Source organism: Nelumbo lutea, chromosome 1, assembly GCF_056320005.1.
Source record: "Nelumbo lutea isolate HS-2025 chromosome 1, American lotus-T2T, whole genome shotgun sequence".
NCBI classification, from domain to species: domain Eukaryota; kingdom Viridiplantae; phylum Streptophyta; class Magnoliopsida; order Proteales; family Nelumbonaceae; genus Nelumbo; species Nelumbo lutea.
The window spans coordinates 170,552,559-170,624,647 of NC_142684.1; the positions used below are offsets into that span (position 1 = coordinate 170,552,559).

Sequence of the window (72,089 nt, forward strand, 5' to 3'; positions counted from 1 at the left end):
GAATTCAATCGAATATCTAATTCGAATTATCCGAATTCGATTTGATTGTGTCGAATCTCAGATTCAAATTCGGATTTTTGAATACCATTTATAGACCTAACCGGAAATGCTTTGACTAATCAAAACCCCCTATAAATATTAATTGATAAATTTTGCCTAATTAGTTACCTCTTTTATGACACTAGTTAGTTACAAATTTTCCTAGAATCAGTCTTTTTGGCATCATAGTGGAACCCAAAACTTTGATAATAGAAATTTGATAGTTTTTTGGCTCAATTTGTTTGCAAAGGAATTTCAAGTGCAATGATGAAAATGAAGGAGAGTTGAAATAGGTTGGTTGTGTAATCTGGTTTACATTTGCTGTAGATTTACTTTGCCTTACTCATTTGCGATAAGTACAATGAAAGAAAAATGAGGTAAGAGGAGATCTATCTATTTGGGAGTGAGATAGGGAGCAAGATGATATAATCCCCACCTTATATGAATGTGAATTGTGGTAGGAGGAAAGTAGTGCAAATGAGATTAAAAGATATGAATGTTGTATGGGTTAGGATGCAAATCATTGTTACATCATGTGTCATGGTGTCATTGGAGGGCCAAACCCACCCTCATCATTTTCCCCCCACTTGGTCAGCTCGGTGAAGGGAGTAGTTCGTCACTTGCTTTTGGCTTGGAGTGACGTATATGGTCAGTCCTCCTTGGCTCGGTTTGGCTCACTTGCTCGGTCTAGGAGGATTGTTGCACATATTTTGAATTCGGTACACGAGTTTGAATTTTGAATTTTGCCGCCAAGTGACAACGTGGCTCAATTGGGTGGGAAATTTCAAAATTCAAAATTTTCGCTAAATGTTGAAAGAGTGCGCTCCCCCTCTAGGCCATCGGATGAGACACATCTTTGCCGTTGATTTTAGAATGCTCTCGCTATAAATAGGGGGCCCCTCGATGGGTCCCTATTGCACTATTTTGGGATTATTCCAAAGGATTGCTTGAATGAGATCTCGAGCAGCTCACAGACGAGTTTGGTTTTTTGCGCGGGGTCGGTCTTTTCTCAGTTCCTGGTGAGTTCTTATTTTTGCATTATGTTTAGTGGGGTCAAAGAGGATGTATCCCAGGCCACTCGAGACGAGGTGGAGACCTCAGGTCAAGAGCGACGAGGGTCCTATTGAGGGGCCTCGACCTCTCAACAACCTAAGACTAGGTTGGAGTTTAGACCTACCAAACTTAGTGGGGAGGAGTTAATTGCCTTGGCGGTGACCTTCTAGATCCTTGAGTCCTATGGCTTCATCTTGCCTAGAGAGGATCAACGTCCTTTGAACTATGGGTGGATTGAGGTATGTGTCTTCGAAGAGGCGCTTATTGCTAGGCTCCGTTTCCCACTATACCCTTTTTTCTACGAGGTGCTTTCACACTACGACATCTCCTTAGGGTAGCTCCACCCGAACTCAATTAGGGCACTAGTAGGGACAATATCCGTTTGTTTTCACCTCAACTTTGAGCTCAACTTTGATATTTTCTCCGGGCTCTACCAAATAAAGAAAATAAACAGGGAGCCTTACTATTTTTATCTAAGATACCGTCCTGGTTACAAGCTTTTGACAACTCAGGGAGAGTCGAGCTTTAAGTCATGGAGTATTGCCTTGTTCTTGACTTCGACTTGATTGTTTGCTCAGGGGTGGGCTACCATGGTGAAATTCTACTGGATTCCCATCTCGGATCACCAGTTTTGGATTTGATATCCTCGAACTACTTCCCATTGTTTGATATCAGTACCCTGGGGAGTCTGAACCTACAGATGATGTTCCTCCAAAAGAAATTCTAGACATTATGAGTTGTCATCGATACCAGCGGCTCGACTTCCACCCACTTCGTAAAGTATTCCACCACAACCACCAAGAACCTCCTCTTCCCGATCATAGGTGGGAAGGGGCTGAGGATATCTATCCCCATTGTACAAATGGCCAGGGGATGGTAAGGTACTTTAAGTCGACGGTGGGCTGACGTGGTATGTTAGTGTGTCACTGACACCTGTCGCACTTCCAAACGAGTTCTATTGCGTTCGCCTTCATAGTTGGCCGGTAGTATCATTGTTGTAGGGATTTTTGGGGTAGCGCCATGCTCCCCAAGTATTCTTCGTAGAGACCTTTGTGGATTTCACGTAACACTTGGTTTGCTTTTGTTAGGCGCAAGCAGTGTAGGTAGAGAAACGTGAATGACCTATGATATAGTTGCTCGACAATGATCACATAGCGAGCTAATCGTCACTCTACCCTTTGAACTACATTGCATTCTGTTAGTAGGGTCCCGTGGCACAAATAGTCAACAAGCGGATCTATGTTAGGTCATGGTAGGTCTTCAATATAAGTCATCCACTTTGTAAGTAATGTCTGTCGCAACGACTAGCTTGTATGGTAGGCTCAATCTCCATGTTGGGACAGACAAATCTAACGAGTTTTTAGGTATAAAATTTGTTCTCTGTGTCAACTTTACAAATGGGCTAGACTTACGGATTAAAGATTAAAGCCCAAATCCGCAAGTAATTCAAGTCCAAATTAATTCGGTTGGTCAGGCCTAATTTTACAAAACAATATAAAGATTCAATGGGGACATCAAGTTATCTACAAGGATATCTAGATAAAGAGATATAATTAAAGAAATCCTTGGTAGCATTGCAATTTGCACCAGTAAAAATACATGGGAGTGCAAATGAAAAAAATGCAAATTCTGGTTTAACTTTATTTTGAGTTTTATTTTATTCTGATTCATGCTTTTATTTACTTCATTTGTAATGTAATCAAACAAAATAAGCTAAATTTTGAAACAAAAATAGGTCAGAATTTACACTCAATTCATTTGCACTGCCATATTTTTGCATCTGCTATACAAATTTGTTTGCATTGCATCCAAACACAGCCTAAAGATAAAAAAGATCTTGTTTTTCTAATCACATTGGTCCCATAAGTTAATGGTGATTGGTTGAAACTCCAATGGATAAACTTTCACTAGAAAGGTTGAGACCAATTAAGACTTTCAACATACTTTTATAAGAAGGTTCTCATCTAGAAGGAACCTTTTTTTTTTTTTTCTTTCTTAACTCACAACTAATTTTTAAGTAGTTGTTTGGCATTGTTGTCATTTCTTGGAGCAATGGTGCCACATCGGAAAAAATGGTGCTCCAGGAAACATGCATTTGTTTAGAACCGTTTTTTCCATAAAAAATGGTGCTTAAAGTTATTCCTCGGAAATCAACATTAAATTTGGCATTTCCTAGAGCTGCAACTCGTTGCTGCCAACAGGGCAGTGATGTGGCACTAGATAATGGGTACTAGTGCTGAAAACATTTCCTAGAGCATTGGTACCAAATAGAAAAAGTTGTTGTTGCTCCAGGAAACGTCCTACCTAACAATAATGATTCTAAACAAAAATAAAGACATCATTTTTTGAGAAAACGATGTTTTCAACCACACATTAGAAAACGGTGCTGCATCTCTGCCAAACATATACCAAGATGACTAAAAAGCTTTAAAATCTTTAATCTATAGAAAAACCGTTATAGTTTTTCAATAGAAACCTTTGAATTCTTCATAGCTTTTTCTCCCACTCACAAGAGATCGTTAAGAGAATTAAAAAAAAAAGAAAAAAGAAAAACTCCAGTAGAGGTTTCTAAGCATTGGGTGAAAGAAAAAGATTCATTTATCTTCTTGATCGTGCATACTTTCAAATCATTAGAAATCAAGTTTTCAAAGCCATTAGAGATCATTTTGGAGTTAATTTTGATCGTCAAATTTCAACCCTTGGATTGCCATCAATTGTTTATTTGTTTTCCACCTACACGTTTCCTTTCAGTTTTTTTTTTTTCTTCATTCTCACTTGACCTGATCTTCGAATGTTGACAAAAACACCTCTTAACAATTAGCATGTAGCATGCGTCCAGTCGCTATTTTATTTTGGTATGATCTTTCATTTTCCCTGGTTGTTCTCATGTGACGAAGAGGGAGTACATTGATTCATTGATAGACGCTCACTTCAACACGCATGGACTATCCAATGGACCGGTCCTCTTGGGATTGTGCACTTGGCAATACCATTTCCTTTCCTAGTTCATATTTCTTTACTTAACAAAAAAGAAAAAAACATATTTTTCCTTTTGTTGTGTTGTGTTTGGATTGCCTGTCTCATTCCTTGAATTGAATGTCGTTCGTTTCATCTCCGAATAAACCACGATTCCTCCCCATACCCATTTATGAGCAGAGCAGATGAAGTCTAACATCTCATCTACTGTGATCACGATATAGGCTTTTTATATAATAAATATAACCTTTTGTTTTAAATTCTAATCATTTTTTTATATTATTTGATAGCTGACGTGTCTATGCTTCATTGAGAGTCGCAGCATACGTAATTCATGAAAACTTCCCACCTGGCTCCAACCTCTAAGGAGGTGCGCCTCAATTAATATACAAAATCCTTTTATCCATATATTATTTAAAAATAAAATTGATAGATAAAATCACAAAAACGAGCAATTGTAATTGCAAGTCAAATTTTCAAAATTTTCAATTTTTTTTTTTTTTTTTTTTTTTTATGTTTTGGGTTGTAGTTCTGGAGGGCTGCTGAAGCTTTTATTGAGCTGTTCTCACTAAGCTGCTTTCAAAACAGACATCATGGGAAAGCCAATTTTTTGGCCGATGATACACAGTCTATTTGGGCTTTCCTGGGTTTTCACCAAACATAGGCTAAGAAGTTAAGATGCATTAATCAATTACCATCATCCGCAACCATAATTGAAAATGTAAAAAAAAAAAAAAACCCCACGTCATTCTGATTCTAGGTTCAAATCATAAAAAGAGCTACACGTGACAAAAGGCCATATCCATATGAGCTGTGAAATAAAGTGAAAGTCATTTTGGGGCCAACCAACAAAGTATTTCTGATGTGCGGTGCATGATCAGAGTACCGTTTTAAAGACCAATGAGTCGCATTTTCTACCGTCCAGATATGTATATCTGGGGATTGGGAATTTGTGGAACCCAAATCTCAAGGAATAGTTGGGGAAGCCTGTGAACTGTGATGTTGGGGGACCGGTTTCAAATGATGATGATCTATGTCAAGGACCGGCCCGCATGGAGTATGGACGGTGGACCACGCCGCAGAGGCTGAGCGTTGTTGAGGGCCTGAGGCTTTCAACACCTCCCAACGTGTTTGGATTTGCAACAGTGGGACCCGCACATTAATACAACTGTCATACCCGGCAGGGATTCGTTGAGACCTCCAAGTGAGGGATGCGATGGCCGATGGCCGATGAATGAGAGATTGGGAGCTGGAGCCTGGCGGAGGGAGAGAGAGAGAGATGATAATGGTGGGAGGTTTCGTCTCTCTCTCTCTCTTTGAATCAGAGGTTGGTTGTTCCCGTACGGGACAACCCTACTTCCACACGAGCTCACTCACACGAGCGCTGGTCGCTTACCTTCCCACCTTGACACCTTCCCATAAATGCTTGTCTGAAAACCCCCCTTATTCAGGAAATATTACACTTTAGCCCTCTTTCATTTTTATTTCCTCGTACGCTCTATTTCTCTCATTCTTTTTTTCCCTTGTCCTCAAATCTCTCAATGGCAGCCTCGTAATATTTTCCGTCCAAAGAGACTCACTCCATCGCCTCTCATCAAGCCGTTCTCCCGGTTCTAGGGGCCCCACTTCCCCCCCTCCCCCCTCCCCCCTACTCTTTCATTTGCCCAGAAAAGAAGAAGAGAAGAACCACACTCTCGCTCTCGCTCTCGCTCACACACACACCACACACACAGACACCTATCAGTTCTTTGACTTTGGACTCACGCCATCGCAATAATAGCATTGCCTTCCCAATCTCTTTCTGAGCTTTTAATCCTACCATCCACATTTCTGCTAACGTGCGCAGCCTTTTTAGCTTGGCCATGGGCGTACTACGCCACCAGCAGCTCCACCATCATCACCGTCTTTCTGCTGCAGTTGCTCTCGCTCTCCTCTTCATTGCGTCCGCCTCGGCCACTGTTCTCTCATCTACCCGCCAACTCGGTATGTATTGGCTTAACTAAACTCATACAAATCAAGCTGTACTGGGTCTCAGACTCTGAGTCTCCCTCTCCATCTCTCTCTCTCTCTCTCTCTCTCTCTCTCAACGATATAGACTTTGTTTCTTCCTTTTTTTTCTTTTTCTTTTAGGTAGTGGGTTAGTGGGAGTAAGCGGGGTGAAGAAGCCGGAGAGAGAGGAGGCGAAAAAGGGAGGTGGGTTGGAGGTGCTGGAGCGACTTCTGTCTCGGAGGAGACTCGCTGGGCCGGGATCGTCTCCACCAACGTGCCGATCCAAGTGTGGGAGGTGTTCGCCTTGCAAGGCGGTGCACGTGCCTATACAGCCCGGGCGGAGTATCCCTCTCGAGTACTACCCTGAAGCTTGGCGTTGCAAATGTGGCAATAAGCTCTTCATGCCCTAAACTACCAACACATACCATCCCCAAAACCATAACTTGGAAAAACATAGACAAATCTCCTTTACATGTTTCTCTTCATCTCTTTTCTGTATCTGTTTTTTATTAATTTTCTTTCATGTATTTATTGATTTTCTTTTATGGAAAGAGGCAAGGACACATGAGTAATGTAATTCTTAACTGAGTTGAACAAGCTGGCTAGTGGCTACTCTCTCTCTCTGTCGTTGAACTTGTCATGTTTGTGTAATCACTATGAGATAGCTTGGAAGTAAAGATTGTAAGTAAGAAACGAGGATGTGCTTACTCTCAGAAAGATAAAAGAGTTTTTCGCTTTTTTTTTTCTCTCCACTTTAGGTTTGATCTAACTAGCTAGAAAATTTTAGTTCGGTGGTGTTTCATGTGGTAGGAAGGGCTAAAAGAGGGTTGAAATTCAGTTGATATTTTTATACCATAAAGCAGGATATGTTTTCTAATGTTTATTACTTTTATTGTATAATTAGTCTAAGAAAATCACATATGCATCTCCCTCCCTCTCTCTCTCTCTCTCTCTCACACACACACACACACACACATTGGGGTTTTAGACGAAGAACCAGAGAGGAAGGAGTCTCTGTCTGCCTGTCTCTCTCAACAAGCTAGATGGAAGTGTCTTGTCTACATGTTTTGATCTTCTTTCTTATTATTCTTTTACAATGGAGCCCTAAATTTTTCCTATTTCTGTATGCTTCCTATATTATTTTCTATTTTCAGAGATCTCCCCTGGATCAGATTCTTTTTCCACTTGCAATGCAGAACTATCAAAGATGGGTTACTCCACAAACACAAAGCATAGATTGTGTAATATACTTTTCCCATATTTACAGGGCAAAGGTGTAGTTCTAGGAAGCAACCCAGTGCTGCCTATTTAGTCATATTCTTTCTACACTTGGCAGTTGAGATGCGAGACTCAAGCGGTCGTTCACTGGTTCCTTCTCTGGAATTTGACAATGTTTTCGTCCTTCTATTTTTATAGTTTCATTACCTTGTATTAGCCCAGTCTCTTAATCACGCGTTAGACCCAAACTTCACTCCGTTCTTCCTTACCAGAGAGCAGAAATGCATATATTTGCAATAATTCAAATTAAAGAAGATTCTCAAAATCTTCATGTAAAATGTAAAATGGTTACTGGAGAATTAATTCTTAATTACAACATGGAAGCTGGAAGGGGTAGCCACAGGATACTGAAAGGAATGGTCTAATTATTAATTTATACGGGCGGCTGAAGGCTGAAGGCCGCTAGCAAGCCTACAAATTGCCTTACTGTTGCACATTACGTATAGTACTAGTCTTGTTCACGGTGTTCCATCGTTATCAAAGCTTCCAACTTGTCACTGACGAGCCACGGACTCAGAGGTCATGAACCAAGTCGGTCGGTAGCCGGTACCGGAGGCTCTGCAATCGCCGTCCAAGCGAAGCTTTGAACAATCAAGGCCTAGGGCTATAGGAACTGAGAAGCTTTTGCAGTGCCAGCGTTGTTGATACATGTTCGACAAAATTACAAATACTAGTAAGGCAGTAAGCTTGACAATGGCAAGGTATCGCCTTGGCTGGTTTTGCCTTGAAACCTTGTCACATGGTCCGAAGAGCGACGTGACAGGCCAAGCCACCAAGGTGATACGTGATACCCAACAGCAACAGCAACAGCGTATATCATTTTAGTCAACACTTGGCTCATGACTGTACGACGCAAGAAGAGTCCCTTTCCACGCTCGCTCCACACATATATGAAAGTTGAAACACTTCACACGGGAAAAAAATAAAGCGATATCTGGTAAAGGCAATGGGCTTGTGTATGTATACAGACCAAGGATGCAACCTTTTATCTCGTCACTCTTTCTTCCTATTTGCATTGCCATTGGGTGAACGAGCTTGTTGGACTGTTGCTTTTTCTCTTCAGAAAACGATGTTGTCTCCGTGCAAGTTCTCTCCCTAGAGCGACAAGCTATTAATTAAGCTAAAGCCCGTCCTCCATGCAAACTTTAGATTGTTTGTCTTTCACACAAAATTAATATGGGCTTTGGCTTGGTTGGACAGCTAGACCTCAGTGTAAGTTGTAACCCTGATATGGAGAGAGAGAGAGGCAGAGAGGGTATGATTTATGGAAATAAAATTTGGTCCCAATAGAGATTATTCGACATGGCCTACAGAACCCATTTCTCTGTACTTGCGTAATATGGGACAGATTACCATTGGAATCCACCCTGTAGGATCCTTACACATGACAGCTCTCATGTGGCAGCCTATCATGTACTACACGGTTCTCCTTGTCACCCTCTTTTCACGTGGCAACTCTGGTTCAATGGCCATTTGCCACGATGCAATAAGAATTATTTTTCCTTTACTTCGGCACCATCTTTAATTGAATTTTTTTAGTGTTTTGGAGAAAAATTGATGAAAAAGAAAAACCCATGTCGATAGAGGAAATGAAAATGCAACGGGAAGTGAAATGTGAATGATTTGATGAATGAAATGAGAGGGGAAAAGAAGATTGGCCACAGGGAATAATGTATGGGTCCCTGTTATTATACCAAAAATCCCAGCCAGACGCTTTCAGTCCTACAAGAACTGCCATCACCATCCATGTCGGGTCCTGGGTTTGTGGTTATTCCCTTATAGACAGTGATGGTGGTACCCTCATGACCATGAATCATATTGCTTTTGCTGTTTTCTTCTTAATGAAATCAATGACTGCACCTTGCATCAAAATTATGGCCTCATGGGGGATGGATAGAAGGTATCTCTCTATTGTTCACTCTATTCCCTTCAATTTTAGATCTGGTGTATCCCTCTTTCTCTAAGTGATTATTGGAAATTCAGAATTTGAGGAAAGAAGCAAAATTGAGTGGCTAATTAAAAATCATTAGGGTCTATTTGGTTTACAGTCAGAATCAGAATTGGAATGGTTATGATCTATAGACAGGAATGAAAATAAGAATTGAAACCAACAGGAATGGGATTTCATTCACAAAGGATGGGCGGAGAATGACCATTCCATCAAGAATGAGAATAGAATTCTAATTCCACCCAACAAACAGTTGAAATATTCCAATTCCAAACTCATATACCAATAAACCAAACGGGGCCTTAGATTGTATTGGATTTAATCTTTTGCTGTAGTACCTGTTGAAAGATGGGTCCAATTCGTGTGCATGACTGCTATTTGTCTCTATACGTGCACTTCCTTTTTGTGTTGAAGGACAGTCCGGATGCTCAAGGACTGTTGATTCTTTTTCCACATAATTTCTTGGTGAGAAGTTTCACGTATAGGCTTGACCCCATTTCAACAAAGACGAGTTCCATTCCTGAATCGTCAAATTCAAACTTGATTTGGTCTTTTTGTATATATGAATTGAACAGGATGAAAAGGCTGGCAGACACCAGCAAGTACTGAGCTATATATGAAGAGAATTGCATTTTCGAATCCAGCACTAAGACCGTGGGATGGACAATTATACTTTTGTGTTGGCAGTTGGTATTCATACATGCCCTCTTGACAAAACTAATAATGATGAAGATAGGGATCCCAATTGATGGTCTTGAAATCAATTTCAACACTCATTTTTGAATTTTAATTGCCTTGTGAACTGGTCCCATGCATAAGGTAAAATCTGAAACAACCCGATCAGCATAAATGGGTGAAGCCTTAAATTTCGCAAGCTTTTTCATATCCTGAATTTATAAATCCAACCGATGTGTATTAGATATTATGTTCAAGATCAGTTGGATGGTGCACCATTAACCTGGTCCAGAGACAACCACCACATATACATGGATGGATATACATGGATATGGACGAGAACGAAACGCAGAGCGCCTGTTTGTGCTGTGGAAAATATAAATAGTAACATATTTAAGCCCATTATTCTAGGGAGAACAGTAGTAAATATTAGACTAGTCCAGATCTTTTTAATCAAAGCAAAAGAAAGGATGCTCATTCTCTGGTAAAATGGCCACATGCGAGGGCCCCAGGGTCCCTGTTTCTGTGTGTACTAATTTGCAGTTTTGTTTGTTTGTTTGCTGCTTGCTAGGCCAGTCCTTTTGGATTGATTAAAATGAGGTGGGACTGGCAAAAGCAACGTCCGGGGGTGCTCTTACAAGAGTCCAATCACCTTTTATCTTTTCGGGGTTACCCAAACCAGCCAGCCCCTTCACCTTCTCTCATACCTTGAATTGAAAGACAATCAATAGAATAGAATACTATGGGATTCCCCCTATCTATCTGCAAATATGTGTCACCTTCAACCGTCACTTCACCGAAAATGACTTATTTCCTCTGTTTTATTGATTTTGTTTTCCGGATTAGGTGAGGCAGCTGCCTAGGGAAATTAGATCGACGCCTCAGCCGGGTGAGTCAAGAGGATTAAACCCCATTAAAAAAAAACAAGAAAAAGTAAAACTAAGCATATAGAGATCAAAACGTATCATCAGGTTCGATCGAGGTCACCCCACCCTTTCAGTTTCCAACCAAAAAGAGAGCTTACAGTTACCCACTCTGGTGGGTTCTCCGTTCAAGAATCAGGGCTTCAGAGCAGTATCTCTAATAAAATTTATTTAATGGGTAGTTTGAATTGGGAATGTACATAGCATGATGTTACAAAGTGCAGTTGGTGTTGACGGTGAGGTGAAGTGGTGGACTGGTGGTGGTGGTATATAAGCTAGGCGCCTATGTCTGCCCATCCACCTCTGCTTTCATTCATAGGCTTGTCACTTAAACGTCTCTCTCTCTCTTAATGCGCAAGGTGCAGAGAATGCACAGGCTTGTTCTTGCTAGGCTTTAAGCTTCGAACACAACCAGCCAATGACCCACAAGCACATTGGATAGGTTATTCTGCCCCTCAGGTGCCAAGATTTTGTGTTGTAGTACCGTATCTAGTAATCTTGACCATTGTTCTTTTTTCATTGTTTTTCCCGATTAATTCAAGGCTCTATTTGGTTTGCAGGAATAGGGGTTTGAAATCATAATCAAAATGGGGATTATTCCGATTTTAACTATTTGGATGAACGGAATTAGAGTCTTATTCCTGTTCCTACTGGAATGACATTCCTCCATTTGAAGGAATGATCATTTCCTGCTCTTTCTTTGGGAATGAAATCTCATTCTTGCTAATTCCAATTTCAATTCCCATTCTCATTCAACTAAGTAGATCATGAAAATAGGCCATTCTGATTATAAAGGATTTTAATTCCAATTTAATTCAAATCCGATTCCAACTGCAAATCAAACGAACCCTAAGTATATTCAGCATTGTATTAATGTTTGATGTTGCTATGTATATCAATGGAGGACTCGTCTCAATTCAACAAGCAAAAATATACTTTCTTCGTATCTGTTTCTTGTCACTGGCCACGTATATTGTATGCTATAAAAAACGCAACAGTTAAAAGTAAACCTAATTTGGAAATTACAGAACTTTCATTTACAATTCTTTTTGGACCTTTTTATTTCCATGTACAGTGCTTGGCCATATTTATCCTTACTAGTAAAATTCGGGTTGGGTCAAAGGGGTGTCAATTCGATTAGTCCAGTTCAATGTCTGGACTGTTGAATATGTTTAAATTGGTTTTAATTTAGATTGGTTCCAACTTCCAATTTAAACCTGGTCCATTTGATACATGTATTCTTATTTTCTACTAATGGATTGGATATTGGTTCAACCCTACCTAATCCAATATAAATCTATTATGGATGGGCCAGGTCTAATCCAATACAATAAAAAAGTTGGACAATTAAGTCTAGAATGGTTCAGATTAATATGCTTTATTGGTATGTTAAATCCATTCAAATTGATTTTGAGTTGGATGAAATCCAACTCAATACGAGTCCATTGACAACCGTAGGGCAAATACAAACTGATGTTGCATGATCTGGGCACTTTTAATTGGTTGTGACCTGGCTACTGGCTGCGGTGAACGACACCTGAGAGGAAGAAGAAGGTGAAGGGTTCCTGGGGAGCTCTCCCAGTGGGAACACTCCGAAAGCTAAATTAGAACTCTAAGGAAACTCAAAGAAGACACACTGAGAGTTAAGAGTGCTGAAAGTGCTAGCTTCAATACCTTTGTTTTGTGAGGGTCGGGGCCCTTTTATACCGGAGCTCGGTCACATCAGGCATAACTACTACTGCCCTAGTCGTTATTGCCAGGGCAGGGGCGGCAAGTGTAGGCTGCTGCTACAAGGTACGGACCCGACAGGCGTGCCATGCTTTTCAGAGACGGTGGGCAGAACGCCGCCTGGTAAGGGATCCGATCACTGCCACCAGATCCGGTGGGTACGAATGTCAAGCAGGCACAGATGTCAAGCAGATCTCCCTGTAGTCTACCGAGCTACCGTACACCGAACCACCTGGGGCAGGTTTGCCTTGCACCAAGGTGCCAAGTTACACCAAGGTGCCCGCACTGGGGGCGAGCCTTAAGCAAGTTCGAACAGGAGTCTCGACGGTGCTGCCCTGAGGTGTTTCTCCCTCGGGACACTTAACCAAAAGCCGGGGGTGTCCCCTTCTTAGGAAGTGAGAGCTCGGGGCCCCTTAGGGGGAGCTCGGGTCACAAGGGGAGCTCGGGTAGCTCCACCTTCAAGCTTGGGGCGAACTGGGCTTTGCTTCTCGGTGGGTTGTCACACCCGCCGAATCGCTTGGTTGGGCCTCAATGAGCTTGTTACGCCGAGTTGCGGCCAGGCTACAACGCTAACTTATCGCTTATGCCAGGTCATATACATGTGTCCCCGTGTCACGAGGTCAAGCCAAATCACCCTACATCAATTGCCCCTCACTCCCCATGCTAGGGGTGTTGACCTAGCATGGGGAGTCCGTAGTCTGCTGGGTGGATTTGGCTTGGAGTCTAAACTTTCTTGCCTGCCAACTCATAGGTTGGACCAGTTGTCTACTCGGTTCATCAAAAAACTAGTTTCCTACCTGCCTGCCAGCTCATGGCTTGGAGTCCAAACTCCACGGACGTCAAAAAATGTGCTAAATTGATTTCGCCTCAAAGGTCGCATAGCCGGTTTTCATGAGGACCGTCAGATCATTTTGATCTTAACCGTTGATGACCGCGTGTAGTGGCTATAAATAGCGAGGGGGTCTTGGCCATTTTCCTTCGCCACAAATCTTCAGCTATAGTTTTGAGCTCGCATCCAAAGCCTCCAGCTCGGGTTAGTTCTTCTCAGTCCGATCCATCTCTTTTTGGTGAGTCACCCTAGCTCCTTTTCAGTTCCATTATGTCTTCCATTGATAGCCAGTTAGATGAGCCCGAGGTGGGTACCTCGGCTCAGGGTAACTCTACTGGAGTCTAATCCCCTAAGGTGCGGGTGGCCTCGGGTAACTTGGCATCCACCTCTCACCGAGGTCAGATGCCGGACAGATTCGAGTCTAATCCCCCTAGCTCCGTCAACTCATTCGACAATATAACTTGCCTAGAGAGTACATCTACAGTTTACCTACGGGGAACTTCCTATGGGAGCATGGCCCTGACGAGGTCGTGATCTTCCGAGAGCAGCTCATAGCTGGGCTGCGCCTTCCCTTCCATCCACTCATAGTAGAGATTCTGAAACACTTCAACGTTATGATAGACCAGCTTCACCCGAACTCGATCCGTAACATGGTCGGGACCATCTCTCTCTGTTACGAGTATGTCCTCCCCCTTAACTTGGACATATTCTGCTCTCTCCTTACCATTAAGAAGAGCGCTTTGTTCGTTCTCCCCGAGCATAGGAATGCTTACTACTTGTCCCCTTGCCCGGGCTTCAAGTTAATGCACAAGCTTCCTAGCAAAATCCCGGCTTGGAAGCAGGACTACTTCGTAGTCCGGAACCCTGTGGGGTGGCCCTTCCCTACTCACTGGAGGGCGACTATCCAAGACCTTGGCGTCATACTCGACAAGAAGACCAGGAAGGCATTCCAATCGTGAGCTGAGGTCGGTTGTGATTTCAAAGATTATATCACCGAGGGTATGCTCTTCCAGGCCGGCTTGAGTCTGGGTAGGTAGCTAGTACCTTAGTTGTTTGGCTGGCTCCTTTCTTTTACTCGAGTACTAATGCCGAGCTCTGTTGTAGTTTCCATGGAGGTAGACAAACTCAAGGGAGATCGGCTCTTCAAGCATATGAAGGGGAGGAAGAAGCGGGCTGCCAAGAGAGCTTGTATCGAGTTATCGCTAGCTCCCACTCCTGAGCCCGAGCTTCCACCGGTTCCAACTTCCGAGCCCGAGCTCCCTGGGGCTCCTCCGATAATTGACTTGGAGGAGTCCGTACCACCAAGGGAGCTCAAGACCTCAGCTAAACCTGCTACGAGGGTAGCAGCTGAGCCTGAGGCTGTTGACGTAGTGGCTGAGGTCTCCGCCGAGCCCACCTATACAGCCGAGATGGTGGTCTCCAGCTTAGGGAGCCCAGATGGGGGCCAAAGTATCTTGGTACCCCAGTGCGGTCTTCGGAAGAGTAAGGGGGCCATTTACTCAGAGGAAATTTCAGTATGGGCCAAAATGCTCAACCTTGCTCAGCTCAGAGCCCGGGCTGCCACCCACACTATGGTGGTAAGTTCTCTTCCCTTCCCTTTATATACGTGTTCCTTCGGTACTAACTTCCTTTGCCAGGCAAACTCCGCCGTACACGCCCTCACTCTTCAGTCTGAGATGAACCTGAAGCGAACTCTGATCACCAAGGAGTCTTCCCGCACCGCTCATACCGATCTGAGAATAGCTCGCGAGCAGATCCACCCATTGGAGAGCAGCGCCATGGCCCAGAGGGGTGTCATTACGGCGTTGACGGCAGGGAGGGACGAGCTAGCGTGCGGGAACGATGTGTTGAAGGGCAAGATGGAGGCCCTCAAAGTGGAGCTGACGCATGAGAAGGGCATGTTGAGGGGCGAGCTGGACGCCGTTAAGGCGGAGGCAGATGGCCTTAAGGAAAAAAAGGAGGCCCTCCTGCACGAGGTGGAGTATCTTAAAGCGGACATCGAAGAGAAGATCGAGATCTTCACTCAGGCGATAGAGGAGACGAAGGTCAAGGCAGTTGTGGAGTATATCCAATCCGATAAATTTGATGCCATTCTGGGGGAGGCCTACCGCAAGGGGTTCAAGCTCAGCAGATGGATGATAAGGCACATGTACCCCAAGCACGACACAAGCGCCATCACCACCTCGCGAATCACAGATGAGATAGCTCGGCAAGCCACAGAGGATCTGAATTCAGAGGAGGAGTACGGTGACGAGGAAGGAGACGCCCCTAACCAGTTCGAAGCTTGACACAAGCGCCATCACCACCTCACGAATCCCCCAAAGTGATTGCCTTCATATTCCAATCCCGCGAGCTTGGTCTTTGTAGTTGTTTTTTTTTTTTTGTGTGAAGCTCGTTGTACAAAACTTACTTGTTAATGAAATTGATCATTTTTCCAAGTGTTGTTTTATTCGAGCTATCATGGTTGAGTGTGCGAAGTGATTGATACAATAGGGCATAGTAAGGCATGTGCCCAAACTATTTTTTGGTGTACACTGAGGTGACTGATAGTAAGGCATAGTAAGGCATGTGCCCGAACTATCTTTTGGCGTACACCAAGGTGACTGAAAGTAAGGCATAGTATGGCATGTGCCCGAATTGTCTTCTGGCGTACACCAAGGTGAGTTAAGTGTCATAGAATCTATCTGTTTGCTTGTACACTCGACACATTGTGTACTGTAGTGCCGAGCTCTTTGGTCACCTCGGTGTTTTAACCCCTTAGAATTCATCCATGTCGTAGAGGTGGCTAGGTTACTATGCCGAAGTCTGTTAGCTCGGAATTTTGGCCCTTGAACCCTGAGAGACTCGAGGTCCTCTCTTGGAGTTCGCCCATGGCATAGAAGTGATTGGGTTTTATTGTGCTGAGGTCCTAGTTAGCTCAGCATTTTGGACCTTAAGCCCTGAGAGTGACTCGTAGTCTACTCAGTTATTTATAGGTAATACTGCCTTAGGTTGACAATATTCCATGCCCAAGGTACTTGTTTCCCTTCCAGGGTTTCAAGATCGTATGTTCCTTCCCCAAGTACTCGCTTTACTCGATAGGGTCCTTCCCAGTTTGGACTTTGCCAACACTGGGCTCAGGTACCATAACCTTACGAGGAACCAGGTCGCTAACGCGGAGAGTTCGCTTTTTAACCCTGGTGTTATAGTACCGAGCTACCATTTGCTGGTAGGCCGCGGCCCTAATGTATGCGAGGCCCCGTATTTCGGCAAGCAGGTTGAGGTTGGTACGTAGCTTGTCTTCATTTGCCCTATCATCATATGCTTCTAATCTCAGCAAAGGAACTCCAATCTCGGTTGGAATGACTGCTTCGGTGTCATATGTGAGGTTAAAGGGGGCTTCTCCTGTGGTAGTCTTTTCTGTGATACAGTAGGCCCATAACACACTGGGCAGCTCGTCCATCCACAGCCCCTTAGCTCGGTCAAAGAGCGCCTTTAGTCCTCGAAGGATTGCCCTGTTCGTGACTTCTATTTGACCATTTGCCTGAGGGTGTGCCACTGAGGTGAAGTTCTGTTGAATCCCCATGTCTCGGCACCAATTTTGGAATTTGATGTCTTTGAACTGCTTACCATTGTCGGAGATCATTACCCGAGGTAATCCAAAATGGCACATTATGTTCTTCCAAATGAAGTTCTGCACATTCTGGGTCGTGATTGTTGCGAGAGGTTCAACTTCAACCCACTTTGTGAAATAGACAACTGCCACCACTAGGAACCTCCTTTGTCCTGTTGCTGGTAGGAATGACCCGAGTAGGTCAATCCCCCATTGGTGGATGTTGGCGTGCTTCTAACACTTATCGCATTTTTGACGAGCTTGGTCGCATCTGCTTTCATCGTTGGCCAGTAATAACCCTGTCGTAGTGCCTTTTGAGTGAGGGCCCTGCCCCCAAGTGTCCATTGCATAGGCCTTCATGAGTATCGTAGAGGACGAGCTCGACTTCAGAGGGTCACAGGCAGCGCAGGTAGGGGAGCATGTAGGATCTTCGATACAGCCGTCTGTCTATTACAACGTATTTGGCTGCCTGACACTCTACCCTCCTGGTGGCATTACGATCTGCGGGGAGGGTCCCACGCAGCAGGAAGCTCATGAGCGGATCAACCAGCTCGGCTCTGCTTGAACGATGGGAGCGACCTCCTCTGCCTCCCCCCCTGAGAATGCTAGGCCGAGGCAAGTTCTCTATATACATTGTTCTCATGGTGTTACCGCCAGTGTTGGCTAAACGGGATAGGGCATCGACCTTGACATTCTTTAATATCAGGATTTATTGGATGAAGTATGATCGGAAGTTGAGTAGAGCCCCTCTTACTTTGGCCAAGTATGCTACCATGGTTGGCTCATGGACTTCATATTCACCCATCACCTGATTTACCACCAGCTGAGAATCACTGCGGACGATGACGTGCTTGGCTTTCACTTCCCTTGCCAGGTCCAGCCCGGCTAGCAGTGCCTCGTACTCTGCTTCGTTTTTGGATGATGCAAACTCAAAGCATAGTGCGTACTCCAGTTACACACCGCTTGGCCCGTACAAAACAATCCCAGCTCCGCTGCCCTACGGATTTGACGAGAACTATCTACGTGAAGGATCCAGGGTTCTTCATCCCAATTCGGGCTTGGCCTAACTAGGAGAGATGCCGCACTGGTTGCTACTTCACGGGGCTCGAGTTCAACCAGCCCAGGAACCCCAGGCTCACCTACGCTGGGGGCCTCGTGTTCCACCGACTTAAAGAATTCGGAACTGAAGGAACACTTTGCAACGAAATCTGCTAAGGCTTGGGCCTTGATAGTAGTTCATGGCTTATATTGGAGTTTGTATTCACTGAGCTCGATGGCCCACTTCGTTATCCTTCCTGAGACCTCGAGCTTGAGCAAAACTTGCCTCAGAGGTTTGTTGGTAAGGGCAATGATAGTGTGAGCTTGGAAGTACGGGTGGAGCTTTAGGGCTGCTATAACCAATGCATAAGTTAACTTTTCTATCTCGGGGTACCTCGTCTCTGCTCCCTGCAATACTTTACTAACATAATAGATGGGTCGTTGGAACCAATCTACTTCTCTTATCAGTACCGAGCTGACCACCTCGTCACTTATCGAGAGGTACAACTCTAAAACATCACCCTCTTCGGGTCGGGTTAAGACTGGGATGCTGGCTAGGTGCCTTTTGAGATTATCAAACGCAAGCAAGCACTCTTCAGTCTATTCAAAACCTTTCTTTTTTATGGCCTTAAAGAAGGGCAAACAGCGATATGCTGACTTGGACATGAAGCGGCTCAGGGCGGCTAGCCGGCCGTTCAACTTTTGAACCTTCTTTAATTTTTGGGGTGGTCTCATTTCTAGGATGGCCTTGATTTTGTCTGGGTTGGCCTCAATGCCTCGCCGGTTAACGATGTACCCTAGGAATTTACCCGAGGTGACACCAAAGACACACTTGTTTGGGTTTAACTTCAAATTGAATCTATGTAGAATTTCAAAAACTGAATGTAAATCTTGTACTAATTCATGTGAAAATTGGGTTTTGACGACCATGTCGTCTACATAACACTCTACTTTTTTGCCAACTAGTGGCTCAAACAGCTTATTTACAAGTCTTTGAAAAGTGGCCCCAGTGTTTTTTAGCCCGAAGGGCACGACCTTGTAGGACTGCAGGCCGAACTTGGTTATGAAGGCAGTTTTCTCTTCATCGGCTAGGTCCATCTTGATTTGATTGTAGCCCGAATAGGCATCCAGGAAGCTCAGCAACTTGTGCCCCGATGTCGCGTCCACTAGACGGTCAATCCTAGGAAGTGGGAAGCAGTCATTTGGGCAAGCTCGGCTCAGGTCAGTGTAGTCGATGCACATGCGCCACTTACAGTTAGCCTTTTTCACCCGAACGGGGTTGGCCACCTAGCTCGGGTAATGGACTTCCCTGATAAAATCGGTTGCAAGGAGTTTCCCGACCTCCTCGTCGACTGCCCTCCATCTCTTTGGGGCTAAGTTGCGTTTCTTTTGTCTAATGGGCCTAACTACAGGATTAGTGTTGAGTCTATGAGTGATAACATTGGGGTCTATGCTGGGCATTTCTGCCGCTGACCATCCAAAAACATCCAAATTTTCAAGTAAGAAGCTTACTAGTTGAGACCGTGGGGGCTCCTTGATAGAAGCGCCGATCTAAAGTACCCAAGCTGGATCTTTTGTCGAGGCTGGGATAGGGATGGTCTCCTCGGTAGGTGCAGCTTGCTCCGCGAACTACTCCGCAGGTCGCTCTAGCTCGAGGCTATCAACTACCTTGGCCTTTCCTTTAAGGGTGGCTACGTAGCACTTGCGGGACTCGAGCTGATCACCTCGTGTCACTCCGACTCCAAAGTTTGTAGGGAACTTCATCGCTAGGTAGTAGGTGGAAACTACTTTTTGCAGGGCGTGAGTGATGGGCCAGCCTACTATTGTGTTGTAGAGGGAGGGGGTTGCAACCACTAGGAACTCGTGATTGAGCCTCACTACACTAGGCCAGGTACCAACCTCCACCGGTACAGTGACTCTCCCTAAAGGCCTGACCTCCTCGCTGCTGAACCCTACCAGTGGGGTACTTGCTAGCTTCAGGTCGCTTTCCAGGAGCTGGAGCTGATCGAAGGCTATCTTGAAGAGGATGTCTGCTGAGCTTCCCGAGTCGACTTGGACACACTTGACCTCGAAGTTGTTGATCTTAATCTTTATGACGAGTGTGTCATCGTGAGGATAATGGACCCCTCGCGCATCGTCTTTAATGAAGAAGATCGGTTCCCCCATCCTTGGCCGCTTTGGGGGGTTTAGTTCTTCTCTAGCGGACTTGCGGGCTGATGACCGAGCTGCTGCCGAAGTGCAGCCCGCGACAATCGATCCTCCGATGATTACATGGATGGTCCCCCGGACTAGTCTCTCATCGGGAGGCTGCCTCTACGGCTACTCTGCCTGTTTGCTGGACTCGGGAGCCTCTTTATTTTGCTCTCCGTCCTGACCTACTTTATTATTATTATTATGCTGTATAAAATTTCTCAGACACCCGCGACGTATGATTTCTTCTGTCTCATCGTGTAGGTTCTTACAATATTCAGTACTATGACCATGATCTTTATGAAAACTACAATACAAGGTTTTATTCCTAACATTAGGATCGACCTTGAGCCGAGGTGGCCACTTTACATATGGGGCGTTCTTGATCGCCATGAGGATCTCGACCCATTTTGTGTTAAGGGGCGTAAACTCCTTTTCTGCTGCCGTAGCTCGAAAAGGTTGGACTGGCTTTGCCCCCCGAGCTTGGTCCTTCTTCTTCTTGTTGTCACTTGGAGCCGAGGGTTCTGGTTCCCTTTTTCTTTTTTCGAAGGCGTCCTCGCCTTTCTGGTTGATCTCCTCCTCTATTCCTAAGAACCAATCTGCGAGCTCGAGGAATTCGGTCATGGTCTTGGGTTGGTTGACAACCACATGCCATTTAAACTCCTTGTGGGTGATGCCTTGTTTGGCTGTAGTGAGCAAAACTACAGGGTCCAGGTCGGGTATCTGCAGGCAAGAGTCATTGAACTGTTTGATGTAGTTCTGGATGGATTCTCCATCCCTCTAGACTATGCTGAGGAGGATTTCTTGGGTCCTCAGGCACCTTTTACTGGTTACGAAATGGGAGGCGAAGACATGCATGAATTGTGCCCAGCTCCTTATTGAACTTGGCATGAGGTTTTGGTTATAAGTGTGGGTTACTCCTTTGAAAGTGGTGGAGAAGGCCACGCACATGCAAGACTCGCTCGCCCTGGCCAGATGCATTTGAGACTGAAAGGCATCCACATGGTAGTTGGGATCAAAGGATCCATCATACTTGTCCAATGGGGGGAGCTTGAAGTCCCTTGGCATAGGGACAACAAGGAGCTCTGGTGATAGGGGGGAGGGAACTGAAAGGAGCGGTGTAGATTTTACTTTGCCCGAACTCACCTCTACCTTGCCTTTGAGTTCAGGCAGGTCGCGGGTGACAGCTCGGCGAGCTTGGTGAGCTCGGCGATGCCTTCACTACTTAGTCGGCTCAGCATTAGTGCTGCTGGCCTCGGTATTACTGAGCTTGATGGGCCCGGTGAAGTGCTCGAACGGCTTTCGGTAGCTGTAGATAGAGGGACCTGGTTCCAGGTCGTCGGTCAGCACTTCAAATTGGTTTTCGGCAAGTAGGGATTCGAACTGCGAGCGCTGAGATGATACCAGCCTAACCAGCTGGGAGGCCCCCGACCTAACTGCAGTCCGCGAGGTGGGGGTAGGGGGTCTTTCCTTCCTTCCAAGGGATGATACCGAGGTCTCTCCTTGGCGGAAAAGAAGTCCCCTTGCCCGGGGGAGCTCGGGTAGCTTTGCCTTCAGGCTTGGGGCGAACTGGGCCGTGCTTCTCGGTGGGTTGTCACACTCGCCGAGTCGCTTGGTTGGGCCTCAATGAGCTTGTTACGCCGAGTTGTCGCCAGGCTACCACGCTGACTTGTCGCTTATGCCAGGTCATATACACGTGTCCCCGTATTACGAGGTCGGGCCAAATCACCCTACATCACAAACTCAATCACTTCTACCCAAAACCTTAAATTAAAAGAAACAAAAAAAAGGTTAAAAATAACTCTCAACACAACCCAACGCGCAATGCACATACACGCAAAGGGTTAAAGATTGTCAAAGGGTAGATGCGTTTTGACAACGTGAACCCAATGCATTATTGCACTTGTAATTATATATTTTTGATGTGAAGCATATATATTGACTTTTGTATGTAAATATATTTATATGATAAGGGGATGAGAGAGGATGATGATGACTTGATATAAGCGGTGTTTTTTCTAAGTCATAAAGGCTAATTTCATTTTTTCATGCTAAAAAAACAGCCAAATGATCGAATCAAAAGAATTGGATAAATAATAATAATAAAGCCAAGAACAACACCCATGGATATATCAACCCATTGATAAAAGATGTAAGTTGGGTGTAGATAGGTGAATATTTAAGCCAAATAAAATGGGCTTAATTTACATGACAACGTCCGAATTAATATAAGGCCTAAGTCTACATAAATATGTCTTGGTGGTCTAAGGAACCAAGTGTATTAAGTCCAATTTGGCCCATTTCCTATTGTAATAGGGTGGTCCTATTGGCAAGACCGTCTATTCCTACATAATGGTGCATGCATAAGAGTTAACCATAACCCAACACCCCACTCACATGGGATTGGTTAGTTAAGTGGGCTGAGGTGGCAGCCTTAATTCTTGGCTATCCTTGCCCAGGAAGAAAGAGCCTTCCTTTGGAGAATCACATTACAAGAAGTTCTCACACACCAACACTTGAGGATTGCAAGCAACCACAAGTTCCTACAAACTCCAACAACTATATGATAAAGAGAGAAGAAAGAACGGAAAAGCTTTTCCATTCTCAACAACGCACTTGGATTTAAGATCTCACAAGAAGATCAAGCCACCATAAACGGACCCTTCTTAGAGAATCATCATTCATAGCCAATCATGCGCGAAGCCTGGAGTGAAGAAATCTACATCAAATCTCCCAAAGCACTAAAATCAAGGAAAAATACATCAACACTTCAAGAAGTATGAGAAAAATGCCAACAATCCTCATCTTCACCGAATTTGACCGTTAATCAGAGGTTACTCACATCATCGACTAGAAATCAAAGAGAGCTCAACTCCCTTGTTTTTTTTTTTTAAATTCATTTTTGTAATTTGTCTCCATATTTTATGTTCATAAAATACATGAAATTTGTGTCGACAAATTTCTGGCATGCATAGTGGGACGCTCTCATCCTCTCATCTTTCGAGTCGATATCTGCAACAATCATCCAATGGTTACCAAGAAGGTTGCTACTTCAGCTTCCAACACGGAAAATCACCAAGGTGACTACTCTACAGAAGGAAAGCCTCTTGAATGCTTCACACTATGATTTGAAGGGAAAAAACACTTTCTCTCATATGAACAATCCAGCATTGCATTGAGACAGAGTCTTAATCCTCTCCATCATACAACTCCTACTACTTCTAGTGGCGTCATACTGGTGATGATGACAAAAGCCACAACGATGGAAGAACATCTCCAAAAGATGGTCAAAGCCATTGACAACCTCAAGAGTTCCAATGCTAAGAAATATCTCCAAATTGCCTTCTTGATGAACAAACTGGGGATACAAAACCACAAAGTGGAATTTAGTCAAGGACCTTCTCACACTCCAGGATTCACTCTTCAAATGATTTCGAATCTCCAAGAGCAATTGAAGCATCAACAAGAAGAGCATATTGTGTCACAATGTAGAATATGATGCAAGACACCACCTAAGTCTCTATCACTTCTCTGATGATGCAACATCTCTAGTACATGATTGCTGACACCATAAGGGCTCAATATGGAAGAGTTCCATAGATCACTCTAGTGTATGCCAAACCATACACTCGCTGCATTGATAAGATGTGCATGCCGGTCGGATACCAACATCTAAAGTTTTAGCAGTTCGACGAGAAGGGCAATCCAAAGCAGCACATAGCCCATTTCATCGAGACTTGCAACAATGTCTGAACCTACAACGACCAAATGGTGAAGCAGTTTGTTCACTCCCTGAAGTCTACAGCGTTTGATTGGTACACCGACCTCTAGCCGGGCTCTATTGATAGTTAGGACTAGCTTGAGAGGGAATTCCTCACTTGCTTCTATTGTATACTACGAATTGTTGGACTTCCAGAACTCTCCACTACAAGGCAAAGAAAGGATGAATCCATCATCGGCTACATCGAGCAATGGAGAAACCTTGCCCTTCAGTGCAAGGAACAAATCAATCAATTCTCTACCATAGACACATGGATCCAAGGGATGCATTGGGAACTGCTTTATAGTCTTAAAGGGAACATGCCTACCACTTTCGAAGAATTAGCTACTTGAGCTCATGACTTGGAATCCAGATAGCCAAGCATGGAGATCAAAGTGAAATCTTTTGGAAACCAAGGCCAAGAGAAGTCTAGGCCTACTTTGAAGGAACTAGAAGAGGAGTAACCATTTCCTGACTCCAACGTTTCAGAAAGGCTTAGCTAACTACTCCAATCAAAGTTGATTAAGCTTCCACCACCCAAGTGACCTAAAGAGAAAGGATGTGTGACTGACCCCAAGTACTGCTAGTACCATCGGATGATAAGTCATCTGACTGAAAAGTGTTTTGTCCTGAAGGACAAAATACTTCATCTTGCAGAACAAGGAAAGATCGAGTTAGATCTTGGTGACAATTTCGCTGCTACTAACATCACCATGGTGACTTTTGGGTCTCTTGACCCAGTACCACTACAACCCTCTATAGGTTTTTCTTCCTTTGCTCAAGGTACAATGAAGGTCCAGGCCTCAAGGAACTCTGCACCCATAAAAGGGAAGTCAACCCCACAACACGTTTCAGTGGATTCTCCTCAAATCATGGAGATTAGGGGCAAGGTAACTGGAACCCCAACAATGACGTCTTTTCCTATAGCATCCCTCCTAGAGGGGGCAATTCCTGTCCAATTTATTGTTGATCAAGAGGTGACCACTATCTATGCTTATCCTGGCGTTCCAAGGGTTAGTAATCCCGACATCCCAACTCTCTATGAGCTGATGACTGATGACTGATGACCTGGACTACTGGGAAGAGTCATTTGTTTTAGAAGATGAGATAGAAAATGGGTGGTCCACCTTCACCAGTAAGAAACCCAAGGAGAAGGTATGCCACCAACCTGAAGAAATCATTTAGAATGGGGGCAAGACTATCTTCATCTACTCTAGTGACTCAAAAACATCTCCTCAAGACGAAATTGGATGGACTGTCGTCTCTTGGCATAAGTACAAGGCTCCTCTTCCCATCGTCTCTGCGTCAACTAGACCAAAGTGGACTAGTAAACGATGAGTACACAACGCCTCCAAGAAGAAGAAAGTGCCAAAGAAGAAAGCATCTTAGGTACACCCAACTAGTGAGGAGGAAGTGTTTCAACAGCCTCATCCAACTCTAATAACCCTTTGGGAGTTAATGCCAAGAGAACTTTTTTCTGGTGACAGTTGATGAAGAGGTAACATCACCATCAATAGAAGAAGCTTCATCCAACAAGGATGAAGACATAACAAGGCTTCTTCAAGAGCACTGCATGTGTGATGAAAAAGTAACAAAGAAACTAAGGGAAGTACCATCCTACTTAAGTTTCACTTAAGCACTACAACTACCACAGAAGGTTCGCTTTGCAATGGCGAAAACCCTAATTCTCCTCCACAACTACCAAAGTAAAGTACCAAAAGGGGACAACTACATGGATTGCATGGCAACAATTACCTTCACAGATGAGGATTTACAGCTTAGGTCACGTCCACACAACAGACCCTTGTATGTTGTTGGATATGTTCGTGAACAGAAGATGTCACGCATCCTCATTGATCATTGATTTGCCATTAACATCATGCCAGTCTCCACTATGAAACAACTTGGGATTGACAAGGATGAATTATTAAAGAGCAAGTTAACAATCTAAGGCTTCAATCAAAAGGGACAACGTGTTGTGGGCATGGTGCATCTTGAGATAGAAATAAGGGACTTGACATCTTTGACCCTTCTACGTGTTATCGACGCCAAGACATCCTACCAACTACTTTTGAGACGTCCTTGGTTAAATGAGACAAGAGTGGTATTCTTCAAATACTACCATAATGGAACATAGAGGAAAGTAGTAGCCGATCTAAAGCCTTTTAGCAAAGCTGAAGCACATTTATTGATGCTAAGTTCAATGATGACAAGGCCATTTCAGAAGCTTTTCTGATCTCTATGCTGAAACCTTCTACAGTGAAGGTCTGGAAGGAAAAGGAAGACACAACGCATGAAGAAGAAAACACATCTTCAAGTGGTGACAAGAAGCCTCTAGAAAACCAACATGCATCCGCTACATTGCCAACAACTCCACCATCGACTTCTTGTAACCAATCAGCCCCCATACTTCGTTACACCCCAAAGTCGAGAAGGGAAGGGCAACTACCTTTTGAGGTGATGGTTGCACCAAGCACCACACCAATATCATGGAGTGACATTGAAACTCTTGAGAAGGATATTGTGCTTCCAATCTCCACAACATCGAAGTCACTGGTTTTTGAACCTCATTTAAAGAGATTTGTTAGAGCTTCATCAACCAGTAAAGTAGGGCAACAACAAGAAGGGTGGTTTGATCCCAACGCTGAGAAGTTCCTTGAGAAGGTAGGGTACAAAGAAAGTGAAAATTGTTAGTTAGGGGACCTTGAGCCAATCCATACAAGTGGACAAGCCTATGGCTTAACAAAGATGCAAAGAACTTTACAAAGTGGAGGCTCCCACATCCCTCAGCAAAATATTGGTTTACGATACCATTAGACTCCACCAACTCAAATTTCATGGAGGAAAGCTGAGTTGAACTATTCACCATAGACAAGGGAAAGCTGAGTTGAACTCCACCAACTCCACCATTAGACTCCCACGACCCTCAGCAGTCATTGGGAGCCTTGTTGACACAAGTCAATGAGGAAGGGGAAGAGAATGCACTTTACTACCTCAATCAGGCACTAATAGGAGCCGAGTTGAACTATTCACCATAGAGAAGACTTGTCTTACTCTCATCTTTGCCACAAAGAAGCTACGACATTACATGTTGGCACATACTATCCACTTTATCTCAAGGGAAGACCCCTCAAGTACATCATGATACAACCTATGCTTTTAGAGAGACTGACTAAATAGGCTCTTCTCTTGTTAGAATTTGACATCATCTATGTTCTACAGAAGTCCATAAAAGGATAGGCATTAGCAGAATTTCTTGCAAATCACCCTATTCCAGTAGTTTGGGTACTCTCTGAAGACCTTCCAGACAAATAAGTTTTGTACATAGACATCTTACCAGCATGGATAATGATCTTCAACGGAGCAGCACATAAAGATGGTGCAAGTGCTGGTGTTGTATTTGTCTCGCCACAAATAGATTTTCTCACATACTCATTTGTCTTAGCTTTTCTCTAACAACATGATAGAGTATCAAGCTTTAATCATTGGATTATAATGGTCATTGACTTGGAAATTCACCACCTCACAGTATATGCAGACTCGAAATTGGTGATCAACTAATTGAAGACAGAGTATGAGGTGCGCAAGGATGACCTAGTTCCTGGTGTGTTTGGAAGCGTGTCGTTAACAACTTCGGAACACCAGTTTCAATATTTATAAAATTTTCGATTCTCAAAATAACTACAAAACGCAGTTAGTGGTGAGAAAGGGGTCGTATCCACAGAAAAGCGAGGTAAAAAAATGTTACGTACTTTAATCCAAACAAAATAACAAGATTTGATATTGCAAAAATACAAAATTTAATTAACTGAATTAGAATCCATTAAAATAAAATCCTAACAATGCCGAAAGTAAAAATTGCAGAAAAATAAATACATAACAGAAATAAAAAAAAATAAAAAAAATCTACAACTCAATCAGAGGTAGAAATCTCCAAATCTATCCTTTGACCCTCGAACTCCTCCAGCTGGGCCTTCCGTCTTACCTAGCTGAATTTCAGATCTGCAGAAAGGAAGACAAAAATTAAATTTGATAAAAATAAATCACCAAAATAAAATAAAAATAGAAAATTAAAGAACAATAAATAAAAATACTCATAAAAAGTAAATCTAAAACTATGGGAAACTGGTTGGGATCTAGATCTAGAAGTGGCAATAGTGGCTAGGCAAATTGCAAGCAGGAACCCCTCCTCTTGCTTGGGCGTTCTCCTTTTCCTCTACCCTTGAACTTCTCAAAAACAACCTTCCATCTTACCTGGGGGCAGAATTTAACCCCTTCTTAGGACCCCTTGGGTCCTTTTTATAGAGAAGGAAGGATATGTTTGGGATTAAAGAGAGAGAGGGGCGGTGGCTGGGTTTTTGCTAAAATATGGGCACCCTAGGGTTGGGAATGGAGGGTTAGGATTTTTCTAAGGTGATCCTAAGGCTGAAAGGAGAAGGAGAGGGCACTCAATATTATGTAGGGCTGAGATTTAAGCTCCTAGGATTGAACGATGGAGATTTGGGCGCCTAAGGCTGAAAGGTGGAGATTAAAAGGAGTGGGCGGCGCCCTAGGATGAGTGGCTGAGATAGAGAGTGAAATAGAGGGCTGAGATCTAGTGGCTAAAGTCTGAATGGTGGGGATTAGGAGTTAGTTGGCACCCTAGAGTTAGAATGATAAAAAGATGGCACCCTAGAATGGAGGGTGGTGATTGCAAGGTGAAGATCTAAGGGTTTGAGAGGTTACTAAGGCTTGGATGGTTGAGATTAGATGTGAGGGAGGAGTGGAAGGTGAAGATTTAGCAATTAAAGGCGGCTAGGATTTGTTAGATGTGAAAAGAATGAGTGAGGAGGCACCATAGGGTTTGCTAAGGAGAGGGGAGTATGCTAATACAGTAGGAAGGGCGCCTTTCTGGGTTTAGCAAATAGGAGGTGACCTCTTGTTCTCAATTTTTCATAGAAGCACCCCCTCTCTCAGTTGGAACTCTCACCAGTTTCCCAAAATCTGTTGGAAACTTTATAATTTTCCCAAATTTTACCCAGAATTTGCACAGGGACCCTCAAAGGCCACAACATTGAATTTAACCAAAAAATGGGTACATATTAGCTAGTCTAAGGTCTAAAATACCATTGAAATGATGCCCTTAAGGCATCAAAATACAGACTTATCAGCTCCCTACCACCATTATGCAATCCCATTATTGAGGGAGTTCGAGCATGCTACCATTGAGCACATACCTGGAAGCGAAAACAAACAAGCAGATGTGCTTGCTAATCAAGCGATAGTCTTAACACTCACAGGTGATGAAGCAACAACAATACCAGTTTGTGCAAAATGGGTTCTACCCCCTAAGTCACCTGAAGAAGAAATAGAACAGGATAGTAATGTGGTTTCTGTATTTACTATAGAGGTTGAGGACTAGAGACGATCCTTCATCAACTACTTGTAACATGAGAAGTTGCCCAAAGATCCCAAGCGTAGAGCTGAGATACAACGTTGAGCACATCATTTCCTATATTACAATGGAAACCTCTTCAGACGCTCCTTCAATGATGTCTACATGAGGTGTATCCTTGGAGACAAAATCCAAAGAGCACTCGACCAAGCACACTCTAGAGTTTGTGGTGCTCATCAATCAGGACATAAGCTCCACAGTCGCCTTAAGCGGATGGGCTTTTATTGGCCAACAATGATACAAGACTCAATTGAATATGTTGAAAGATGTCAGGCATGTCAATTTCGTGGGGATTTTATTCACCAACTACCAGAACCGCTACATCCTATAGTTGTATCATGGCCATTTGATGCATGGGGACTTGACGTGGTTGGTCCTTTACCCAAGTCTTCTCGTCAACACCTCTTCATCCTTGCAGCAACAAATTACTTTTCCAAATGGGCTAAAGCAATTCCACTTCAAGAAGTAAAGAAAGAAGGTGTTTTCAACTTCCTCTAGACTCACATTGTCTACCGCTACGGTGTTCCATGTTACATAATCACAGATAATAGAACTCCATTCTCAGCAACATTGGTGACATAGTTTTGTGACAAGTTTGACATTAAGCAGAGGTTTTCAACCATGTATAATGTAGCGGCTAATGTATCTGGGAGCGTGTTGTTAACCACTTCAGAACACCAGTTTAGATATTTATAATTTTTTCCAATCCTCACGTAACCTTAAACAATGTAGTACATGGTGAGGAAGGGGGGACATAACTGGATGAATTGACCAACCCTTTCTCTAGGGCCCCTGGGGTCCTTTTTATAGAGAAGGGTGGACATAAATGGTATTAGAGAGAAAAAGGGGGGCGATAGTTGGGTTTTTGCAAATGGGTGCCCTAGGGTTGAGAATGGAGGGTCAGGATTGTTCTAAGGTGATCTTAAGGCTGAGAAGAGAAGGATAGGACGCACAATATTATGTAGGGCTGAGATTTGGTGGCTAAAGGCTGAATGGTGGGGATTAAAAGTTAGGTAGTGCCCTAGGGTTAGAATGCTCTCAAAAGAGAATGCCCTAGAATGGAGGATGGAAATTAGATGTTAGGAAGGGATGGAAGGTGAGGATTTAGCAATTAGGGGCATCTAAGATTTGTTAGAGATGAAAAGAATGAGTTGAGAGTGATAACTCTGCATTTTGATGCCTTAAGGGCATCAATTCAAGGGTATTCTCGGCCTTAGATTAGTCAAATTGTGTGCTTTTCCTAATTAATTTCAATGTTGTGGCTTCTGAGGGTCTCTGTGCAAATTCTATGCAAAACTAGAAAGTTTACATGGTTGAAATGCAGTTTTTGGGAAACTAGTGTGAAGTCCAGCTGAGAGAGGGGGTGTTTTGTGAAAAACTGAAAGAAGGAGGGCGCCTCCTAGCTGCTAAATCCTCACCTTCCATCACTTCTAATCTCCACCATCTACTCTAGGGCAGTCTCTTTTTAGCATTCTAACCCTAGGAGCCACCTAACTTATAATCTTCACTATTCAGCCTTTAACCATTAAATCTTAGCCTTACATAATATTGGGTGCCTTCTCCTTTTCTTCTCAGCCTTAGGATCACCGTAGAACCATCCTAACTCTCCATTAGAAACCCTAGGGCACCCATATCTTTGCTAAAACCCAACTGCCACCCCCTTTTTTCTCTAATCCCAGTTGTATCCACCCTTCTCTATAAAAAGGACCCAAGGGCTCCTGAGAAAAGGATGGATTTTGTCCCCAGGTAAGATGAAAGGCTGATCTTGAGAAGATCAAGGGTAGAGGAAGAGGAGGACACCCAGGCAAGAGGAGGGGTTCCTACTAGTAGTTCGCCAACACCACTACTGCCACCTCTGGAATCGAATCCCAATCACTTTTACTTTGTTTTAGTTTTAATTTATGTTCTTTCAATTCCAATTTTGTTATTTCTTTTTTTTGTAGTTTATTTTTATTCTGTTTGATCTTTGTTTTCTTTTCTGTGAATTTGCATTCATCTAGGTAAGACGGAAGGCCTAGCTCGAGAAGTTCAAGGGTCAAAGGAGAGATATGGAGACTACTACCTCTGATCGGATTACAAAGTTTTCAATTTGTTTCCTCCATTTATTTATTTTTTTGCACTTTTAATTTCTGCAATATTCAAATTCTATTTTTTTAGTTTAATTAATTAATTTTTATATTTCTGCACTCTCCAATCATGTTCTCTCTCCCGGATTTAAGTAAATAATGATTTTTCCCTCACTTCCCTATGGATACGACTCATTCTCACCCTTTTACTGCATTTGTAATTGTTTGAGAATCAAAAACATTTTATAAATATTAAACTGGTGTTCCGAAGTGCTTAACGACACACTTCCGGACACACTAAGTTTTTGGCACCGTTGCCGAGGAAGCACGGAGAAAAAATTTTATTTGCTTTGTCCGAATTTGTTTCATTATTTTTTTCTTTTTCATTTTATTACTTGATCTGTTTTCTTAGTTTAATTCTTGTTTCTCTTTGATTCTGCAGGATGGAATAGCGAAAGGTGGGGTACCAGAGCATTACGAGACTACGAGACGGAAGAGAAGAGAAGAGAAATTGGATTGCGTTTCTGGTGTAGTCGTTCCATTTTACTTTTGATTTTTTTATTTTTATTTCTGAACTCATTTTTTTCAGTTGAATAGTGATTATTGAATTTTTAATTATCTTTTTCCTAGATCCATTTTATATTTTTAGTATTATTATTTTTTTCTATTTAGTTTTGTTTCTAGATCTATTTTTCTTTCTTTATTTTAATTTCTTGTGTGAATTTCTATTTTATTAGTTTTGTGTTTTTCTTTTTTTTGAAAAAAAATTATTTATTTTATTTTATTTTTTTATTGCCACATAATTTTCTTTTGTTTATTTTATTTTTGATTTAATTTTTAGAATAACAATTTTCTTGTTAGAATTTATTTTGGTAGTAGTTAATCTTTTTAGCATAATTATTTCTTTTATTTTCTGCTTGTTATAATTATTTGTTGCCTTATATAATTTCCTTTTTATTAGTGCTTTAATTGAATAATTAATTGTTAAAGAGGAAATTGTTTAAATTTTTTAATTTGAATTTAAATTTAATTTTTAGTTGAAATCTGAATTTGAATTACAAATTTCGAATTTTAAATTTAAAATTTCGAATTTCAAAAAAAAATATATAAATATAAATAAATATCAAAATATCAAAAAGAAGAAAAAAATCTTCATTCCAACATTGAGGGTTTCATATTTTAGAGCATGCATCATATCGGTTTATTTAATTGTTAAATTATCGTTGCTAGTTGTGAATGTGTTAGGATTTCTTTCTTTTTGTCATTTTAATTGTTTCTCTTGCTTAGTTTATTTTATTCTTTTATGTTATATTGCTGAATTGCATATTAGAAATACTTGTTCATGCATTGTAATTAGTTGTATTTGTTGTGTTTATTTTTCTTTTTCGTTAATTCATTTTAAGGGCATCCAACTTAAATAAGATAAGGTGGGGACATGACCCTTATTTGACCCAAAAGTCCCACCTTTCACGTGCGGTTCACCCTAAACCCTAATTTAAAATTTGGATAGCAAGATCCTTTAGGGAAGCCTCATGCTTGGTTCAAAGATGTGCTGAATTTTAGGAAGCTTGTAATTACCTTCCATAATTGGCAGTTGGTGTCTAAGGGAAGAGGTTCAACGGCTAAGCCTAAGTGGGTTTGTGGATAATCGAATTTTGTGGTGGCAATTAGGCGGGTTGGGTTGGGTTGGGTTTCGGTTGAGTTTCAACCCAACCCATTTAACCTGCCAACCCGTTAATGACCCAGTTATATAAAATTAAGTGGGTTGGATTCAACCCAAACCCATGTCTTATATTTATGTACTTAAAACAAAAAACTAACTCCATTTAAAAAATTAGTTAGTCATAGCTTAGTTGCAATAGTAATTGTTATTTACACAAGTGGCGAAGGTTCAAATCACATTGCATGCATGTTATTTTTATACAAGCAGCAAAGCCATTTAACTATGTTTGGATTTCGGATTTGACGAACCACAAAGGTTCAAACCGGTTAGACCAACTTGAACTATCTAATTGGATTGTCTTCGATGTAATCACATCAAGTTCAAGTGTAGTTGAACCGTTTAGATCCAGATCAGTCCAGTCAGACTAGACGCGCCCGAATTGGTTCAGTTTGATCGGACCAGACCCTTGACTGGACCGGTTCAATCAAAATGGTGGATTGACTTGGGTAGGCTCATATCAGGTTTGTGCACGGGTTTGGGGCCAAACCGATTGGCTCGAAGCATGTCAAAAGAAGTAAATCGGACTAGGCCAGATTCAGTTTGTGTTGTACGGATATGAACCAAACTGGACAATCCAAAGCGGGCAAAGCAAGTGGGGCAGTTTAGGGTTTGGACCCCACTCGGTCCGACCCATTTCGGATTCGGGTCGACCCAGATCAACTTGTACCGGGTCGACCTAGGTTGTGTGAATAATGGTTGGACCGGATGACCCAAACTAGGCAAAGCAAGCGGTATCGAGCCATCCCATTCGAGGTCTATTTCGTATTCGGGTCAACCCGAATCAGTATATGTTTGATCAGGTTAGACTGTATCGAATTGGTCTGGACTTTGGTCAAATTGATTTGGATTTATGTTGGATGAAGAGTTTTGATTAAGACAAAACTATATTTAGTCAATAATTAATAGAAAATTAATGCACTAATTATAACTGATTTAATTCAACTAAAGAAAAAAAAAGCTATGGAATTAATAATAATGTCTGTAATGATTAACCCAATAGTTATCCAAAACCCAACCCAACCCAACTCATTTAAATGGGCGAGTTGGGTGAAGGATTGATCACACAACCCGCTAAGTAAATGAGTAGGTCGAGCGGGTTAGATACTGGGTGGGTTAGGTGAAAAATTGCCACCCCTAATCGAATTTAAGTTAGATACACTTCAGTTGTTCTAGGCGGTGTTTGGAATCGATGCCATTTTTTTGAGAAAATGGCACCACATAGGCGCCACATAAAAAAAAAATTGGTGCTTCAAATAATTACCCCTTGTTTGGTATTGTTATTCCTGAAAAAAACGTTGCTCTAGACCACTCTTTGGAAATCAGGAAAATGTGGTTTAGAACAACACCAAATTCAATGTTTTTTGAGAAAATGTTGTGTTGCTGCCAGCGGTGCAATGATGTGGCATCATCTTGAATGTTGGATAATATAGATCATGTTGAAAGCATTGTTGCTAGCATTGGTACCAAACAAAACCATTAAGATGGTGTTTGGAAGCGTCGGTGTTTTTCGGGACAGATTTTCAAGAAAAAACGCCCATGCTTCCAAGACCTGTTTTTCACAAAAAAAAAAAAAAACGCTAAACGCTTTGATTTTGTTTGGGAGTGTTCCTGCCAGTTGGCAGTGAACAACACTATGTTGTTTGGTAAGGTGATTTTCATCACTGTTTTTCATGTATGTGCTGACAGGTAAGCACCACATAGGATGCGCGTAATCGCCAATCAGTCAACCACTGGGGGCAACGGTTCACTTATGCATGAAACGCCAAGTTTGATGTTTCATGCATCAGTGGGGTTCCAATTTACGAGGCATGCCCATGGTTCAAGTGCTTTTTCAAAAAATGCACATGAACCAAACAATCATATATATTGGTGTTTGTTGAAACACCTATGTGGATCCAACGTGACACCGTTTTTCAGAAAAAATGGCCATGATTCCAAACATCCCCTAAATCAGTGCTGTTTTATCAGAAAACAGCCTATAGCAGCACCACCAGTTCCAAACAAAAAATAAGCACCATTTTTTTTATAAAAGAGTATTTACAACTCTACCTGCCCAACACAATTTTTTGTGATATTTCCATCACCCATGCCAAACACCTACCTAGATATTGTAACATTGAGCTTGTTAAGATTTTGCATGTGGAAAAGCGAATGGAATGGCAAAGCAGGATTATGTTGCTGATCCAACTTTTTAAGGATATAATTAAATAATGAACTCTTTAAGGATATAATGATCCATCCAACTTCAGCTTCAGCTATTAAGAATCCCATATCCCCATAAAAACTTATTCACCAAAAGAGAAAGCTTTTGAATTCATCAACTTCAGCTGTTCTCAGACGGCCCCTAAGATTATAAAGATGATGAAATAATGGTTTTCAGTTTCTAATTTATTTATTTCATGAACTTCTTTACTGGTAGATATTTTCAGTGAAGCAGTTAGCAACGCCATGTGTTTAGGACATGTGATCCAACTTGCCAAGAGTTAACTTCACATATGTCCCTCTTGCTGGGGACTGGGGAGTAACAATGAAAATCCCAAGTTGAGAGAAGCGAAAACATTCGAGCACTAACTAGGGCTCGGTCCAATGGGTCGGGTAGGTAGGGCTAGCATGTAATGAAGGTAGCATCGTCAGTGTTCAAATCCCGATGGGCTGAATAATTCGAAAGCCCCATTATTAGGATCATTGGGTTCTGTAGAACATGCTCAGTTCCCGGCTGGTTCGAGGCTAGTGCAGCGAAGCCTCTTCATAAGTCATAACTATGTGCCCATTCGCAAGGGTTTCTTTCTGCCACACCCACATGGCTTCTGAGTTCTGACGTTCCAAGCTGGGCTTCATATGGGCCCCATACGGCTCAATTAACAATTTAACACAACACATCCTATACGCAACCAAGCCGGCTCGGGCTCCACGTTTTAATGGGCCAGCGACAGGACACCACGCCTATCTGTCGTTAGAGACAGAAAATTGGAAATACCCAGCATTAGCTTTCTTTTTACTTGTTTCAGCGATATAGTGTTTGCCAATTGCCATCATACATTTCAGGTACATGATTGCTAAAGCTAGATTTGACCAGGTAAGGATGGTATGGGCCCTTTGAGGTTTAGAATGGCCGCCAAATGGGCTAGACATTGAATTGTGGATGCAACCTTAATAAATAAGTTGAGCGTGAGGTTGCAGCACCACCAAATGTTTTGTTCAAACCCAAGCCCAACACCAACGCTAAGTAGGCCTGGCTTGTCAGCCTGTCCATTAGTAGAAATAAGAGGGCTCCGATTCTTTTTGCAAATTTTCTTTTGGGTGATTTAATTCATAGTGAATAAGCCATGCCATACATCAACAGTTGAACATCTAGCTATAAGATAATTTACTCCTCGATCAGCTAGCTTAGCTACCAGGAAAAATGTATAATCTTCAAATAAGAAAATCAATGGTCTGAAGCTGTACTGGCGGAACTTGGCTACCGTCCCCGATAGCAGTCAAGTCAGCGGCATTGCCTTCCAAATAGGCCCTCATGAATGCAACGACGATCCCGGCTACAAATCTTCTCATGGGTTCCCTGGACTTGCCATTTTTGCAGAGACAATAGGTGGCTTTTCCTCTGATTCCCTTGGTATCATCGTCCAGCATGTCTGCATGACCATAGTCTTTAACCACAAAATAGAATGCTGGTGGGCGGCATTCATTGAAGAAGTCCTCGTGGTTCACTCCCTTGGGAGCACAGGGAGGAAATAGAGGGTTCCTCTTCACTTGGCCCAACCCCGACCCCACCACCAACACTCCCATGTCCAAATTAAAAGAACGAGGGACATAAGTGAGGACTGGAGGTGGGGTCTGCTTTCCTTTGCCCATTCCATCCACTGGGTCAATGCCCAGCAGGGCCGAAAATTTTAGACTACTACTAGTACTAGTACCACCCGTCACAAGTCCTAGAGCAAGCGCAAACGCGGCCTTGCCTCCACGACTGTGCCCAGCTAATCCTAGCTTGCTTAGACATGGCTGAACATGTTCAGGAAGTACACTTTGCAGTCCATCTGCCAACCAATCTGTTATTGCAGCAGCTGCTTTTATCTCTTCGCTTGTGTCGGGTCCGGCAGCAGCATATAGCTATACACATATTGTCCAAACAGGAAATCATTAATCATCAGGACCAATGGTATAAGCAAGCTTTCATTAATACACACAGCAATATGTAGCCCGAATATTTGAGGTGTCCTTACTACACTGCAAAAAATAACTTTCATGGGTTAGGGCAGAGATGGTCAATGTCAACACCCCAGTAGGAGTGTAGGACCCATTTCCGTCGTCATTCAGTCTCAGAGAATACAAAAAGCTCTCAGTCTCTTTCTCTTGGTGAAGAAGAAAAGGGGAAGAGACGAAATCTGGAGAAATTTATATGGTCACAAATCGCTCTTAGGGGTTGTGATGTTGAGGGTCCGTAATGCACATTGTTTATCTCTGTGTTGGTATCAATAAGTTCAGCGTCGTGGCGGGCCACCTCTCTGTTTGTCTACAGCTCAAAAAGAAAAAGTAACACAAATCGATCTGACCATCTCATCAATATCTTTTCCCCGTTATTAGGCCCATTTACTGGCTTACCCTCGTCCGTGTTTTCTAAATTCCAACCAACTCCAACGTATACCAACAATAATGGCTAGACTGAAGGACTCGTAGAAAAAGCAGAAATGGCTATTGGTTGTTAAAGACAACGATCCCTAAGGCTCTGTGCATTGTGTGGTCTTTGTGGTCTCAAAGTCCTCAAAGTATGAGATGAGAGCCGATATTTTACGTTTGGAAGCTTTTAATAAGTGCTTCTGCAGTTTATTTCTTGTTAGAAGTCAAAAACACCCAAAACATAAAAAAAAGATGGCATATAATGGAAAAAGCCCCCCAAAAATGCTTTTTGGCCCCAGAAACCACATCCAGAATAAGCAAACAAAAAAAAAAGGGCTTTTGGCTTCTTACGTTTTGAAAAGCCATTTTATAAAGAAAATTTTGTCCATGATGTCACACAAGCACTAAAAATTTGTTTATTTACTAACCACTTGTTCAAAATGTGCTTATTCAAAATCCCATTTAAAAAGGAAAGCACCCCAAACACTGACTTATTAAAATGGATAGGCCCAGGAGAGACGTGGATTCTAATCCCGCTATTACCACCTTGGTTGAAAAGTTAGTGTGTATTGTGTTAAATACAAAAAAAAAAAGTTGGCTTTTTAATGGATATTAATTTTCAAATGTTAATAGTGATTTATAAATTTGTTTCACAATTTTAATTGCTAATATTTCTAAAACAGTTTTAAATTATTTAATGTAATTCAAAAAGTGACGTGTTTATATTATTTTTAAATACTTGTTGAAGGATTTTACAATTAAAATACATTTTAAACTTTTAATTGTTTTTATAATTTAAATCGTATATAAATTAGTTTTGAAACCTTATATTAATGTTATTCATTCAAAACTAATTAATAAAATTTATTAAAATTCACAGTCTACTTAAATTTGATTGTCTAGTTTATAGAAAGTTTATGTCAAGTTTATAATGTCTAGTTTTCAAAACTAACAAACATTGTTTGGTTTCAGCAAAATGAATTGGATTCTTAGTATGCAACAATTGTTAGACAATTTATGCCCTTAGTTCCAATCAGAATGATGTACATTATGACATTTATTGTAAATTAATAAAGTACATATTTGATTCATGTTATTATGGTGTGTTTATGTGTAATACCCTTAAATTGGACACGTATGAGACTTGTGCTAATTTAGAATGTCCACAACCATTGATGTACATTATGACATTTATTGTAAATTAATAAAGTACATATTTGATTCATGTTATTATGGTGTGTTTCTGTGTAACACCCTTAAATTGGACACATATGAGACTTGTGCTAATTTAGAATGTCCACAACCATTGGATAAGTCTGGGGAGATTTATCCTGCAAAGGCTGACACTGATGTGCCGCCAAGTTGGTTGGGGTAGCCTGTCTCAACTGTTAGGGTGAGACCCGAGGTACATGCAGTGTAGGTTTACTTGAAACCCTAAACTGGATTAGATTTTTAGTATTGCCCTCGACCTTGGAGATTGATGGACAAAACTGGAAAGTTACACCTGACCCGTAGACTCGATTATGATACTGCACTATTGATATGCCAATTAGTGAGATCCTTAAAGGGGGTCAAAACCTAGGTATGTTGGGACAGTCTGAGAATTCATCTGAGTGGGTGATCATAGTGATAGGATCAGCCCCTTTGTCGGACAAGGGTAATGATCGGGGATGCACTCTCTCTAATGGAAACCAAAGCTGCTGGTAGCCGATTTCAATCGTTGAAATTTGTTTTGCAAAATATATTTGTATATATATATATATTATGGTTTCAAAATGTTTGCAAAATGTTTTAATTCCCGGGATCCATGTGAGTAGAGAGTGTAGCATTGTTCCTTGCAGCCGAGGGAGAGGTCCTCTCTTGTCGGGCAGTGTTTGATCATTATGAACTGAGAGGTTAAGTGTAAGACCATTGAGGGTAATACCTGATGGGGCTAATTTTGCATATGCCCACAATCCCTGGGTTTTTATAAGGTGGCTTGGCCCAGGGACCACTTAGTGAAAGTGTTGGGCCCATTAAGAGCCCATGGTGATGTGCTCAGGGGTTCACTGTCCATAATAGTGAATTTGGCCAGGCCTTGTAACAGAGGCTAGGTTGAACCCATGTGGCTGATGTGTAGATCAATGTTTGGGTCCCACACCATACAAGGAAACCCAACTGGGCAGTAGTTTGGAAGGTAAGTGAGCACATGGACTTAATGGGCCCAAAGCGCACTTCGAACTGGTCTAATTTTATTAGTTAAAGAGAGGGGCGGATAGGAAGTTATCCCCATGGTGATGTGCTCAGGGGTTCACTGCCCATAATAGTGAATTTGGCCAGGCCTTGTAATAGAGGCTAGGTTGAACCCATGTGGCTGATGTGTAGATCAATGTTTGGGTCCCACACCATACAAGGAAACCCAACTGGGTAGCAGTTTGGAAGGTAAGTGAGCACATGGACTTAATGGGCCCAAAGCCCAATTCGAACTGGTCTAGTTTTATTAGTTAAAGAGAGGGGCGGATAGGAAGTTATCCCCATCCACTTAGAGAGTCCAAATCCAAATATAGATTTGGATTTGGAAACTCCTAATAAGATTAGCAGGGCTGATCTAATCTGTAGATAAGATAAGGGCTTATCCTTATCTCTTAAAGATAACTCCTGATCCAAATATAGATTTAGATTAGGAAACTCCTAATGAGATTATGAGCTCTCTTTAAGGCTATAAAAGGAGGAGGGGGCGAACCATTCTACACACACTCAACCCCAGAGATCAGATCTCAAATCACAAAGAGAGAAGGTAGCAATAGTGTGACTGTGCCATCTTCTCCTTGCGTTCTCCTCCAGTTGCCGCCATTGGCAGCTCAATCTGCATTCATGTAGGAGTGATCAAGAAGTGTTCTTGATATCAGTCTTTGGAGAAAGGCTGATCTGAAGTCGTGCTCACAACCTCCATCGAATTCTTGCTGAAGGATTCGGTTCTTGGGAGGAACATTGCTGATTCTGCTCCACCCTACACTGTGTCATCTTCAGTGGGAGCAGTCTTTGGAGATTTCTTTGGGCGTGAACACCTTCATTGGAGGATATTGTTTCTTCGTATCAGGTATCTCGCTCTCCTACCTTTTGGTATCAGATCTGGTTCGGTTCTTGGTTCAAGATTGATCATTGAAAATACATATTTTCTAAAAGAGGGAATGTGATTCCCATATGGAAGAGAGAGAAATTTTTGAAAATTCACCCTACCATATGATGGATCTCTCATCCCTTCAACAACTCTGCATTTTCTTTATAGACAAAATTGTCATTTCTAGGGGCGGCAATTTTTGACCAAACCCGCTAACCCACCCATTAATTGACGGTTTAGGTTATAATCAATGTTTTTGATTCGCCACTGACCTAGATGATCGGACCATTCTGACTGAAAATCATTCAGGCAACTGGTTCCATTTTACACCAAATCCGGTCCCTAACCAAAAACCGTTGAGTTGATCAATGACCCATTGACTTGAGTGGTCGAATCGTTCAACCCATTGAGGAGTTTTGGTCATTTTTTTATTTTAATTAGACGGTTGAGCCATCAACCCAGAAACTGGTGGCCAAAAAAACATTGGTTATAACCACTTGGCTTGGGTCACTAGTTCCAATGGGTAACCACTATTCCACACACCCCCAACTCTACCCTTTCTTTCCTATAATTAAGTCTTTTTTGTCTGTTCAACACTGAAAACAAGAGTAGAGGTGTAAATTGGGTCAAATTGTCATTTCTCTTTGTTTCCTATAATCAATTTACCTTTTTCCTTATTGTGGGAAAATTTCTTAAATTACTCCTAAGATTTAGAAAATTGACTAACCATACCCCTATTATTTCAATATTGTCTTAAAGTATTCTTATTGTTTCTGACAGTAACTTTATGTCACATGTTTGATTTAATGTTAAATTATACCCAAAAAACCCTTTAATGTTAAGAACAATACTCACACCAACTAACAATACCCTTTAACTTTAAATCTGGATATCAAAAGGAGGATACGTAAATCAAAGACTATCACCACACCATAAATCATCCGCCACTTGAAGGCAAAGTACAAGAAGAATGAACCAATAAGAGAACACCACCAACAACAATAACTGCAACTAACCCATATCAGAATTCTTCATGGAGTCAAAAAGCTCCGGTTGTTGAGACACATGGTTCCAATCTATTCGTGGCTCAAGTTGGAAGTAGTTTCCCATTCCACAAACTCCAGCCATTAAATTCATTTTATCTTATTTTGTTTTAACCACCATTTTTCTTCTTTTTTGAAATTTAAAATTTTAATTTTGAATTTTAATTTAAAATTTAGATTTTGAAATTTAAATTCTGCAATTTAAACTCAAATTTGATATTTTTCTCTTTTTTTTTGAAATTTGAAATTTAAATTCAAATTAAGATTTTGAAATTTAAATTCAAATTTGAATTTTTATATTTAAAAAAAATGCAAGCAATTCACACACACAACCTATGGGTTGACCTAGGGTTTCCTAAACTAGTGGTTCAATGAATGTGAATCCTGTTAGATTCACTTGGAATTATACCACTTCCTTTGGTTAGTCAAGTAAGAGGTGAGGATGTGAGAGGCTCCCATTTCTCTCACAAGGACCTAATTAAGTAACTACAAAACCCGTTTAGGCATAGCCGTTTAACCTCTTTCCTTAGACACCAACTGCCGATTATGGAAAGTAATTACAAGCTTCTCTAAAATTTAGCACACCTTTGAACCAAACGTGAGGCTCGCTAAAGGATCTTGCTATCCAAATTTTAAATTAGGATTTAGGGTGAACCGCACGTGAAGGGTGGTGATTTTTGGGCCAAGGAAGGGTGATGAAATCCCCACTTTATCTTATTTAAGTTGGATTGCCCTTAAATGGATTATCAGAAAAACACAATAAACAAAATAAATGCAACTAATTACAATGCATGAACAATTATCTCTAATATGCAATTTAGCAATTTAACATAAAATAATAAAATAAAACTAATTCAGAAAAAGGAACAATTAAAATAATAAAAAAAAACCCTAACATATTCACAACTAACAAGATAATTTCAACAATTAAATAATCCTATATGATGAATGCTCTAGCATATCAAACCCTAAATGTTGGAATACAAATGCAAAACTTTTTAAAATATTAATTACAAAATTTTTTAGTTTTATTTTATTTTTATTTTTATTATATATATATATATATTATTTTTATTTAATTTTACGAAATTTGAAATTTGAAAATTCAAATTCAAATTCAGATTTGAATTAAAATTTAAATTTAAATTCAAATTTGAAATTTAAACTCAAATTAAAAAATTTGAACAATTTTCTATTTAACAATTAATTATTCAATTAAATAACTAATTAAAGGGCAACTAAATAAACCAACAAATAATTATTGCAAAGAGAAAATAAAAACATAATTGAGCTAAAAAATAAATAAACAACTACCAAAATAAATTCTAACAAGAAAAAAAATTAACTACTCAAAAGATGGAACCAAAAAATACAAAAAAAAAAGACAGATTATATGGCAATAAAAAATAAAATAAAATAAGCGAACAATTTTTTTTATTTGAAAGTAAAAAAACAAACAAACCTAATAAAACAGAAATTCGAACAAGAAATTAAAATAAAGAAAAAAATTGATGTAGAAACAAAACGAAAGAAAAATAATACTAAAAAAAATATAAATCAGATCTAGAAAAAAATTAATTAAAAATTCGAAAATCATTTTAGTAGCAGCTTAAATCTTAAGCTAAGTCCAACCATTTTAGTAGCAACTTAAATCTTCTATATGGAGTGCAGGAGTGGGATCGTCTGTCCTCTTATTGTGTACCCCTTAGGTGTCCTCCCATTCAAGGAAGGATACTGTCCATTTACAAAATTTAAATTAAATGGATTGTAACCTCCGTAACCCTATAATAATTAGAAAAATAAAAAACAAATCCCACTCTAAAAAGGAAATTGAATATTGACCCCTAATATATCCACCACCTCTCTCTCTCTCTCTCTCTCTCTCTCTCCCTCAAACAAACCCCCTCTTTCAGATTAAACCCAATGAAGATAGGCATATCTACAAGGGTTTTTGTGGCCGGAAGACCAAAACTTGAAACCATGTAATAATTCTTCTACGAAACCATTTTTCTCCCTAAGCATTGATGATTAAAATGGCTAATCAGAATTACTAAAGCATCTTCTCGTAAGAGGTGCAATTGCTTTCGTTGCCTTGGTTGTCTCATGTCGATAGGCCCTGGGCTAGTTGCCTAAATTGTTTCATATATGGGTTGTATCTATATTTAAATGTCCAAGTATGACTTCTATCTTCGGTCATGAATCAAATGATCTATTTAGGTGTTTGTCCAATTTTTCACCAATTTGAAAAGCCAACTGTCTTATCCAGGTGTGAGAGAGAATTTATGTAAAAATGACAAAAAAAAAAAAAGTGATTAACTTTATATACATGCTTGGTGCTCAAGTTTACTTAATAGCTTTGAAATTCAAAATTAGCACAATTAATTTTGTTGCATATTTTAGTTTTGATTCAAGATTATTTAGAATTGGAGCTTATCAAGTGTGGATATTTTGTATTTCAAATACCTCCATTAACTGTTTCAGGTAAATTGGGCAGGGAAAGAAACCTTGAATTGAAGGATTGCTGCCAGGAAAAATAACAGTTCAGAGAGAGAGGCAAGAAGAAGAAGATAGTTCGTTCATATGGAGAGAGAGAGAGACCACATTCAATTCCCTTTTTAGAGTTGGATTTCTTTCTTTTTGTTCTAATTATTAGTGGTTACGAGGTTTCATTCCATTTAATTTAAATTTTAACCGTCATTCTTCCTTTTATAAATGGACAGACGACCCCACTCGGTTCTATGTCATAAGTTTCATAAAAAAATCAATTACTAATTGTTGGTTTTTTCCTTTTATTTTGTTTTTTACTTTCATGTTTGAATTACAGACAATCGAATAGTGACTACATGTTTAAAACACCCTTCCCCATGGGTTACATCGTTTGAATAACAACAATCAAGTAATAATTGTTGGGTTTTTTTTTCATATTTTCTTTCCTTTTGTGTGTGTTGTTTTCTTTTCACAGGTGTTCACATTTTTTCGTTTTTTTAGAAAAAAAAAAAAAGGTGTTTAATTGTTTTCACTCCTCATTAATTAATTTGACGATATTGTGTGGCTCAGGTTATTCAAAGCTTTCCACCCAGAAACCGATAGCCATCATGCGCAAGAATCGGTTCATACATTCAGTCGTTTGGTGTTGATGAAAAATTAAAACTCGTCTATTTCTTACCCATAAAATCACAAATCATATGTTACTCATTTTTCCATTGTTATCAAATTGGTTGGGATTTCTAGGTAGAGGTCATATTGTGCAATAATGAGAGCAATAATGTCCATATGTTATAAAGATAGATTCTCACAAGGCCGTGTTCAACCATACTTACAGTCATTCGCAACTGCATTCTCAATGCAAAACTACACTGCTGTGAAGACAGTGTGAGCACAGTCTTGTGAGGACTGAATCTGAGTTGGATGGGGCCTCATTTCATGTGCACCAAGCTCTGTCCTCTTCTTTCTCTATTCATGCCAACAGGCTCGATTGTATTTGATAAGGCCAATAGTTAATCATAGAAAATATTGGGAATTGATTCCCACCTTCATCAGGGCAAGGGTAGAGGCGTATCGAACCGTTTCAACCATTACCTAGCTTTATTTTCTTTTTCTTTTTTTTTTTCTGTTCAAAACGTGCTATTTTGTCAAAAATCTTTAGTTTGGTCCATTTGACAGGGTCACCATGGGTTATAAATTATAATATATTGAAAATTTTTAGAGGTAATAAATTTTCAATTGATTGTCAATAAGGGTGATATTTTTTATTTTGCATTACCTTTTGTCATTTATGCATCGCAAGTAGTTGTTGACATGTGAATTTTTTCAAATGAATATGGGCCTTCATGGGCCCAAGGCCCAAGTCTACATAAATTTGTCTTGGTGGCCTAAGGATCCAAACATATGAAGTCCAATTTGGCCCATCTCCTATTGTAATAGGTGGTTCTATTGGCAAGACCACTAATTCCTACAAAATGGGGCATGTATAGGAGTTAATGTTAACTCAACACCTCCACTCACATGGATTGGTTAGCTAAGTAGGCTGAGGTGGCAGCCTTAATCCCTGGCTATGAATATCCTTGCCTAGGAAGAAAGAGAGTTCATTTTCTTTCTTTTGAGAGAATCACGCTGCAAGAAGCTCTCAGACATCAACACTGAAGATTGCAAACAACCACAGGCTCTTACAACCTCCAGCAACTGCAAGATCAAGAGAGAAGAAAGAAGGAAAAAGTTTCTTTTTTCTTTACAACACTTGGATTCAAGCTCTCCAAAGAAAATCAAGCCGCCACAAAAGGGCCCTTCTTAGAAAAGCATCTTTCACAGCCAATCAAGCATAAAGCCCGAAGTGACGAAATCTACATCAAATCTCCCAAAGCATCAAAATCAAGGAAATCTACATCAATACTTCAAGAAGTACGAGAAACACGCCAACGGCCCTCATCTTCACCAAATTCGACCGTCAATCAGAGGTTGCTCACGTCATCAAGCAGAAATCAAAGAGAGTGCAATTCCCTTGTATTTTCTTTATTACAAATTCATTTTTGTAATTTGTCTCCATATCTTGCGCTAATCAAATACACGAAATTTGTGTCGACAAATTTCTGGCACACCCGGTGGGACGCTCTCTTCCCCTCATCTTTTGAGTCGACAACTGCAACAGTCATCCAATGGCTACCAAGAAGGCTGCAACTTCCTTCCACAAGTCCTCTGGCGCTTTTGGTTCTTCCTACAACCGCTCTATCAAACGTGCCATGGCGAAATCCAACAAAGTACAGCTATCGTCTCCAATGGAACTTCCTACACGGAAAATCACCAAGGCGATTACTCTGCAGAAGGAAAGCCTCTTCAACTCTCCAAACATTGATGTGAAAGGAAAGAAACACTTTCTCCCAGATTATGAATCCAGCACTGCATCGAGGACGGAGTCTTACTCCTCTCCATCACACAACTCCTACTCTGCTTCTAGTGGCATCATTCAGTGATGTTGACAGAAGCCGCAACGATGAAAGAACAACTCCAGAAGATGGTTGAAGCCATTGACAACCTCAAGAGCTCCAACCTGAGAAGGATCTCCAAATTGTCTTCCTAATGAACAAACTGGAGATACAAAACCGCCAAGCAGAGTCCAATCAAGGACCTTCTCACCCTCTAGGATTCACTCCTCCAATGACTCCTAACCTCCAAGAGCAGTAGAAGCAGCAACAAGAGAAGCATGATCGGGTCACAGTGTAGAACATGATGCAAGACACCACCCAAGTTTCCGTCGCTTCTCTGACGGTGCAAGAACTCCAGTACATGATCGCTGACACCATAAGGGCCCAATATGGAGGAGTTCCACAGACCTCTCTAGTGTATGCCAAACCACACACTCATTGCATTGATGAGAGGCGCATGTCATTCAGCTACCAACCCCCTAAGTTCCAATAGTTCGACGGAAAGGGCAATCCGAAGCAACACATAGCCCACTTCATCAAGTCTTGCAACAACGTGGGAACCTACGGTGACCAAATGGTGAAGCAGTTTGTTTGCTCCTCAAGTCTACAACGTTTAATTGGTACATAAACCTCTAACCAGGCTCCATTGACAATTGGGACCAGTTTGAAAGAGAATTCCTCACTCGCTTCTAATATACACGTCGAACGGTTGGACTTCCAGAATTCTTCACTACAAGGCAAAGAAAGGATGAGTCCGTCACTGACTACATCGAGTGGTGGAGGAACCTCACCCTTCAATGCAAGGAACAAATTAGCCAATCCTCTACCAAAGACACATGCATCCAAGGGATGCATTGGGGACTACTCTACAGCCTCAAGGGGAACATGCCTACCACCTTCGAAGAATTAGCTACTCAAACTCATGACTTGGAGATCCAAATAGCCAAGCATGGAAATCCCCAACTAAGTGATCCTCGTGAAAAGAAGGAAGGTAAGAAAGAAGTCAAGAAGGACCTTAAGACCTCCTCCTCCAAAGGAAAGGAAGTCATGAATACTACCACTGCACCAGTTAAGATCTCTAACAAGAAGAAGAAGATGGAAATCAAAGGGAAGTCTGATGACTTTTGGGTCTTTTGACCCCGTACCTCTACAACTCTCTACAGGTTCTTCCTCCTCTACTCAATCTACAGTGAGTGTCCAAACCTCAAGGAACTATGCACCTGTAAAAGGGAAGTCAACACCACAGCATAACTCAATGGATTCTCCTCAAATTACGAAGATTGGAGGCAAGGTAGATGGACCCCCAACGATGTCTTTTCCAACAATGTCCCTCCCACAAGGGGTAGTTCCTATCCAGTTTATTGTTGATCAAGAGGTGACTACGATTTATGCCTATTCTAACATGCCAAGGTTGGGCAATCTCAACATCCCAACTCTTTATGAGCTAATGACTGATGACTTGGACTATTGGGAAGAGCTGTCTATTTCGGAAGATAAGATAGAAGATGGGTGGTCCACCTTCACCAACAAGAAACCTAAGGAGAAGGAACAACACCAACCAGAAGGAATCATTTTGAATCGGGGCAAGACTATCTCCATCTACTCTAGTGACTCAGAAACATCTCCTCAGGATGAGATCGGATGGACTGTCATCTCTCAGCGTAAGAACAAGGCTCCCCGTCCTGTTGTCCCTACATCAACCAGACCAAAGTGGATTAGAAAACAGCAAGTGCACAACGCCTCCAAGAAGAAGAAAGTGCCAAAGAAGAAAGCACCTCAGGTACCACCAGCTTGTGAGGAGGGAGTGCTTTAACAACCTCTTCCAACTCCAGTAACCCTTTGGGGGTTCATGCCAAGAGAACTTTTTCTAGATGAATGTGTAGCAACATACATGGTGATAGTTGACGAAGAGGAAACATCACCATCAGTAGAAGAGGCTTCATCCAACGAGGACGAAGACATGACAAGGCTTCTTCAAGAGCACCCCATGAGTGACGAAGAAGTAGCAAAGCAACTAGAGGAAGTGCCATCCCACTTGAGCCTTACCTAAGCGTTACAACTACCACAGAAGGTTCGCTTTGCAATGGCAAAGACCTTGATTCTCCCCAACAAGTACCAAAGAAAAGTACCAAAAGGGGACAACTGTATGGATTGCTTGGTGACAATTACCTTTATAGATGAGGATTTACAACTTGGGTCACGTCCACACAACAGACCCTTGTATGTTACTAAGTGTATTCATGAACAGAAGATGTCACGCATCCTCATTGATTGTGGATCTGTTGTCAACATCATGCCAGCCTCCACTATGAAACAACTTGGAATTAACAAGGATGAATTGCTAAAGAGCAAGTTGACAATCCAAGGCTTCAATCAAAAGGGATAACGTGTTGTTCACATGGTACATCTCGAGATAAAAATAGGGGACTTAGCATCTCTGCCCCTTCTACATGTCATCGACACCAAAACATCCTACCAACTACTTTTGGGACACCCTTGGTTGCATGAGACAGGAGTGGTTCCTTCAACATGGCATCAATGTTTCAAATACTACCATAATGGAACACAGAGGAAAGTAGTCGCTGGGCTAGAGCCTTTCAACAAAATCGAAGCACATTTTGTTGACGCAAAGTTCTATGCTGACAAGGCCATTTCAAAAGCTCTTCCTATCTCTGTGTTGAAGCCTTTCACGGTGAAGGTTTGGAAGGAAAAGGAAGACATGATGCATGAAGAAGAAAATGCATCTTCAAATGGTGACAAGGAGAATCTACAAAACCAGCATGCATCTATTACCTTGCCAACAACTCCACCATCGACTTCCTCTTCTTGTAACCAATCAGTTCAAGTGCTTCGTTACACACCAAAGTCAAGGAGAAGGGAAGGGCAACTACCTTTTGAGGTCATGGCTGCACCAATCACTAAACCAATACCAAGGAGTGACATTGGAGTTCTTGAGAAGGATCTTGTAATTCCAATCTCCACAGCATCGAAGTCATCAGTCTTTAAACCACCTCTAGAAGGATTTGTTACAGCTTCATCAACCAGTAAAGTAGGGCAACATCAAGAATGGTGGTTTGACCCCAATGCTAAGAAACTCATCGAGAAAGTAGGTTACAAAGAAGGTGAAAATCGTTAGTTAGGGAACCTTGAGCCGGTCCTTACAAGTGGACAAGCCTTTGACCTAACAAAGATGCAAAGAGCTTTACAAAGTGGAGGCTCCCACATCCCTCAACAAAATGTTGGCTTCGGATACCATCAAAATCCACCAACTCAAATTTCAGGGAGGAAAGCGTCATCCAACCATATCACTATAGAAGCAATGGACAAGAAGGAAAAGAAGCATACACAATGGAGTTCAGTCTTCGACCGGCTAGGAAAACCAAGAGAAAGACAATCAGTGTTCGACAGGCTCAGAGGACAAGATGCTACTCTAACATCATCTTCTCAACCACAAAGGACTTCAGTACTCTCCCGCATAGGACCCAAGGGTGCCAATATGATGAAAAAGGGCTGATAACAAAGTCAAAGCTTACAATGCGCCATCGCTACAAAGGAGAAGTTAGATCCTCGGAGTGTTGTTCCTTCTCATATGAAGAGGGTGGCGAACTTGGAAGTTTCCTCTAATGAGACATTGATAGTTAGACAACAGACAATTTTCATCACATCTCCATCATCTTCTCAATCAAAGTTCATCCTTCAACCAAGACAAGACATGGAAGAACAAAGTGAAGGGCTAACTGAGGATGAAGACATTGTCTCGGTTAATCACATCACTATTGAGGAGAAGGAGGATGAAGATCTGTCAAGCACTTCTTCATATGAAGAACTTGAGCCTATTCCACCTACCTTTGAAAAAGGAGCCAAGCAACAGTGGATGACCTGAAGGATTTGAACCTTAACACTGAAGAGGAACCTAGACCTATCTACATCAGTCCACTCCTTAGCCTTGAAGAAGAAGCCAAATACTTCAAACTACTTCAGGAGCACAATGATGTCTCTGCTTGGACATACAAAGAAATGCCCAGGTTATATCTGAAGGTTGTTGTCCATCACCTATCTATTAGGCACGAGGTACGACCAATCAAACAAGCACAATGTCGATTCTGACCCGAGTTGATCCCACAAATTGAAGTCAAAATCAACAAGCTTATTGAAGTTGGTTTCATTCGGGAGGTGAAGTATCCAACTTGGATCACAAATAATGTTCCTGTGAGGAAGAAGAATGTGTTAGACAGTTTTGTATGCCCTTAGCTTCAATCAAATTGATGTACTTTATGAGTTTATTGTAAATGAATAAAATTACATATTTGATTCATGTTCCCTTAGTATGTTTCTGTGTAATACCCTTAAACTGGACACTTAATGAGACTCGTGTTAGTTTAGAATGTTCACAGCCAGTGGGTCGGTCTAGGGAGACCTATCCTGACAAGGCTGACACTGTGGTGCCACCAAGTCGGTTGGGGTGGCTTGTCTCAGCTACCGAGGTGAGACCCTAGGCACATACTGTGTAGGATTAATTGAATCTTTGAACTGGACCAGATTTCCAGTATTGCCCTAGACCTTGGAGATTGATGGGCAAAATTGGAAAGTTACATCCGACCCCTAGACTCGATTATGATACTGCACTAGGTGTTGGATCGGGCTGTCTTTGATGTACCAATTAGTGAGATCCTTAGCGGGGGTCAAAACCTGGGTATGTTGGGACAATCCGAGAATTCATCTGAGTGGGTAATCATAGTGACAGGATCAGCCCCTTTGTCGGACAAAGGCAATGATCGGGGATGCACTCTCACTGTTGGAAACCAAGACTGCCGGCAGCCGATTTCAACCGTTGAAATTTGTTTTGCAAAATATATTTTATAAGAGATATAAAAGTATATACATTATGGTTTCTAAAATGTTTGCAAAAGGTTTTAATTCCTGGGATCCATATAAGTGGAGAGTGCAACACTGTTCCTTGCAGCCGAGGGAGAGGTCCTCTCTTGTCGGGCAGTGTAAGATCATTATGGGCAGAGAGGTTAAGTGTAAGACCATTGAGGATAATACCTGATGGGCTAATCTTGCATCTGCCCACAGTCCCTGGGTGTTACAAGGTGGCTTGGCCCAGGGACCACTTAGGGTAAGTGTTGGGCCCATAGATCCCATTCGATGGGTTTCAGGGGGTGCACTGTCTTTAACAGTGTATTCGACCAGGCCTTGTAACAAAGGTTGGGCCAAACCCATGTGGCTGATGTGTCGATCAATGCTTGGGTCCCACGCCATACAAGAAAGCCCAACTGGGCAGCAGTTAGGAAGGTTAAGTGAGCACATAAGCTTAATGGGCCTAAAGCCCATTTCGAACTGGGCTATTTATTTAGTTAATTAAAGGGGCGAATTCTGAGATGGATTAGCAGATAGGATAGGGTCTTAATCCTATCCACTCAGAGAGTCCAGATCTGAATGTGATTCAAATCTAGAAACCTCCTAATGGGATTAAGAGAAAGCTAATCTAATCTGCAGATAAGATAAGAGTTTATCCTTATCACTAGAAGAGAAGGCTGATCCAAATATGATTTGGATAAGCAGCTCCTAATGGGATTAGAAGCTGATCTTTTAAGTTAACAAAAGAAGGAGGGGACGGCAGCCTTTAGGAGATATACATCAGATCCTCTTTAGTGCTGAAATCAAGAAGAGAGAATTTTGCACCCTGTGAATACTCTCTTGCCGCCTCCCTGTTCTTGCCGCCCTGTTTTCCAGTTCGATCTCCAGTTGTGGGAGAAGTCAAGATTGGATCTTGGCATCAGTTCTTTGAGAAAGGATTGAAAAGGAAGCTGTGCTCACGTACCATTCTACTGATTCTTGCGAAGGACAGAGTTCTTGGGGAAGAACACTGCTGATTCTGCTCCATCCTACACTGCGCCATCTTCAGTGTGAGCAGTCTTTGGATCCTTCCTTGGGCGTGAACACCTTCGTTGGGAGATATTACTTCTCCGTATTAGGTATAATTCTCTCCTATTCCTTTTGGTTCAGATCTGGTTCAGTTTAAGATTCAAGAATGATCCTTGAAAATATGATTTTCTAAATAGGGAATGTGATTCCCAGTTGAAGGGAGAGAAAAATTTTTGAAATTCGCCCCCTTATTCCGCAATCTTTGGGCGTCCATGGGATGGATCTCTCATCCCTTCAGTGGTATCAGAGCCATGGTTCAAATCTTGAACCATTCTGTTTCAGATCTGAACCAACGCAATTAGGGAGAAGGCGTTCTACCCAATTTGCGTAGATATGGATTTTGGGAAATTTGTTCCCAAAACATATGGGCAAATAATCTGAAATTAATTTTTAATAAATCTGATTATTATTTAGAATTATTCTTTACAATTTTTTTGATTTATGGGCTGTTCGTACAAGAGGCGATCGAATTCTTGGTTTGCGCAGGGAACCTACGATTTTGCAGTTTTGAATTATTTTTGGGTCTGTAAATAATTTTTTTTTTTATTTTCTAGACTCAATGTATAGGTATTCGATCTGATGTAATTATTGATAGAAATAGGATTTCTATTTATTTTTATTTTGGATCGAAGATGGCGGTGCAGAGAAGGAGATTTCGCAGATGGGAGAAACGCTATCTGCGATTTACAGTTTGTGAAACTGCATTCTGTGATCTAACCTCTGTTTTGCAGGATGGATTGTGCGAACAGCCCTGATTGACTGATTCTTGTTTTTCCTTTTGTCAGTATTTAATTTTAGATTATTTTCTTGAATTAAGGATTTAATTAAAAATCAAACCCTAGACCCATTCAAACCGAGATTGGTTCAAACTGTTTGGACCAATTCTAGGGTTTAATCAAGGCTGAAAGTCATCCCTAATTTCCCACTAATGGGCCTAAGGATTGATATTTAATTAAATGGTTAATTCGGCCCAGCCTGTAAAGGCCCAGTTTTAAATAGTTAAAACTACAAAAGCCCATTTTAAAGGATAAAGCTATATGGGCCGAACTGGGTAACCCTAATTCAGCCCATATACCTAGATAATATTAATGGTTAATATTATGGAATTTTAATGGGCTTCCAACGGGCCTTACAGATAATTAATTGATTGGATCAATTTATCCCTGCATGAGATGTATGGATGTGTGATGTGTTGCGTACATGGGCCATAAGTACTTGGCCCATGCTCATTCGATAGTGGCTCTTGCGCACACCATGGCTGAATGCACATCATTGCCATGGTGTCCCTTTTGGTCATTGGATGACTTCCCTCAGTGGTGGGCCCCACACCTCATCAAGAGGTTACGTGCGGAACCCTAGCCGATTCAAGGCCCACCGAAATATGGCTTTATGAAAGTCAGTGGGAGCCACTTTGGTTTGACCTAAATCAAACTAGGCCGTAATTTTGTTCCCTCCAGCTAATATGAGTGCATGTGATAGGGAGATTCATATGATGAACTCTCTAAAGGCCTTCCGTCATTAGCATGAGGATGGGTCCTTCAGTAATGAGGAAACGCACTAGAAAATGGGCTATCCATTTGCTGTTGAGCTTGTCTGAGTGTTTCATAAGATGATAGGGGCATCATAGACCGATGTGGGAGGGGTTTCACCAGAAAATGGGAACTCTCTCACGGTACCTTGGCGTTCACGAATATGATGGATAAGCACTCACTGGACAGAAAGGTTTACCTGAAAACGGCTTTGAACCTTGTCTGACAGAGGCCAAAGGGAAAACTCATATGATGAGTGGATATGATCCTTCACAGAAAGGTGGTGGGGTTATGCAGCTGAAACAGTTGGCTCCATACACCTTATGTGATTTCCCACATTTCCAGAGACAACCCGTAGTCTCCGTCACTGAGAAAGGAGGGAAATCTCAGAGACGAATAAATGGAAATAGATCGTAGATTAAAATCCATATCTATGAAATGAACATGAATCAAATTAGGTTGTGGACTGATGTTTGCTCTTTTATCAGAAAATGGCAAACGGATCTTTTGCAAAACTGCTTGATGACAACAAGTTGAAGGGCCCAAACTATGCTGACTGGTACAGGAACCTTATGCTGGTCCTAGCTTCTGAAAAGCTGGACAAAGTGGCAAAGAATCCTGCCCCGGAGCATCCGGGTGATAGGGCTTCTGAGGCCCGAAGGAGAGACTATCAAGAATGGGAGGAGAAAAACTCCCTTGCCCAGTGTTACATCATTGCCTCCTTGAACAACCCTATACAGAGGCAGTTCGATCAGATCGAACTTGCCAAAGACATATTGGACAGTCTCAGGACAATGTATGAAGAGCATAATTGTTCTACTCGACAAAAGGTCTTGAAACAGTTCATGACCGCACAAATGTCCAAGGGTCAACAAGTTCACGACCATTGTCTTCGGATGATGGGATACATCAACAAACTGGAGACTCTTGGATCCGGGATGGACCTTGCAACCCAGATAGATGCTATCCTTAACTCTTTGCCTCCTTCCTTTAATCTGTTCATCATGAACTATAACATGAACAAGCTGAATGTCAGCTTACAAGAGCTCAGCAATATGTTGCAAAGAGCTGAAGAACTGATTGGAAAGGATGAGCCTGTAGCCATGCTTGTTGAAGCTGGCAAGACAGGCAAGAGAAAGAGGAAGGCAAAGAAGCCTCAGAAGAAAGCCACTAAGAGCAAGAAGCAGAAGAAAGACAAAGCATCGGATGCCTGTCACTTCTGCAAGAAGACCGGCCACTAGAAAATGAACTGTCCTGCCTACCTGGAATCCAAGAAAGGTAACTTCGAAACTTGTGTTATAGAAACCAATTTGTTGGTAGCTTCTGTGTCCTGGTGTATTGAATCCGGGGCTTCAACTCATGCTTGTAACTCACTACAGGGGTTCAAGGTAAGCAGAAGGCTGAGTGAAGGAGAAGTCACACTCTACTTGGGGACTACTGTAACTGTTGCAGCCGCGGCCATAGGAACCGTGGAGTTAATTTTTAGAGAATGTACAATTGTACTGAAAGACTGTCTTTATGTGCAAAATTTAAGGAGAAATTTGATTTCTGTCTCAAAACTATGTGCAGATGGTTATTCTGTCTTCTTTAATAATACGATTACTATTAAAAGAAACAACAGATTCATCACATACGGGGAACTAGAGAACGGTCTCTATGTTCTACATCCTTCTCTAAAAACTAACATAACCGAAACTACGTCGGTTGAAATCCCCAAGAAGAGAGCCCGTGATACAGTTAATCCCACGTGTCTGTGGCATTACCGACTTGGCCACATCGATGTTGACCGAATCACAAGGTTGGTAAAGGATGGTCCTTTGGATTTTCTAACTGTAGAAGACCTTCCCAATTGTGAGCCTTGCCTACAAGGCAAGATGACGAAACGGCCATTTAACGGTAAGCCTGAAAGATGTACAGGCACACTTGACCTAATACATACTGATGTATGTGGTCCCCTGAGTGTTAGGACACGAAATCAATATGTGTATTTCATCACCTTCACAGATGATTTTTCACGATACGGTTACGTGTACCTAATGAGACACAAGTCTGAATCCTTTGAAAAGTTCAAAGAGTTTAGACAAGAGGTCGAGAAACAGTTAGGGAGAGAAATTAAGGCCTTTCGATCAGATCGAGGTGGTGAGTATCTCTCTGACGAATTCAGGGACTACTTAAAGGACAATGGGATAGTATCACAATTAGCTCCTCCTGCTACACCACAACTTAACGGTGTTTCGGAGAGGAGGAATAGGATCTTATTGGATATGGTCCGGTCACTTCTCATACACTCAGAGTTACCCACATCCTTTTGGGGTTACGCATTAGAGACTGTGATTTATGTGCTGAATCGGGTTCCAACCAAATCGGTTCCGAATACTCCATATGAACTTTGGACTGGAAAGAAACCAAGTGTCAGACACTTGAAGATTTGGGGTTGTCCAGCACACGTTAAAAGAACGAGTGCAGACAAGTTGGAATCCAAGACCAGTCGTTGCCTATTTGTAGGCTACCCAAAAGGCTCTGTAGGTTACCTATTCTATGACCCAAGTGAGCAGAAAGTGTTCTGCAGTCGTAATGCGCAATTCTTGGAAACTGACTATATCCTGGACACTCGGGTATCCAGGCCACCAGTCCGTTATGGTTATGACCAGGATAGTTACTTGGTGGAAACCTTGACTAGTGAGGAGGATCCCGTGACTTACACGGAAGCTATGTTGGACATAGATTCCCAGAAGTGGGTGGAGGCCATGAGAGCAAAGATGGACTCAATGGAGACCAATGGAGTCTGGACTCTAGTAGATCCGCCCTCCGGGGTAAAAGCAATTGGTTGCAAATGGATTTACAAGAGGAAGAAGGGCCCCGATGGTAAGGTTGAGACCTTCAAGGCTCGTCTGGTGGCGAAAGGGTACAATCAGAAAGAGGGCATTGATTATGAGGAAACATTTTTGCCTGTGGCCATGCTTAAATCCATTAGGATCCTGCTAGTTGTAGTACCATACCATGATTATGAGATTTGGAAAATGGATGTCAAAACTGCATTCCTGAATGGAGACCTTACTGAAGATATCTATATGCAGCAGCCGCAAGGCTTCATTGCTGTAGGTCAGGAAAACATGGTATGGAAGCTTAACAGATCCATTTATGGACTTAAGCAAGCTTCTAGAAGTTGGAACATCCGTTTTAACTCAGCTGTCAAATCGTTTGACTTCGAGCAGAATCCGGATGAACCCTGTGTCTACAGGAAGTACAGTGGAGATAAGGTTACCTTCTTGGTTCTGTATGTAGATGACATTCTACTCATTGGGAATGATGTAGGTATGTTAACTACGGTGAAAGTATGGCTATCACAGCAATTCTCCATGAAAGATCTTGGAGAAGCCTCCTTTATACTAGGTCTTCGACTCTATAGAGATAGATCGAAGCGGATAATAGGATTATCCCAATCTGCTTATATTGACAAAATAGTCAAGAGATACAGCAATGAAAACTCCAAGAAAGGAAATGTTCCTTTTAGGCACGAAGTCACTCTCTCCAAGAAGATGTCTCCCAAGACTTCTGAGGAGATTGATGGCATGAAAGATGTTCCTTATGCCTCAGTCGTAGGGAGCATCATGTATGCCATGCTGTGCACTCGTCCTGACATAGCTCAGGCAGTGAGTGTAGTAAGCAGATTTCAGGCCAACCCAGGGCAGGAGCATTGGACTGCTGTGAAAAACATACTTAAGTACCTTCAAAGGACAAAAGAGTTTTGTCTATTATTCGACGGTAGTTCACTACAGATCCAAGGGTATACAGATGCCGATTTCCAGTCAGACCCAGATGATAGAAAGTCTACATCTGGATATGTTTTCATGATAGGATCGTGTGTTGTTTCCTGAGTGTCAGCAAACAGGGGTCCTAAATTGCAAATTAATAGTCCACAATCCAAGCCGAGCGCATTGCCGTAAGTGAGGCTGCCTTATGAATGAAGGTGTTCATTCATGAATTTGGAATTCAGCACATCACCCATTCCATTGTTGTATGACAACACTGGACCTATGGGAGGATGATATTAAGAGGTAGCATCAGCGAAGAATGTGGTAGACCCATTGACTAAGCCACTGACACAGAAAGTGTTTATGAAACACGTGGAAAGTATGGGACTCTGGCTAGTACTTGATTGGACCTAAGTGCAAATGGGAGCTGTTAGACAGTTTTGTATGCCCTTAGCTTCAATCAAATTGATGTACTTTATGAGTTTATTGTAAATGAATAAAAGTGCATATTTGATTCATGTTCCCTTGGTATGTTTCTGTGTAATACCCTTAAACTGGACACTTAATGAGACTCGTGTTAGTTTAGAATGTTCACAGCCAGTGGGTCGGTCTAGGGAGACCTATCCTGACAAGGCTGACACTGTGGTGCTACCAAGTCGGTTGGGGTGGCTTGTCTCAGCTACCGGGGTGAGACCCTAGGCACATACTGTGTGGGATTAATTGAATCTTTGAACTGGACCAGATTTCCAGTATTGCCCTAGACCTTGGAGATTGATGAGCAAAACTGGAAAGTTACACCCGACCCCTAGACTCGATTATGATACTGCACTAGGTGTTGGATCGGACTGTCTTTGATGTACCAATCAGTGAGATCCTTAGCTGGGGTCAAAACCTGGGTATGTTGGGACAATCCAAGAATTCATCTGAGTGGGTGATCATAGTGACAAGATCAGCCCCTTTGTCGGACAAAGGTAATGATCGGGGATGCACTCTCACTGTTGGAAACCAAGACTGCCGGCAGCCGATTTCAACCGTTGAGATTTGTTTTGCAAAGTATATTTTATATGAGATATAAAAGTATATATATTATGGTTTCTAAAATGTTTGCAAAAAGGTTTTAATTCCCGGGATCCATATAAGTAGAGAGTGCAACATTGTTCCTTGCAGCCGAGGGAGAGGTCCTCTCTTGTCGGGCAGTGTATGATCATTAAGGGCTGAGAGGTTAATTGTAAGACCATTGAGGATAATACCTGATGGGCTAATCTTGCATCTGCCCACAGACCCTGGGTGTTACAAGGTTGCTTGCCCCGGGGATCACTTAGGGTAAGTGTTGGGTCCATAGATCCCATTCGATGGGTTTCAGGGGGTGCACTGTCTTTAACAGTGTATTCGACCAGGCCTTGTAACAAAGGCTAGGCCAAACCCATGTGGCTGATGTGTAGATCAATGCTTGGGTCCCACGCCATACAAGAAAGCCCAACTGGGCAGCAGTTAGGAAGGTTAAGTGAGCACATAAGCTTAATGGGCCTAAAGCCCATTTCGAACTGGGCTATTTATTTAGTTAATTAAAGGGGCGAATTCTGAGATGGATTAGCAGATAGGATAGGGTCTTAATCCTATCCACTCAGAGAGTCCAGATCTGAATGTGATTCAGATCTAGAAACCTCCTAATGGGATTAGGAGAAAGCTAATCTAATCTGCAGATAAGATAAGGGTTTATCCTTATCACTAGAAGAGAAGGCTGATCCAAATATGATTTGGATAAGCAGCTCCTAATGGGATTAGAAGCTGATCTTTTAAGTTAACAAAAGAAGGAGGGGACGGCAGCCTTTAGGAGATATACATCAGATCCTCTTTAGTGCTGAAATCAAGAAGAGAGAATTCTGCACCCTACGAATACTCTCTTGCCGCCTCCCTGTTCTTGTCGCCCTGTTTGCCAGTTCGATCTCCAGTTGTGGGAGAAGTCAAGATTGGATCTTGACATCAGTTCTTTGAGAAAGGATTGAAAAGGAAGCTGTGCTCACGTACCATTCTACTGATTCTTGCGATGGACAGAGTTCTTGGGGAAGAACACTGCTGATTCTGCTCCATCCTACACTGCGCCATCTTCAGTGGGAGCAGTCTTTGGATCATTTTTGGGCGTGAACACCTTCATTGGGAGATATTACTTCTCCGTATCAGGTATAATTCTCTCCTATTCCTTTTGGTTCAGATCTGGTTCAGTTTGAGGTTCAAGAATGATCCTTGAAAATATGATTTTCTAAATAGGGAATGTGATTCCCAGTTGAAGGGAGAGAAAAATTTTTGAAATTTGCCCCCTTATTCCGTAATCTTTGGGCGTCCATGGGATGGATCTCTCATCCCTTCAGAATGGCCAAATCCAGGTCTGTGTTGACTTCCAAGACCTAAATCAATTTTGCCCAAAAGACGACTTTCCTTTACCTATCACTGAACTCATGGTAGATGCAACTATAGGCCACGAGGCATTATCCTTCATGGACGGTTCATCTAGATACAATCAAATTCACATGGTGCCTAAGGATGAGGTACTCACGGCCTTCCGAACACCAAAGGGGATCTACTATCACAAAGTAATGCATTTTGGTCTTAAGAATGCCGGTGCTATGTACCAATGTGTGATGCAACGGATCTTCGATGACATTCCTCACAAGAAGGTAAAATGCTACGTCGATGACTTGGTTGTTAAGTCTAAGAAGAGAGAAGACCATCTCGATGATTTGCGTAATATTTTCAATAAGCTAAGGAGGTATCAACTAAAGATGAACCCTCTCAAGTGTGCATTTGGAGTCACCTCAAGCAAGTTCCTCGGGTTCATTGTTCACCATCGGAGGATTGAAATTAATCAATCAAAGATTGACGCCATCCAAAACATGCCAGAGCCGCGGAACCTACAAGAGTTGAAGAGTCTCCAAGGACAACTAGCTTACATTCGACGGTTCATCTTCAACCTGGCAGGACGTTCTCAACCATTCAACAAGCTGATGAAAAAGGATGTCCCATTTGAGTGGGATGAGGCCTACAAAAATGCCTTAGAGAGTATAAAGCAATACCTCATCAAACCCTTAGTACTTACTGCACCAATTCCTGAGAAGCCGCTTATCCTATACATCGCTGCACAAGAACAATCATTGGGAGCTTTGTTGGCACAAGTTAATGAGTAAGGGAAAGAGAATGCACTCTACTACCTCAACCAGACACTAATAAGAGCCCAATTGAACTATTCACCCATAGAGAAGACTTGTCTTGCTCTCATCTTTGCCACGAAAAATTTATGTCATTACATGTTGGTGCATACTGTCCACCTTATCCCAAGAGCAGACCCCCTCAAGTACATCATGACACGACCCGTACTTTCAGGGGGACTAGCTAAATGGGCTCTATTCTTGTCAGAATTTGAAATCACCTATATCCTACAGAAGGTTGTAAAAGGACAGGCACTGGCAGACTTCTTTGCAGATCACCCTATTCCAATAAGTTGGGAACTCTCCAAAGACCTTCCTAATGAAGAAGTGTTCTACATAGACATCTTATTAGCATGGATGATGTTTTTTGATGGAGTAGCATGCAAAGATGGTGTGGGTGCTGGTGTTGTATTTGTCTCACCACAAAGAAAAATCCTCACATACTCATTTGTCTTAACTGATCTTTGCTCTAACAATATGGCCGAGTATCAAGCTTTAATCATTGGCTTAGAAATGGCCATTGACTTGGAAATCCACCACCTCACAATATATGGGGATTTGAAGTTGGTAATCAACCAATTGAAGACAGAGTATGAGGTGTGCAAGGATGACTTAGTTCCCTATCACCACTATGCAATCCAATTGCTAAAGGAGTTTGAGCATGCTACCATTGAACATGTACCCAGAAGCAAAAACAAGCAAGCAGATGCCCTTGCCAATCTAGCGGCAGTCTTAGCACTCACGGGTGATGAAGCAACAACAATACCCATTTGTGCGAAGTGGGTTCCTCCCCCTAAGTCACCTCAAGAAGAGATAGAGCAAGAAAGCAATGTGACTTCTGTATTCACTATAGATGTTGAGGATTGGAGACAACCCTTCCTCAGCTACTTCCAGCATGGGAAGTTGCCCGAAGATCCCAAGCGTAGAGCCAAGATACGACGTCGAGCACCTCATTTCCTATACTACAATGACAACATCTACAGACGCTCCTTAAATGATGTCTACATGAGGTGTATCCATGGAGACGAAGTCCGAAGTGCACTCGACCAAGCACACTTTGGAGTTTGTGGTGCTCATCAATTAGGACCTAATCTCCACGATCGCCTTAAGTGAATGGGCTTCTATTGGCCAACAATAGTACAAGACTCAATTGAATATGCCAAAAGATGTCAGGTATGTCAAATTCATGGGGATTCACCAGAACCTCTACATCCTATAGTTGCATCATGGCCATTTGATGCATGGGGACTTGATGTAGTTGGTCCCTTGCCTAAGTCTTTCACCAGGACCTCTTCATTCTAGCAACAACAGATTACTTTTCCAAATGGGCTAAAGCAGTTCCTTTTCGAGAAGTAAAGAAAAAAAATGTTGTCAACTTCCTCTGGACTCGCATTGTCTACCACTACGATGTTCTACATTACATAATCACAAATAACGGGAAGCCATTCTCAGCAGCATTGGTGACACAGCTTTGTGACAAGTTTGGCATTAAGTAGAGGTTTTCAACCATGTATAATGCAGCGGCCAATGGACTTGTAGAGGCCTTCAACAAAACTCTCTATAAGTTACTTAAGAAAATTGTGTCCAAGTCCAAGAAAGATTGGCATGAACGCTTGGATGAGGCCTTATGGGCTTATTAGACATCTTACCGCACCGCTACAAATGCAACTCCTTTTGCTTTAGTATATGGTGTAGAAGTTATACTTCCCCTAGAGAGACAAATGAACTCCCTAAGGATGGCTATCCAGGAGGGAATTACAGATGATGAGAATGCAAAGCTACGACTAGTTGAGCTCAAAGCGCTAGATGAGAAGAGATTAGAAGCTCAACAAAGAATAGAGTGCTACCAAGCTCGTTTGGTTCATTCATTCAACAAAAAGGTTCGTCTTTGATCATTTCAGAAAGGAGATATTGTCCTTGTTGTTTGACAACATATCGTCCTCTCACACTGTTCAGGGAGAAAATTTGACCCTAAATGGGATGGGCCTCACGTGGTGGAAGAAGTCTACACTAGTGGTGCTTATCTCCTTATCACACTAGAGGGTCTACATCTTGGGCCCATTAATGGAAAGTACCTTAAGAGGTACCACCCCTAGTCCTTTGCATTGTAATGCTCCTAGCCCGCATGAGCCTAAACTGTGAATGGAAAAAAAAAGGTCTCTTTGCATTGTAATGTTCCTGGCTCACATAAGCCTAAATTGTGAATGGAAAAACAAAAGTCAAATATGAGAATTTCTCTCTCAGTAGAAAAAGAATGAAATATCAAGTCATTTCCAACATCATTTGACTACAATGTAGAAGTTATTTCATTTACAAGAGAAAGATCACTTCTTGGAGTTTCAGATAATTAATATACTTTTATAAAGAGCAATGTATGCCTCGACAAGTTGTGCTTGTCACTTAACATTGATTTGCATCTCTTGCTTGTTGGTTGCCTTCAATTGTTTCAACTCGCCTTGTTGAAAATTTTCACTACAAGTGCTTTGCTATCTTTCTATTGCTTCTTGCTAGAGTATTGTCTTTGGAGGTTAAGGAGAAGTGTTTTTCCACTTGCTTTTATTGCTTCTCTGTTCCATGTCGTTCCTCCCTAAAGGTACAAGGCATTACATTAATGTAGGGTTTCTTGTTGTCAACGGAAGTCATGTGAACCATGACAACTCCTCTATGTTGGAGAGGTTGAAATGAATCTAGAGAAATTAAAAAGATGATACTATGAGATTAGTAAAGGATTGTTCATCAACATGATACATGCCCAAGCATCACATCATCAAGGAGAGAAATCAGTGTTGTTGTCTTCCAACACATCTTTTATGCCTTCATCAGGTTCAAAGAGCTATTCCTACTCAACTTTGTGTTGACAACAAGGACTTGTCAAAAGTTCATCAATAACAACCATAAGTGTGTTGATCATTCTACAAGGAAATCAGAAATATCACCCCTTCAAAGTTAGGTCTTCAGGCTTTGCTAAACGTTCTTTCTTGAGGTAATTTCTTCTTTGGTGGAGGCTGTATCAAAGACGACGATGAAGCTTCAAGACCAAATGAACCAGAAGAAGACATCACCTATATAAGCCAAAGAGAAGTGTTGATATAATAAAAAAATAAATAAAAGTACATTACCTTGAAGAGGAGCAAGCTTTGTGCATCAAGTCCTCTAGGAAAGAAGCTCCTTGCAAGCTAATCCCTATACCAAAGAGACCTTAGACTCGAGGGTCTATGAAGCCCTAGACCTAGGGACCTCAAACCATTGAACGTTTGCAAGGGCATACTTCTAATGAATCTTTGCATGTTGGGATCTCTAGTGAAGAAGGAAGCTATGTGCATCATGTTCTCTGGTGAAGAGGCTCTCCACAAGCTAATCCCTAAACCCAAAAGACCTCAGACACAAAAGCCTATGAAATTCTGGACCTAGGGACCCTAGACCATTGAAGGTCTGTGAGGGCTTGTTGTTGAATGAGCTTCACACGTTGTTCTCTTTAGTGAAGAAAGAAGCTCTGTGCATCATGCTCTCTGGTGAAGAAACTCTATGTAGACTAATCCCTAAATCCAAGAGACATCGGACCCGAAAGTCTACGAAGCTTTAGACCTAGGGATCCCAAACCATTGAAGGTCTACGAGGGACTGTTGCTGATGAAGCTCCACATGTTGTGATTCTCTAGTGGATAAGCTCTATGCAAACTAATCCCTAAATCCAAAAGACCTCAGACCCAAAAAGTCTATGAAGATCTGGACCAAGGGACCCCGAACCATTGAAGGTTTGCGAGGGCCTGCTGCTAATAAAACTCTGCATGCTATGACTCTCTAGTGAAGAATCTCTATGCAAGATAATCCCTAAATCCAAGAGACCTCGAACCTGAAAGTCTACGAAGCTCTGGACCTATGGACCCTGGACCATTGAAGGTCTATGAGGGCTTGCTGCTGATAAAACTCCGCATGTTGTGACTCTCTGGTGAAGAAGCTTTATGCAAGTTAATCCCTCAATCCAAGAGACCTCAAACCCGAAAGTCTATGAAGCTCTGGACCTAGGGACCCCAGACCACTGAAGGTTTGCGAGGGCTTGTTGTTGATGAAACTCCACATGCTGTGACTCTTTGGTGAAGAAGCTCTATGCAAGCTAATCCCTAAATTTAAGAGACCTCGAACCCGAAAGTTATGAAACTCTAGACCTGAGGACCCCGGACCACTGAAGGTCTACGAGGGCCTACTGCTGATGAAGGCATACAAATATATCAAGTGGTGAACCTCTAACTCAACATGTACTAAAAAAGCAAATGGATGCTATGATGCCTCAAGACAATGAAATCCTGCAGCAAGGAAGCAATACAATTCACGGGCCTTGCATACAGAAAGAACTTGAGAGGTCAAATTCATAGTCTTGTTTTAGATCAATAACTTGAGAGGTCATAAGTTGAACATGATTACAACTATTTCCAGTAATTTCATGACAAAGGAAGGTTGCAGTTTTGGCGCTCAATGGCATTTGAGTCAAGTTCAAGCCTGATATATGGGCTTGTTTGCTAATCAAGCCAAGCTTGAGCCCAATAAAACTTGGCTGGTGAGGTTCATGAGCCTAGTATAATAAATAATTTTTTTTTATTATATACATACATACATATACATATAAGTATATAAATATATAAAATAATTTTTATAATTCGTAATATTTTGCATGTAAAATAAAAAAATATTTTTATATGAATAATTTTTATTTAAAAAAAAACATGACTCATAGTCGAGCTCGAGGCAAGCCGAGCTTGAACTTGTAAGCTTTGAACCAAGCTGAATTCGAGCTCAAGTCTCTAGCTTGAATCGAGCTCGAGCCTAACACTATTTCAACAAGCCAAGCTCGAATAATCAAGTATTTGATTCAGCTCGGCTCGAATCCATCCCTACCTACGACCATTCCACTTATGACCGTCCTTCTCATCTCATCTATTCTCTCACATTTTATCTTTTCTTTTCAATACAAATCACCAGCGACCACCCTACCATTGCTCAAGTATGTTGCTTTACTCTTCGTTCTCATATATTTTATTTTTATTTTGTATTTTTCTTTATGCACTACAAATGCATCTCGTAACACTGATGCAACAACAAAATCGCAAGGCCGAAAACAACCAAGAACACAAGGTACATCATATTTTATATTGTGGTTTTACTTATAAGTTTAGACTACAGATTTTGAATTCAGTTATGGTATGAGTCAGTAATTATTTATGTCTCTTAATGGGTGTTGATGAGGGCGGATTCAGCCCTCTTGTGAAATTGTTACACCTGGCACCTCATGCAAACCAAGTGCAGCCTCTTGACAACTGGGCAGCTCGGGCAGCTTGGCAGAGCTTGCCACAGCTTGCCACTTACAGGTGGCTCGACATGACTCGCCACAGGCAGCTCGGCAGAGCTTGCCACAAGCAGCTCATCATAGCTCGGAGAGCTTGGCATATTTCTCCCCCAGGCAGCTCACCACTTGCAGCGCCCACATCTCTTGTCAGGCGGCGTCGTGCCTACTGTCTCTGAAAAGAATGGGATGCTTGACGAGTCCGTACCCTGCAGCAGCAGCCTGCACCTGCCACCTCAATCCTGGCAATAATGGCTAGGGTAGTGGTGGTTACGCCTGATGTGACTGGGCACCGCTATATAAGGACTCTGACCCCCAAAGACAAGGGGAAGAGGGTGAAAAAATGGAGATAATCCCTGCTCTCTAACTCTCTGATTTCTCTTGAAGCTCTCTACAATCAGAGTGCTAACTTAGGCATCGAAAAGTCCTCGCTAGGTAAATACCCCTGGGCCCCCTGGTTCAGTTCTCGCAGGTCCCTTAGCTCTCGCCACCTACAAAGAGGAGAAAAAGATGGAGTTCTCGCAGGTCCCTCAGCTTCCGCCGCCTACAAAGGAGAGAAGATCACCTCATGCAGAGGGCAGTCGGGTTGCACTACACCAGGGAGCTCCACCATCCTCTGAGTTACAAGCCGCCTAGAAGAAGGTCAAATGACGAGTCCACCAAGGTAGCTCACCACTAGGGAGCTCGGCATAGCTCGGGCAGCTCGGCATAGCTCTCCCCAGGCAGTTCGCCACCAGGGAGCTCCACCATCCTCTCCTAGGAGCAAGTCAAATGGCAAGGTACTTAGCCAAAAAAAAATTGATACATCACAAAAAATTGGTACGTGACCAGAAATGGTTACATTAGGTGCGTTTAGATTACAGATGGGAAACTGAAAGGCAAGAAACAGGATGCCGGTGGAGGACCTATGGTGCCTAGACAATTTATGGATTTAGGACCGGCTGCAACAACTCATACCGGTGAGCCTTCTCAGTCATTGTCTGAGGGTCGAAGCCATGATCGCTATAGATCCCCTCAGAATAATGCAGAAATGGTGTCAAAGGAATATAGGCAGCAAAAGAATATAACAACAGCAATGAGATTGTTTCATTTGATTAGGACAAGGGCAATTTTGGAGATGACGGAACAGTAATCGGCGTCGGCATCGGTGCTGAGGATAGAGGAGGAGGAGGTACATGGTTCAGGCATAACAGGGCGGGTCGAATATTGAGATGGAATGGGGGGAAACATTTTCGTTTTGGTATTTTGGAGTTAAAGAGATGAGTTAATGAGTTCACATCTGTCCTACAAGGAGTCGCCCCACAACACCCAACAGCACATCCCCGCCATGTATTGGGAATATATCTCGGTGATAGTACCAGTCCTGATGATGTCATCATCGGGAGATATTCTCAATACATGGCGGGGATATGCTGTGGGGCGGCTCCTTATGGAGCGGAGATGTGATCTGAGTTTACGGATGTCCCGTTAGCTCTGCATGGGTTCAAGGAGGATGCATGTGGGAGGATATGCGGCGAAATGCTATTGTGTGTGATGTTTTTGGGGCACCAGCCTGTGGGATGCAGATTTGAACTCCTGATCCACACCATCTGACGTAATCAACGTTTATTTATATATTTTGATCCTTGATCCTTGTGAGGAAGATCACATCTCTGCCCCACAGCACATTCCCGCCGTGTACTGAGAACATCTCCCAATGATGACATTATCGGTTATGATCGGGAGATGTTCTCAATACACTGCGGAGATATGCTGTGGGGCAGATGTGAACTCCTTGTGAGGATAGTAGAAGTCAAAAACTTGGAAATCAAAGACGGGGAATAGAAGGCAATCAACCTTACCGTTAGGGATCTACTGTATTTTGTGCTTCGGATTTGAGGGGCAGGTCTACCCCTAGGTCAGCCTAGGCCGGGTTTTTCTTCCAATCACAATAGTTAGAAAAAAAAAATAGGGATAAGTACACTGCACTCTGCTTCGGATTTGAGGGGCAGGTCTACCCTTAGGTCAGCCTAGGCCAAGTTTTTCTTCCAATCACAATAGTTAGAAAAAATAGGGATAAGTAGACTGCATTCTACTTCAGAATTCTGAATTTTATTGCAGACCTACCAATACCTCTTCCTAAACAATTCAAAATTTCAAACACCTCCACCTAAACACCTATTAACATAAATTTCGAACACACACCTACCCCAATTATACAGTGAAGCTAGAAAATATACAATAGATCCCAAATCTAAAACACAAAAAAAAAATTATGGTCGAGCTCTATTGGGATTTATCCCTCCTCTGAATCCTATCAGAGGTGGACTGATGTAAAATATTATTAGTTCCACAGCGCAAGAAATAGCCATTGCATTCAGCTAATCTAATTTAGTGCACCACCCAATCCAACCATTCAATTGCCTTGTTTTTTCTTCATGAAAGGGAAGAGAGAAAGCTGCGGAGGTTAATATCCCCTTCCTGTTTTCTTTTCAATCTGATGTTATGAAAGAACCCTTATTAAATAACAACCACACATATTAAAAATCTCTCCCATTCAATGCTGGGTGGTGAAGGCATTGAAATATTTGTCAAAATTCATTAAAGCCCAAAAACAATTCGGACCAGATTGACGAGGCTCATCAAAGGCATAAGCACACCTTATCACTCGGTTCACTTGTATTGATAAGATTTTGAGCGAAGTCCGCCATTCAATCTTTAAAATTATTCTTTTTCTCAATCAATCCACGTACAGTTTAAGGTTAATTATGATGTGATTTACGCAATCAACAACTTATGATCAATTCCAGAACAACCTCCTACACCCCGCCCCCCAAAAAAATATTTACTCGTAAATATATATAAAATAATATAAAATATAAGGTTTTACACTCTACATATTTGTATTTTCAAATTGTCTTATATTCAAAAGTTAGCATGTTTTCTTTTTCTCTTTTTTTTTTGAATAATTTACCTATATATTATCGCAATCAAAAAGATTTTTAATTAAAACACTGAATACGCAATGCTTTATTTGGCTCACATGCTGATTGAAACAAAAACAAGGGATAAATCAGCAAAAAGAAATTGATTTTGTTGATCTGGCAGTTTCTGTTTTGAAAAATAAAATCATAACATCCCCCAAATGTAAAAAGAAAAATCGAATATGAATAAACATTTATGCTTTATCGGTGTTAAAGAAAACTGATTACTTAAAAATTGGATTAGAGATATTCCTCATAAAGTTATGAATCACTGATGGAAATTGGTTCATATATTTAGAGGGTTCGGCTGTGGTACCAGAAAGACATGATATTGGAAAAATACATGACCAATCAACCGGTATCATAAACGTTAACCAATTAGATAGTATTTAATTAGCAAAATTCATGGGTGAGTTTTGACCAGCAAAGCTCTTCTAATACCATATCTTTCTGGCATCATAGATTTTTCCGTGTTTAGAAGGTCGTATGCAACATATTGACCCAGGGTCTCTCATAAAAAGTAAAATATGCCTTACGCGTAAATTTGGTGCTTGGTTCAATTGACTCAGTCTGTAACTCGATACTTCACATACATGTAAAATACTTAAACATACCTTGAGTATTCATAAATTGATTTAAATGTACCCCAAATTTTTAAAAGACTTAAAGATACCTTGTGACTTTTTTGTCCTTCATTTTTTTCAAAATTTCAAAATCTACCCTTAAAAAAAAACATCTACTGAGCCACACAGCTTATGGAGTTGTATTGAACTATTCAAGTATATTGAGTTCTTTTGCTTTTAAGATCGAACCGGATAATGAACCGTTTAGGGGTCTGGTTCTCAGGTCAAATGGTCTGACTGTTCAAACCAAATGGACGTTTTGACAAAAAAATAAAAAATAAAAATGCAAAAAACTGTTGGATGGTTCAAACAGTTTGACTGCCCAGGTCAATGATTTGTTGACCAAATCATTAGTTTTTTACTTTTTAGCCAAAAGATGGTTCTAAGATAAAATGAAACCTGTCAGATGATTGATTCCCGATTTCTTTGGTCCAACCATCTGGTCTATTCCAGTTTTGAAAACACTGCCGCTAAGCACTTAGTTTCCTACTTGACTCAACACATTGACAAGGATCGCACCGTATATTGGAGATTATAAAGAATTTAATTATTAAATAGTTAATTAGATGTCACACCATAGGGAATCGGCATGCCTGTGGTGGGGAAGTGATGCGGCACCCAAGAGAAACAAATTCATGAACCTCCTCTTACCAATGTCAGGAATGTGATAATCGGTTGGAATGCTCGTCGCTAGGCAAATTATACTTGTCATCTTTTCTTTCCCTACCAACTAGGTCATTATGGGTTTCACTAATAGAGCTTGGGATGGAGTAAACACCCTGCTTTTGCTAGAATCTGAAAATCTATATTTATATTTATACTACTTTAAAAAGTATGAATGGCCTTAAGAATATTTCTGGGATTTTCTAAGGACAATACTTACCCCTCTATATTTAAAATGTAATGGTAAAAAATAAGGGCAAATAGGGTAATTGGTTATTGATATTAAATCAGTTGAAAAGAGGTAATTTAAAGATATTCAATGCATTCAATCCTCTCTCATTAAATCCAACATTTAAGTTATAAACATGCATTCATGTTCATCGAATCATATATTTAAGTCATTTTTATTTCTTCTTATCATTAAGTTCTATTAACTAAATCCATACTTAATAAATTAATAATTTCAATAACATAAAAGCTTATACCTTTAAAATCTACCTAGCAAAAATAGCATTTTCATCTAAGTGGTGGTAAGAAATTAAATCATTTTGGGTCACATGGGTTAATCCATGCTGCCATGATTAAATAATAAAATTAAAAAATAGATAGAGTGAAAAAAAATAAAAATTAAAAAAATTGGGAACATTTTTAACATACATATTAAACAATAATAAGTATGGTAAATAAGAAATGTTTTATTAATGATGAAAATGGAATGTAAATTTTAAAACTAATTGGAAATAAAAACATTTTCCTATTGTCTCTCATTAAATCCTATATTTAAAATATATTTTTCTCATCATTAAATTCTTGTAATTAAATTCACAATATTAATTTTAATAGTATAAAAATAAATATTTTGAAAAGTAATTTAAAAACAAAACCATGTTCTTCCCTTCCAGTGGTGGGCAAGCAATTTGACCATTTGGGGTCAAATTGATTAATAAATAATATCATAATTAAATAATAAAAATTTAATAAATAACTATGAAATGTAAGAAGTATTTTTATTAATGATGAAAATTGAAAGCCAATTTCAAAATCTATCTAGAAATTAAATGATGTCAAAGTCAAATAATAAAATTTTAATAATAGAAAATGCAAAAAATCACAAAAATAATAAAAAAAAAAAAGATAAGAGAAAATTTTGGGTACATATCTAATGTTATAT

General features: G+C 41.3%; 4 protein-coding genes across 4 annotated transcripts; 2 read left to right on the forward strand and 2 right to left on the reverse strand.

Moving 5' to 3' along the window:
- Positions 1 to 5,710: 5,710 nt before the first annotated feature.
- On the forward strand, positions 5,711 to 6,781 carry CLL2 (EPIDERMAL PATTERNING FACTOR-like protein). Its single transcript, XM_088960566.1, has 2 exons — positions 5,711 to 6,051; positions 6,199 to 6,781. The coding sequence occupies exons 1-2, from the start codon at positions 5,931 to 5,933 to the stop codon at positions 6,465 to 6,467; spliced, it is 390 nt and encodes a 129-aa protein (XP_088816692.1). The 5' UTR covers positions 5,711 to 5,930; the 3' UTR covers positions 6,468 to 6,781.
- A 9,727-nt stretch (positions 6,782 to 16,508) lies between these two features.
- LOC148879140 (uncharacterized) lies at positions 16,509 to 17,003 on the reverse strand. Its single transcript, XM_088974106.1, has one exon. The coding sequence runs from the start codon at positions 17,001 to 17,003 to the stop codon at positions 16,509 to 16,511; it is 495 nt and encodes a 164-aa protein (XP_088830232.1).
- Positions 17,004 to 36,520: 19,517 nt separating this feature from the next.
- Positions 36,521 to 42,065, reverse strand: LOC148879141 (chlorophyllase-2-like). Its single transcript, XM_088974115.1, has 3 exons — positions 41,972 to 42,065; positions 41,821 to 41,840; positions 36,521 to 37,348 (listed from the first exon to the last, which is right to left on the reverse strand). The coding sequence occupies exons 1-3, from the start codon at positions 42,063 to 42,065 to the stop codon at positions 36,656 to 36,658; spliced, it is 807 nt and encodes a 268-aa protein (XP_088830241.1). The 3' UTR covers positions 36,521 to 36,655.
- A 19,420-nt stretch (positions 42,066 to 61,485) lies between these two features.
- LOC148879142 (uncharacterized) lies at positions 61,486 to 62,445 on the forward strand. The gene has a single exon (XM_088974144.1). The coding sequence runs from the start codon at positions 61,486 to 61,488 to the stop codon at positions 62,443 to 62,445; it is 960 nt and encodes a 319-aa protein (XP_088830270.1).
- Positions 62,446 to 72,089: the final 9,644 nt, after the last annotated feature.

What these genes read in the sequence shown, in the direction of transcription:
- CLL2 (XM_088960566.1), top strand. Translation starts at nt 5,931, where the DNA reads ATGGGCGTACTACGCCACCAGCAGCTCCACCATCATCACCGTCTTTCT. An exon ending in CTCATCTACCCGCCAACTCG is followed by an intron (nt 6,052 to 6,198) that starts GTATGTATTGGC and finishes TTTTTCTTTTAG; the next exon opens with GTAGTGGGTTAGTGGGAGTA.
- LOC148879140 (XM_088974106.1), bottom strand. Translation starts at nt 17,003, where the DNA reads ATGGGGATTCAACAGAACTTCACCTCAGTGGCACACCCTCAGGCAAAT.
- LOC148879141 (XM_088974115.1), bottom strand. Translation starts at nt 42,065, where the DNA reads ATGGGAAACTACTTCCAACTTGAGCCACGAATAGATTGGAACCATGTG. An exon ending in CATGAAGAATTCTGATATGG is followed by an intron (nt 41,841 to 41,971) that starts GTTAGTTGCAGT and finishes TTTGATATCCAG; the next exon opens with ATTTAAAGTTAAAGGGTATT. An exon ending in ATTTAAAGTTAAAGGGTATT is followed by an intron (nt 37,349 to 41,820) that starts GTTAGTTGGTGT and finishes ATATGTGTATAG; the next exon opens with CTATATGCTGCTGCCGGACC.
- LOC148879142 (XM_088974144.1), top strand. Translation starts at nt 61,486, where the DNA reads ATGACACGACCCGTACTTTCAGGGGGACTAGCTAAATGGGCTCTATTC.